We start from the raw sequence: 72,089 nt of genomic DNA, 5'->3' as shown, positions 1-72,089 counted from the left end.
TAATAATAATAATAATAATAATAATAATAATAATAATAATAATAATAATAATAATAATAATCAAGCAAAACTACTGTGGGACGTCCGACTTCGGACTGACCAAATTCTGAAGCATAACACACCAGACATTGTGATCGTGGAGAAAAAGAAAGTATGGATCATCGACATCGCAGTCCCAGGAGACAGCAGAATTGAGGAGAAGCAGCTAGAGAAATTAGTGAAATACGAAGATCTAAAAATCGAGCTGCAACGACTCTGGCATAAGCCAGTGAAAGTGGTCCCACTGGTACTTGGCACGCTGGGCACAGTGCCAAAGGATCTCAGCAGACATTTGAAAACTATCGAAATTGACAAAATCTCCATCTGTCAATTGCAAAAGGCCGCTTTACTGGGATTGGCAAACATAATTCGCCGCTACATCACGCAGTCCTAGGTGCTTGGGAAGCGCCTGACTGGTGATGAAATACGAAATCCAGCATAGTGATCTTGTTTGCTGTGTTGTACTGACATAATAATAATAATAATAATAATAATAATAATAATAATAATAATAATAATAATAATAATATCAACAACAACAGTAACAATAACAACTAAGTAAGTAATTAAGTAATTAAGTAATTAAGTAATTAAGTAATTAAGTAATTAAGTAATTAAGTAATTAAGTAATTAAGTAATTAAGTAATTAAGTAATTAAGTAATTAAGTAATTAAGTAATTAAGTAATTAAGTAATTAAGTAATTAAGTAATTAAGTAATTAAGTAATTAAGTAATTAAGTAATTAAGTAAATAAGTAAATAAATAAATAAATAAATAAATAAATAAATAAATAACACAACTCATCGATAAAGCAAGCATTCCTACTCATGTGCTGAAGGCTTTTCTTACTCTCAGCGTCCACAACCTGCTCGCCCTTATTTTACAGGGTAGGTTTTGCCCCCCCTGCCCCCTTATATCTGCACCCTGGGTGTTCCCCTTCTCAAGAAACCAAGACCAGATCATCTCCAAAGCCATGCTCTCCATGCAAGGCATCTGCCGTCTGAGCCGGCAGCCCAAAGATGCTCGGTGTCATGTTTTCAAACAATAATATTGCTTCTGCTCCTCGGGATTTGCAGAGGTCAACATCAAAAGGCGAGGGGAGCACTTTGGGCCCAAATTCTAATGAAGGGAGACTGAGCCAACGCTGGCATTTTCAAGAATACATTAGGAACCGCTTAAGTCATATTATCCCGGTTCTTAAGAACCCGAGTCTTGATTGCATGTAGCATGCCATTGCAACCCAATACCTAACGTGCCATTATCCATCTTCTCCGTTATTATGATGTTCAATTAGTAGAATATTATACAAAGCCATGCAGGGTGATATATAATCTAGGCTACCAAAAGAAGAAAAAAAAAAGAATTAAGTCGGTGCAGATGACTGAAATCTAAGCACAATCATTTCAGCCAGTAGGGAAAGAATAATAACAGGAGGGCCTCAACAAACACACAGTGTGAGCGCGTATACACACTGGTTATTTATTTTGGGCAAAGGTTTTTTACACATTTCTTGGATTTTTATCCTGGCTACCTTTATTTATTATTGATTTATTGATTGATTTATTGGACTTTTATGCTGCCTCTCTCCGAGGATTCAGGGCGGCTGACAACATATCATCAAAGTATAACATTTTGGATCCAATTAATTAAATATAAAATCTAAAAAACCCAAGCCATAAAAAGCAGTCGTTCCCATTTGCTCAACACATTCATCGGCCAGGGGCAAAAATCTAATAGCCCCAAGCTTGGTGGCACAAATAAATCTTAAGACTCTTGCAAAAGGCAAAGAGGGTGAGGGCAGTGCGAATCTCCAGGGGGGAGTTGATTCCAGAGGGCCGGGGCCACCACAGAGAAGGCTCTTCCCCTAGGACCCGCCAACTGACATTGTCTAGTTGATGGGACCTGGAGAAGGCCAACCCTGTGGGACCTGACCGGTCACTGGGATTCATGCGGCAGAAGGCGGTCTCACAGGTATTCTGGCCCTATGCCCCAAACCCTTGAAGTGAGTGACATCAAGTTGGCCACCTTTAAGCCAGTCACATGACCTTTAAGCTACCCTTGATTATCAAGCCACTCCCACCTGGTCACATGGCTGGCAAGCCACACCCACAAAATAAGCCACACCCACAGTATGGTGGTAAATTTTTTTACAGCCCTTCACTGATCCCGAGTTACAAATAGTCTCTTCTATAAGTTACAATCTATTGAAAAGAAGATTGTAGAATAGAAAAATGGATATTCTTGTGTACCCCTTGTCAATAGAAACATAGAAGACTGACGGCAGAAAAAGACCTCATGGTCCATCTAGTCTGCCCTTATACTATTTCCTGTATTTTATCTTAGGATGGATCTATGTTTACCCAGGCATGTTTAAACTCAGTTACTGTGGATTTACCAACCACGTCTGCTGGAAGTTTGTTCCAAGGATCTACTACTCTTTCAGTCAAATAATATTTTCTCCTGTTGCTTCTGAAAGAGAAGTCCTGAGTAGTCAATCACGCAGCGTCCCTTTCATGGGAACTTCCAACCAATTTTCTTCTATTTGAAATAATTTTCCAAATGTTTCTTCCCATCGCCTGAGAATTGGTAGGAGAACATGACGGCTAATGCTCCCAGTAGAGATAACAAAGAAATTGAGTTTTTCCATTGGTTTCTAATTTCTGCAAAAAAGAAAGAATGACATCTTTTAAAAATCTCGAGTTTCTTTTTAGACTGAATTAAAATCTGAGACAGCGGAGAATTCGAATCCTCATCACCCACATCTCAGGTGCACCCTCTGGAGAGTCTTTTCATGGCACCTAATAGGATTTCTGGGATAATAGTTTTGATAGGACTTCAATCTTAAGGAAGTTGTTTTGTAACAGTAAAGCACGGTGTCTGTGCCATAAAAGAGCACGGCTGATAAAACTAGGAAAACCCAAGGCTGGTTTTCAAATTTACATCTCCGTATTTTAGACCCTCTGGGGAGGCTTGTACAATATCTTCAGGGGGATCCTAACAGATGCGATTCTTAGGGATTTGCTGCAAGATAAACCCAAGTAAGTTCCAGTTGGAAAGATGCACCTATTTTCCTTTAGATAAATCCTCAGCATCAAAATTATTGTTTATAGGCTTAAAACATATGAAGAACAGTTGCAGGAACTGAGCATGGCTAGTTTCATGAAAAGAAGGACCAGGGAGACATGATAGCAGTGTTCCAATATCTCAAAGGTTGCCACAAAGAAGAAGTAGTCAAGCTATTCTCCAAAGCACCTGAGGGTAGGACATGAAGCAATGGGTGGAAACTAAACAAGGAGAGAAGTAACTGACAAGGAGAAATTTCCTGATAGTGAGAACGGTTGATCAGTGGAACAGCTTGCCTCCAGAAGTTGTGAATGCTCCAATACTGGAAATTTTTAAGAAGATGTTGGATAACCATCTGTCTGAAGTAGTGTAGGGTTTCCTGCCTAAGCAGGGGTTGGACTAGAAGACCTCCAAGGTCCCTTCCAACTCTGTTGTTGTTGTTGTCCTTGTTGTTGTTGTTGTTGTTGTTGTTATTATTATTATTATTATTATTATATATTACGTAGGGTAGAACAAGAAGCAATGGGTGGAAACTAAACAAGGAGAGAAGCAACTTAGAACTAAGGAGACATTTTCTGACATTGAGAACAATTCACCAGTGGAACAACTTGCCTCCAGAAACTGTAAATGCTCCAACACTAAAATATTTTAAGAAGAGATTGGATAACTGTATTGTCTGAAATGGTTTAGGGCTGTGATGGCGAAGTTTGTGACACGCAGAGCAACGTGGTATATGTATGTGGGCATGTGCAGGGAGGAAAGGCAGTGCATTATGGGTATGGGCACACACACACGTGCACACTATCATGTGCATGCATGCCCAGGACTTGGTGAACCTGTGGCACACCTGCCACTGGGGGCACGCAGAGCCATATCTGAGGGCATGTGAAGTGCTTCACCTACAGGGCATGTGAGACCTCACCTACAAAAAGATATTGACAAAATTGAACGGGTCCAAAGACGGGCTACAAGAATAGTGGAAGGTCTTAAGCATAAAACGTATCAGGAAAGACTTCATGAACTCAATCTGTATAGTCTGGAGGACAGAAGGAAAAGGGGAGACATGATTAAAACATTTAAATATGTTAAAGGATTAAATAAGGTTCAGGAGGGAAGTGTTTTTAATAGGAAAGTGAACACAAGAACAAGGGGACACAATCTGAAGTTAGTTGGGGGAAAGATCAAAGGCAACATGAGAAAATATTATTTTACTGAAAGAGTAGTAGATCCTTGGAACAAACTTCCAGCAGACGTGGTTGGTAAATCCACAGTAACTGAATTTAAACATGCCTGGGATAAACATATATCCATTGTAAGATAAAATACAGGAAATAGTATAAGGGCAGACTAGATGGACCATGAGGTCATTTTCTGCCGTCAGTCTTCTATGTTTCTATGTTTCTATGCTTCAGCACACATATGTGTGGTGGCCAGCTGACCTTTGGCCTTTTGGAGGTTGTGCAGAGGCTGTTTTTGCCCTCCCCAGGCTTCAGGAAAGCCTCCGGAGTCAGTGGATGGTGAAAATGGGATCCTGCCGGAAGTCTGGAGGCTTCGATGAGGTATATGTGCATGCAAAGAAGAGCAGCATGGGGTTTGTGTGTGAGCATGTTTGTGTGTATGTGCCTGTGCAGGGGGAAAGGCATTGCATTATGGGTGTGGCCAGGGATGGGGTGGAACGCAGTTCCAGCGGTAGAAATGAAGATGCGTGCACAGCTCCAGCTGATCGGTGGTTCTCACTTCCTGGATTACTGGTCTCGGCTCGGTTCTCCTTTTCCCCCCTGCTGCCGCGTCTGTGCTCCTTGCTTTTTTCCTCTTTCCTCCTTCCTGGCCTCGGACGAGCTTCCGTCCCTCCTGCCCGGCTCCCCTCCAGCCTCCCGCGGTCACCTCCCGCCTGAGTTCACTTGTACGATGATGATCGTTCAAGCCACTCCCATCATCCTTCAAGTGAACTGTTAAGTCCTCGACTTACAGTCTTACCAGTGTCGCTCACATTTCTAACGCAAATTCAAAATAACTCTGACACCTTCCAACTCAGAGAAGCAGGAATCTGGCTGGTAAAGAGAAGCTTACGTAGCCACAACAGGTTGATTAGATCAGCGAATACATCCTTCTTTCTTAGCTGATGATTGAGTCACAAAGGTGCCCTCTCTTCCACTTCCAGCCCGGGATGTTAGCTTTTGCTCAGGCGATTGACAGCTAAATCACGTCCCACAGTTTACCTCTCCCTGAAGGCTTTGTTGCTGGTTCTGTTGACTTTTTTCTTCTTTGTTCATAGCTTGGGAAGGCTGAGTTCAGGATTTGCTTTCATCAGTTGAGCCATGCATTTCGCAGCAGCTTTTCCAAATATGGTGCGCAGAAGAGATTAACAGATTAACAGAGTTTGAAGGGACCTTGTAGGTCATCTAGTCTGACCCCCTGCCTAAGCAGGAGATCCTACCTACAGCATTTCTGACAAATGGCAGTCCAATCACTTTATTTTATTTATTTATTTATTTATTCATTCATTCATTCATTCATTTATTTATTTATTTAGCTAGTTATCTAGTTAGCTAGTTAGCTAGTTAGCTATTTAGCTAGTTAGTCCAAAACATAGCCAAGGTTACAGGGGTTATACTCATAGTAAATTATATCAATGGAAGAATAGAAGAAAAGATATGGGGATAAAATATATAGAAATAGAAGAAATATATACAAAGAAATATAGGAGAGACAATAGGACAGGGGGCGGAAGGCACGCTGGTGCACTTACTGACCTCTTAGGAATCGGGAGAGGTCAACCGTGGATAGTCTAAGGGTAAAGTGTTGGGGGTTAGGGGATGACACTACGGAGTCAGGTAATGTGTTCCACGCTTCGACAACTCGATTGGTAAAGTCGTACTTTTTACAGTCAAGTTTGGAGTGGTTAGTATTAAGTTTGAATCTGTTGTGCGCTCTTGTATTGTTGTGGTTGAAGCTGAAGTAGTGGTTGACAGGGAGGGCACGGGAACATATGATCTTACATATGACTTCTGAAAAGCCTCCAGTGATAAACCTCCCACAACTTCTGAAGGCAACTTCTATTCTACTGGTTGATAGCTCTCACTGTCAGGAAAATACTCCTTATTTCTAGGTTGAATCTCTCCTTGTCAAGTTTCCATTCTGTGCTTCAGGTGCCTTGGAAAATAGCCTGACCCCTTCCTCTCTGTGGCAGCCCCTCAAATATTGCCAAAATAATAGAGATGCAGTTTCACGATTTTGTCTTCTAATGATATGTCTTAGTTTTGCTTTATAAAGCCTGAGAATACTACTAATTTTTTCACTTATGGTGGACATGCTCTAAAACAAGATCCTATTGGAATACGATAGGGAAATGGTTAACAAAAATTCTAAAGGAGAAAATAGAGAAAAAGCCAGACTTTTTTCCATTAGGGGTTTGGCATATACAAAAGAAGATAAATACTTGATTACCCATATCCTAACTGCGGCTAGGATAACATATGTCCAACTATGGAAAAACAAGGAGCTACCAAGAGAAGAAATGATAATTGAAAAAATTATTGAATGTGCCGAGTTGGATATGTTAACCAAAAATTAGAAGGGAAAGAGGAGATGGATTATTATAGACTTTGGGATAAATTCTTCAATTGGTTAAAACAAAGAAATAGCTAAATAAGTGAAGTAAAATGTAAGGTTCAAAAGATCAATAATTGATATGTTTCTCTTTTTAACTGAAATTAGGTTCTTCTATGTCTTTTCTTTTTTCCTTTTTTGATTTTTTTTCTTATGAAATGTACAGTATTTACATTTTTTTTAAAAAAGAGAATACTCCATCCAGTTTTTATTTATTTGTCTGTTTGTCTATTTATCTGTTTGTCTGCCTGCCTGCCTACCTATCTACCTGTCTACCTGTCTACCTACCTACATACCTACCTGTCTACCTGCCTGCCTGCCTACCTACCTACCTACCTACCTACCTACCTACCTACCTATCTATCTATCTATCTATCTATCTATCTATCTATCTATCTATCTATCTATCTATATGCCACCCCTCTCCGAGGATTACAACACATAAAAAAGAAAACAATACAATATAGTAACCTAAATCCAATTAATTTAAAACTAAATGTATTAATCTAAAATCCCCAATTTTATATTTGGTCACCATATTATAAAAAAAAGACACAGAGACTTCACTTTTGGATCGGGTTGAGAAGTTCATAAAACCTTAAGTCTGCTTGAAGCAGATTGTTTTGAAACAATATAGATCCAAGCTTTGCAACCAGCTGACCTCCCTGGGTTTTTTTCAAAGGCAGACAACTTAAAGCACCTTCAGAAGACCAATCTGGATATCATTAGAGCCTACATCCAGAAGGACAAGAGCTTCTTCTGTAGGTTTGTAACTGACAAATCAATTAGGTTAGGAACCTGCTGTGCTTTCATAAACAACGGTTGAATTTGCAGATCAGAGCCAACCAGGAATGGTAACCCCAGGGATTTATAGGTATTTTACTTTTATTTGTTTGTTTTGTCAAGTACATATTGGTGGTATATAAAGCTATAATAATATTCATATACCTGATACTAGTAAAGAAGAAACATTAGGACATGGGACGGAAGGCACTCTGGTGCACTTATGCACGCCCCTTACTGACCTCTTAGGAATCGGGAGATGTCAACAGTGGATAGTCTAAGGCTGCAGTTTTGGGGGTTACTGAGTCAGGTAGTGAATTCTATGCATCAACTACTCGGTGCTGAAATCGTATTTCTTGCAGTCGGGTTTGGAGTGATTTACTTAAAGTTTGTATCTGTTGTGCGCTGATGTGTTGTTGCGGTTGAAGATGAAGTAGTCGTTGACAGGAAGGACATTGTAACAGATGATTTTATGGGCTATACTTAGATTGTGTTTAAGGCGACATAGTTCTAAGCTTTCTAAACCTGGGGTTGTAAGTCTATTTCCGTAGGGTATTCTGTTGCAAGTTTAGACAGCTTTTCTGGTAAAGGTAGTCCAATATCTATCTATCTATCTATCTATCTATCTATCTATCTATCTATCTATCTATCTATCTATCTATCTATCTATCTATCTATCTATCTATCTATCTATCTATCTATCTATCCATATTCTAACCGCAGCTAGGATAACATATGCCTACTTAGGACTGTATGACTGTAACTTGTTGCTTGTATCCTAATGGTTTTTATCAATATTGATTGTTTCTTCATTGCTTATTTGACCCCTATGACAATCATTAAGTGTTGTACCACATGATTCTTGACAAATGTATCTTTTTCTTTTATGTACGCTGAGAGCAACTGCACCAAGACAAATTCCTTGTGTTTCCAATCACACTTGGCCAATAAAATTCTATTCTATTCTATTCTATTCTATTCTATTCTATACATATGTCCTTTTCATTATCTGCAAAATATGTTACACACACACACACACACACACACGTATATATATATATTATGAACTATTTTCTTGCAATGTTCAGCAGTTTATTTCTCTTGAAGGAACAATAGTGTTGGACAAAGCGAGGATCTACAGAACATTATTATACCCCATTACTGTATCAATTGCCTGATTCAAGGCACAGGACACGCATTCAAAGCCGATCTTTCACCTTACTTTCCCTTCTGACGGCTTTTATTATAGATATTTCAGATAAATGTAGCTCTTCCGAACTACCAAATGCAACACGTCTTCCTTGCAGGATATTAATAGCCGAAAAGGTACACTACTTATTTCCACATGTTAAAAATAAATCAAACCACCGAGTTGTTTTGATCAGGATATCGAAGCCCCTTAGAAGGCTAGGCTTACATGATGCCATTGGAACGCATTTCAGAGCACAGTGCTACATAGTTTCAGTTCTTGTATATCTCTAGACCTAAAATGGTCACATAACATCAAAAACATCATCAAAAAAGCACAACAAAGAATGTTCTTTCTGCGCCAGCTCAGGAAGCTCAAACTGCCCAAGGAGCTGCTGATACAGTTCTACAGAGGAATCATTGAGTCTGTCATCTGCACCTCTATCACTGTCTAGTTTGGTGCTGCAACCCAACAAGAATGACACAGACTTCAGAGAATAATTAGAACTGCAGAAAAAACAATCGCTGCCAACCTGCCTTCCATTGAGGACCTGCATACTGCACGAGTCAAAAAGAGGGCGGGGAAAATATTTACTGACCCCTCACATCCTGGACACAAACTGTTTCAACTTCTACCCTCAAAACATCGCTACAGAGCACTTCACACCAAGACACCTAGACACAAGAACAGTTTTATTCCGAACGCCATCACTCTACTAAACAAAATAATTCCCTCAACACTGTCAGACTTTCTACTAAATCTGCACTTCTATTCTACTAGTTTTTCTCATCATTCCTATCACCCATTTCCTCCCATGTTGACTGTATGACTGTAACTTGTTGCTTATATCCTAAGATTTTTATTAATATTGCTTCTTCATTGCTTATTTGACCCCTATGACAATCATTAAGTGTTGTACCACATGATTCTTGACAAATGTATATTTTATTTTATGTACGCTGAGAGCATCTGCACCAAGACAAATTCCTTGTGTGTCCAATCACACTTGGCCAATAAAAATTCTATTCTATTCTATTCTATTTATGTTAGGGGTTACTATCTCGTGCAAACCACGAGAATCAATGAATTTGGAAAGCCACAGATTGCATAATCCGAGCCAAAGTGTTTTGTACAAACGTAATCCGAGAATGGTGATTGGATTCTTTTATAGAAGCTGTTGTCAAGGATCAGACGGTGCAAAATATGGGAAGGAAAACAGCAAAGTCTCATTTTGGCTTCCAAGTGGTTTTGATTTTTTTTTAAAGCTTATATTGATGTATTCTTGTTGCTTTTTTTCATTGTTTATTTTATGGTTTTCTTATTTTGTTTCATTTCTATTTACACTCCTTCTGTTTTCCTCCTTTTTATTATTATACACTGCCTAGAACAGCCTTTTTGTGAAATAGGTGGCAAAAAACCGTAAGAAATAATAAATAACAAAATAACGATATCAGGTTTGCCAACATAAATTAATAACTTCAACTTTTGAAACTCATAAGAACATAAGAGGAGTCATGCTGAATCAGGCCAAAGCCCATCGAGTCCAGCATTCTGTGTCACCCAGTGGCCCACCAATTGTCCATGGGGATCTTGAGCAGAAAGAGAAGGCACAATCCTCCCTTTCCCTTGACCCCCAACAAATGGTACCCAAGGGAATCCTGCCTGCCTCAACCAACATAGAGGCGGCACATGGACATCCGTTTCAATAACCATCGATACACTTGGCATCCATGAATCCGTCTGATCCTGCCTATCCAGGCTGACAGCTCAAACTCGAAGTTGAAATGAGAGATCTTTCGTGCTTTCTGATCCTGGTTGTTTCATTTCCCAGCTAGGTAACATCACCAGTGCACTGGTGATGTTACTCCGGTAATAAAATGTCTGCAAGAAAATACCCATTTATTTACTTATTTACTTATTTACTTATTTACTTATTTACTTACTTGTTTACTTGTTTACCTGTTTACTTATTTACTTATTTACTTGTTTACTTATTTCTTTCCTTCCTTCCTTCCTTCCTTCCTTCCTTCCTTCCTTCCTTCCTTCCTTACTTACTTACTTACTTATTTATTTATTAGATTTGTATGGCGCCTCTCTCCAAAGACTCGGAGCGGCTCACAACAGGACACAATACAAATCCAATGATTAAAACAAATTTAAAACCCTTAATATAAAAAACAATCATACACTTACTTACTTACTTACTTACTTACTTACTTACTTACTTACTTACTTACTTACTTACTTACTTACTCACCTTTGTCGCCAGGTGTAGGGATGATCATCTCCCCCCTTGTTATATTTTCTGACCTCTGCTGTATGATTAACTGGATTGAATGTGTATGATTGTGTAGTTGGTGATGTTATGATACTGATTATGTTGTATTTATGGTTTTTTTAACTGACTTTTTAAATTTTATTATTAGATTTGTGATGTATTGTATTATTACTATGTTGTGAGCTGCCATGAGTCTTCGGAGAGGGGCAGCATACAAATCTAATTTTATTATTATTATTATTATTATTATTATTATTATTATTATTATTATTATTATTATTATTATTTTCATTCATTCATTCATTCATTCATTCATTCATTCATTCATTTATTTATTTGTATGCCACCCCTCTCCGGGGACTCGGAGCAGGTAATCTGGCCCGATGCCACTTAGGGCTTTATAGATCATAACCAACACTTTGAATTGAGTTCTTACATAAATGCCTTTTGTATTTTCTGAGGGTATAAATTTGTTATTGTTTTTCACACCTTGCAGAGATTCGGACCAGATTATCTCCGGGACCGCCTTCTGCCGCATGAATCCCAGCGACCGGTTAGGTCCCACAGAGTTGGCCTTCTCCGGGTCCCGTCGACTAAGCAATGTCATTTGGCGGGACCCAGGAGAAGAGCCTTCTCCGTGGGGGCCCCGACCCTCTGGAACCAGCTCCCCCCAGATATCAGAGTTGCCCCCACCCTCCTTGCCTTTCGCAAGCTCCTTAAAACCCACCTCTGTCGTCAGGCATGGGGGAACTGAAATTTCCCTTCCCCCTAGGCTTATAGAATTTATACATGGTATGCTTGTATGTATGAGTGGTTCTTTAAATTGGGTTTTTAAGATTGTTTTTAATATTAGATTTGTTTACATTGTCTTTTTATATGGTTGTTAGCCGCCCCGAGTCTTCGGAGAGGGGTGGCATACAAATCTAATAAATAATAATAATAATAATAATAATAATAATAATAATAATAATAATTCCAATTTATACTTCAAATTAAAATATAATACAATACAATGTCAAGTGCCAAATTCTTAGTCAAATTAATCATTTTTTTCTAATTATTTATCCAATTATTTCTGGTATATATCATTCATCCCGTGCTATCTCCTTTCCAAACGCTATAATCCGGATTTTAGATAATGTTCTTCGCTTTCATTCATATTTAAAGTGCTAGAGCTATCTAAATTTCTCTTGGCTATTTGCTATTTTTCCTAACTGTGCCATGGTGCTTCAGTCCCTGTCTAGCGTTTTTAGAAAACACATTCCTACTTTCATTTGAAAAAAACCCTCATTTTATTGTAGCTGCCCTTACAAATAGAAAATATCCAAATTTACGTCTCTTTAAAAGCCCAGGAAGGAATGAAAAAAAAGAAAAGAAAAAGAAAAAAAAGAAAAAAGAAGAGAGGAATTTGTATTTTCAAAGACATTTGTTAAGAAACTTTCTGCTATCCACTTGGGGAAAAATAAAAAGTGACCACTGTACAAAAATCCCAAATTGGCTATTGAGCATGGGGGCAATGATCTATCCAAACCACACAGATTTAAATAAAATGGTGAGTTACGCAGTGCTACGGGATGAAAAGGGTGAATTGTACTGGAAAATACCAGTACAAGATCTAAAGAAACAGGGAATTGTAATTGAATGGTGACCATATCTACAAAATTAAAACAAGATTTTGGAAAGACAAGGAGAAATTCGGCATCTAATTGAAAAGCAATTGGAATTAGATAAAACATTCACAGCTTCTTCTAAGCTACGGGAGAGACGCAACTCTTCAGATTTTAGGGATTTAAGGGGCGTGCATAAGTGCACCAGTGTGCCTTCCGTCCCCTGTCCAATTGTCTCTCCTTATCTCATTTACCTTTTCTTCCTTTCAAATATGTTCACCTATACTTTTATATCTTTTCTTCTATTCTTTTCTTTACTTATATTATTACATATCTATTCTCTTCAATGTGTATTATGTATTGGATAAAATAAATAAATAACATAAAATCTCACTCTGGAGGGCAGGTGTTGCTACAGAGTTGTGTTTCCGGCTTTCTGAAAGAGGATGTTGATTAATCAAAGGAACTTGGGAGTGCACCAACCCTGCAGGACCGAATCAATTGGGCAGATGTTATGGGAGACGGACGGTCCCTCAAGTAGCTAGGCCCTATGCCATGAAAATGATCTGAAACCGATTTGTCAGAGCAGGGCTGGTCATGGTTAGAGAAGATCAAGAGGCAATTTGATCACAGTCTTCAATTAGGCAAACAGATGTCACGCGGAGGAAGGTCAAGATTTGTTTTTTTTTTCCTGGTCCACCGTGCGGGACAGGGAATAATGGGACTGAAGTTTCAGGAAGGCAAATTCAAAGGGCATGTTAGGAAGAAGCACACACAGGCCTGCGTCTTAACGCTATGAACAGCGTGACCATGGAAAATTGACTCAGAGAGATCGGAGGCTTAATATCAACCGCTCCAAACTTGACTGTAATAATAATAATAATAATAATAATAATAATAATAATAATAATAATAATAATAATAACAACAACAACAACAACAACAACAATAATTATTGTTGTTGTTGTTGTTGTTGTTGTTGTTATTATTATTATTATTATTATTATTATTATTATTATTATTATTATTATGTCAGTACAACTCAGCAAATGAGATCACTATGCTGGATTTCGTATTTCATCACCAGTCAGGCGCTTCCCAAGCACCTAGGACTGCGTGATGTAGTGGCAAATTATGTTTGCCGATCCCAGTAAAGTGGCCTTTTGCAATTGACAGATGGAGATTTTGTCAATTCCGATGGTTTTGAAATGTCCGCTGAGATCCTTTGGCCCTGCGCCCAGCGTGCCAAGTACCACTGGGACCACTTTCACTGGCTTATGCCAGAGTCGTTGCAGCTTGATTTTTAGATCTTCGTATTTCACTAATTTCTCTAGCTGCTTCTCCTCAATTCTGCTGTATCTTGGGATTGCGATGTCGATGATCCATACTTTCTTTTTCTCCACGATCACAATGTCTGGTGTGCTATGCTGCAGAATTTGGTCAGTCTGAAGTCGGAAGTCCCACAGCAGTTTTGCTTGCTCATTTTCGACCACTTTTTCAGGCTTATGATCCCACCAGTTCTTTGCCACTGGTAAATGGTAGTTCCGGCACAAGTTCCAGTGGATCATCTGTGCCACAGCATCATGTCTATGCTTGTAGTCAGTCTGTGTGATATTTTTGTAGCAGCTGAGTATGTGATCGATTGTTTCATCTGTTTCTTTACATTATTATTATTATTATTATTATTATTATTATTATTATTATTATTACCCTGAGCAATCAAAACCTTTTCCAAAATTCAAAAAGGAAAAAAAAGGAAGGAGGGAGGGAGGGTGGGTGGGTGGATGGATGGATGGGATGAAGGGAGTGAGGGAGGGAAGAAGAGGAGGAGAGGGGGAAAGAAGGACAGAAGGGAAGCAGAGAGGGGAAGGAAGGAAGGAGGGAAGGAGGCAAGGAGGGAGGGAGGGGAAGGATGGAGGGAGATGGGAGGAAGGAGGGAGGGAGAGAGGAGAGGATGGATGGATGGATGGATGGATAGAAGAGAAAGAAGGAAAGAAAAGAAGGGAGGGAGGAAGGAAGGAAGAAGGGTGGGAGGGAGAGAGAGGAGAGGATGGATGATGGATGGATGACTAGGACAGAGGGAAGAAAAGGAAGGGAGGAAAGAGGGAGCAAAAATGGAGCTCCACCCCAGAGCACCCAATTTGCACTGAAAGATGTTGAAAGAAAACGCAGGGCACCTTGCATAAGCCATGCCCACAGTGTGGTAGTAAAAATTTTGGTAGCCCTTCACTGCCTCCTTCCCTTGAGGAGAGGAGGGGGGAAGAGAAGATGTTACATGGCTGGGCCGCACGATGTCTGGAGCCTCTTCCACCACATTCATTCTTCCCAGCTGCAGAGACGGTTCCGGCGAGCATGTCTCCAAGTAAGCGGAAAGACAATGCAACATTCCTCACATTCTGGAACCTCTTTAATTAAAGCCACAAGAAGACTGATTTTCCATTAAACGCTGCTCAAATGCCGAGGGAAAGGGAAGGGACACGGAGAGAAACAAACAGACAAACGAGATTCTCCTGTCTCCACTCATTCGCTCCAGGTGTGGGAAGAGTACATGACCTTGGCAATGACTGCTACAGGTGCCTCATTTTTGAGTCAACTTCGGCCAAGTTAGAAGATTAGGAAGTCATTTTTATGAAAAGTGCCAGGAAAGATTTCGTCCGAAAGGGGATTTGTCATTTTTTTCTCTCTCTGTCTCTCTCTCCTGCCCCCACCTCTCTATATACTGTACTTTTTGGTGTATAAGATGCACCTTTTTACCTCAAAAAAGTGATTTAAACATTGGGTGCGTCTTATATACTGTATGTTTCTGAGGCCGCCTGGCAGCCCCTGGCAGCTCAGCCCCAGGGATGGTTGGGGTGCCGGGTGTCAGGAATTAAAAATCCCTACGTAATATCATAATGCAGCTAGTAGGCCTCAGTTAAGAATGCTGAGTCATTCAGCAATTATGTGAAAAGTATTTAACTAGGCAAGAGCTCCCTGCTCTCTGTCTGTTCGCTGTTAGCTGTGTGCTGTTGCTGTTCGTGGAACTATGCTTTGTAGAAGCTGAAATACTGTACAAGTTGGTTCCTGTGAGTTATTGAACTAAGATAATAATAGCAAGGTACTAGTAAGATACTAGTTTGTTGTATTTATAGTATAGACAGTATTAGTATAAAGAAGTAAATATATTTTTTTCCACAACTTCCCACTGCTGCTGTGTTTCATTGAAGATTTCAACTCCATTTCTACTGGTTGGTGGCTGGCTGGCTGGTTGGGTTGGTGGGCTGGCTGGACGGGTTTGCTGTTTGGGCACAAACAGACTAGTTTCTGCAAATGCAAGCTCTGATACTGGGTGTTCTCAGCAGAGGGCGCCAGCTGTGAAATTCCTGAGCTCCCCTCTCTGTGGGAAACCGGCGGGCATTGGCCGAAGAGACCTCCTGGCAGGCCAAAAAGAGGCTCGGGCGTGCAACTCTGCCTTGCACCAGCAGCAAAGTGTTGCTTTCCAGGTGGTTGCCCAGGGCCTCTGCTTGGCAGGGGTCCCAGCTGGCAGGAAGGTGGGCACGCCACCTGAGTTAGCCGGTTCTGGCAGAGGCAGAGGCAGTGGTGGCGACTGCTGAGGCGGCAACTGCTGAGGTGACTTTTCTCCTCGGCTGCCTTTCCATGGCGGGAGTGCCAGCAGTGGTGCTCCAGAGCCTGGACGAGCCCATCTCTCAGGATCTGCCAACAGCCACGGGGATACTGGTGGCTCCGGCTAAGGGAGTGTGGGCAACGGCTTGCCCGAGCAGCTTTCTAGTGCTAGCTGTACTGCCGGCAGAGACGAAGTTGCAGTCGATCCTCCTGTGCGCAGCGGAGGAGGAAGAGAAAGAGGAGAAAGAGGAGGAGGAACAGGGAGAGGGAGAGGAAGAGGAAGAAGAGGAGGAGGAGGAGAAGGAGGAGGAGAAGGAAGAGGGAGAGGGAGAGGAGAAGAAGGAGGAAGAGGAGGAAGAAGAAGAAGAAAAGGAAAAAGAAAGAAAGAAAGAAAGAAAGAAAGAAAGAAAGAAAGAAAGAAAGAAAGAAAGAAGAAAGAACAAGGCTCCAAATTATAACAATACAGAAGAAGTAAATTTGCAGGAAAAGAGTGTTTTCATTTGAGATACTTTCCCTTTCTTGTAACAGACAGAAGCAAAATAATTTACGGCGCAAAATAAAAAGGGGGGGAGAGAAAAATCCAGGCAATTTGAATTTAATTGGCGTAACGTGTTAAAAAAAAAGGAGCCAAAAAAATAATCACTGGGGGGGGGGGGCTGTAGACTTTATTTATGCCTTTGTTGATTTGTACATTTTACTTCCCAGCCACAATGTGGGCACCCCACGTGGAAGGTTCTTGTTTCGCTCGAGACATCTGGGATTTTTATTTTATTATTTTATTATTTTGGGGACTGATTGCGCCGCACGAGGAGACTCTCAATCTGGCAGGAGGCCTGTCCCATAGACTTTTGAGTAGGATGGTTAATGCAGACCAGGTCCTCCCACCCAGCTCCTGTCTCGGAGCGTCTCCGTTTAACCCACCCTTTCTCCTTGTTCGGCTCCTCTTCGCTCGCTCAGCCTGGAGTTGTGTTTGAAGTTCGGAGAGGAGGTCCCGTGCAGTGACTCACGGAGGTCCCGCTGCTGGAACGGAGAGCCACAAGAAAGGCTGGCTGGGCTGAGACGTTAGAGGGACACCCCAGCCTCCCTCCCCTCCCTCCCTCTGGGGTCTCCTGCAGAGGTAGAGCTACCAACCAGATGGCTCTGATTTTAAGGGATGGGCCTTATTTGGTAGGGAAGTGTGTCCTTGGTTCCAGACGCTTCAGGGAACAAGAGCTCCCTTAACTGTTAGTTGACTTTCAGCAGCAAGCATTAAGGGTTCCTTCCTTCCTTCCTTCCTTCCTTCCTTCCTTCCTTCCTTCCTTATTTCCTTCCTTCCTTCCTTATTTCCTTCCTTCCTTCCTCCCCTCCTCCCTCCCTCCCTTTCCTTCCCTCTCTCCAATCCCTTCATCCCTCCTCTCGTCTACCCCTTCCCTCTTTCCTTACTTCCTTCCCTTCCCTCTCTCCTATCCATCCATCTATCCACCCACCCATCCTCTCCTATCTCCCTCCCCTCTTTCCTTCCTTCCTTTCCTTCTTTCTCTCCTATCCATCCATCCATCCTCTCCTCTCTCCCTCCCACCCTACTTCCTCCCTTCCTCCCTCCCTCCCTCTGTTTCTTTTCTTCCCTCTCATCCATCCATTCTCTCCTCGGTCCCTCCCACTCTCTTTCCTCCCCTCTCCCTCCTTTCTCTCCTTCCTTCCTTCCCTCCCTCTCTGCTATCCATCCATCTGTCCATCCATCCATCCATCCTCTCCTCTCTCCCTCCCCTTTTTCCTTCCTTTCTTTCCTTCTCTTTCTCCTATCCATCTATCTATCCATCCTCTCCTCTATGGCTCCCACCCTCCTTCCTCACATCTCCCTCCTTCCCCTCCTTCCTTCCTTCCTTCCTTCCTCCCTCCCTCCTTCCTTCCCCTCTCTGCTTCCCATCTGTCCTTCTTCCCTCCTTCCCTTCATCCATCCACCCACCCACCCTCCATCCCTCCTTCCTTTTTTTCCTTCTTGAACTTTGGATAATACTTTTAGTTTCTTCTCCTTCTCTTCCTTTTTCCTTCTCCTTTCACTGCAGAAGCTTCGCTGCCATTGGATCTGGTCTGGAAATCCTTTCATGTGTGGCTAGTTTCCCCCCCAAAGTCCATTACAGCTCCCTTGGCATAATTGTGACAAACAGCACAACAGAGCATCCTATGTTTAGAATGTGAGCAAGAGGCAGAGTCGCGGATACCGAGAGAGCATTAACTCTACATTTCTAGGGCTTGTTTTCGTGTTGTCGCGGGAGGAGAGAGTGTGTCCAATTTGATGTCTGTAAACTTCTGCAGCTTCAAAGCAGCAGGCCTCACTCATTCTTCTGCCCTGAATGCAGAAAAAAACAAAAACCTCGACAACTCAAATTTTCCTCTCTTGATTTTATAACTCCTGACTAATCCTTTGGGGGAAGCTGGGATTAAGCCTGCCTACTGCTTTCTCAGTTATTTCTTAGTTATATTTTAGGCCCTGAGTCCTTTTGGAGAAGGGAGCCTTATAACTCTAAGTAATTAAATTAAATTAATTAAACTTTGGCCCTTTACCTACCCTCTAATCCTGGGGTCTCCAACCTTGGCAACTTTAAACCTGGTGGACTTCAACTCCCAGAATGCCCCAGCCTGCCGGCTGCCAGCTGAAGAATCCTGGGAGTTGAAGTCTGCCAGGCTTAAAGTTGCCAAGGTTGGAAACTCCTGCTCTAGTCAATTTCACAAGTTGTTTAACCATGAAACCCGAGATGGATCATTAAAAAAAAAAAATCATTAAAAACCCTGCTGTTCTGTTCGGGTCGTATGCGACCCGAAGCCAAGTTTGAGTCCCTGTAAAAAATTTTCCCTGCATATCTGAAACTTGAAATTTCATGACTTTTCATCATTTCAGGGGTTCTCTCTATGAGAATTTTTTTTGGGGGGTGGGGGGCTTAGTTTTTGCTGAGCAAAAAAAGTTCCTAATGTTATGTTCGGGTCACATACGACCCGGACCGAAAACACTTCATTTGAAGTGCTTATGTTTGGTCAATTTGAAAACTTTTTTCACTTGGAAAGTAGTCTGAACATTTCTGCACACAATGATATGAAAATTGAAATGAAAAAATTAATCCTTATTGGTTTATTTTGCACATAAATGTGCCGCCCCCCCCCGTTTTTGTGATTTTTTTTCAATTTATGGATAGTTTTGCTTGCAAAATCCATTCTATTTTACTGGAGTTGGTGTGGGATTGGTAGCTTGAACATTTCTGAATATAAGAAAAATATAAAGGAACTGAAAAAAATGATTCTTACTGGTTTTTTAACATCAGAAATAAGGCCTCCCCCCCCCTCGGCTGCTTGCAATCATTTTCACTTTTTATTTTTTTATGCTCCAAATCCGAAATATTCTTTAAAATCTTAGGCATTCATTTACTCAATTTAACAATGCTGGTCATCAAAAAATATTTTTGGGGTGGTGGCTAATTGTTTTCTGGGCAAAAAAAAATCATAACTTCAAATCTGTTTCTGTTCGTATATGACAGGACCAAAAATATTTTTTTTAGGTACTTGAATTTAATCTTTTTGAAAACTTTTTCAACTGGAAAACTAGTTTGAACATTTATGAACATAATGATATGAAAATTGAACTGGAAAAATTGAGACTTATATTTTTATTTTGATCAAAAAGCCCCTCCCCCCATCCTTTCTGAATTTCGTGTCAATTTATATTTTTTAAGGCTACAAATCCCTAAGGAATTTTCCCCCAAAAGGTTTGATATACTAAATTGAACATTTCTGAACATGAGAAAAATATAAATGAACTGAAAAAAATGGTTCTTATTGGTTTATTTTTGCCACAAAAGGGCCACCCCCCCCCGGCCTTGCTGTGTGCCATTATTGTCACTGTTTATACATATTTGTCTATAAATATTTGGAATATCCTTTTGAAAATCAACCACATTGTAGCCAGATAACTAATTTTATGAAAGAAATCCATTTTACTAAAAAAAAGTATGTAAGTTTGAAATTAACAGCATAATTTTTATATAAATTGAAATAAATTTATATGCAAAATAAACCAATATGCATCAATTTTTCCAGTTCAATTTTCATATCATTATGTTCAGAAATGTTCAAGCTACAAATCCCACACCAACTTTAGCAAAATAGAATGCATTCTGCTAGCAAAACTATCCATAAAGTAAAGACTATTTCACAAAAACGGGGGGAGGCACATTTATGTGCAAAATAAACCAATAAGGATTAATTTTTTCAGTTCAATTTTCATATCATTGTGTGCAGTAATGTTCAAGCTACCAATCCCACACCAACTTTAGTAAAATAGAATGCATTTTGCAAGCAAAACTATCCATAAATTGAAAAAAAATCACAAAAACGGGGGGGGCAGCACATTTATGTGCAAAATAAACCAATAAGGATTAATTTTTTCATTTCAATTTTCATATCATTGTGTGCAGAAATGTTCAGACTACTTTCCAAGTGAAAAAAGTTTTCAAATTGACCAAACATAAGCACTTCAAATGAAGTGTTTTCTGTCCGGGTCGTATGTGACCCGAACATATCACTAGGAACTTTTTTCGAACAGAACACAAGGGTTTTAATCAGTTTATCGTTACACTCAGAAGATCTCCAGGGTTAACAGTTTGTGCATTCCCCACCCCCCAGCAGTGTGCCATACATATTTAAGATGCAACACTATGAATTGTACTGTGGCAGGCAAATTTGTGTCACTTGTAGTGATGGGCGAACCCAACGGTGTTCAGGTTCGGCAAGTTCGGCCGAATTTTACGGAAAATTGGGCTGAACCTGGACCGAACTCGAACGGAGAATCCCTCCCATGAAGAGATTCTGGCGGTGGAGCTTTGACGTCACCGGCAGGTTGCTAAGGACGCCAAGGTGATCACTTCCTGGATTCCATGGAATCCAGGAAGTGATCACCTTGGCGTCCTTAGCAACCTGCCGGTGACGTCAAAGCTCCGAACGCCGAACACGACCCCGAACTTTGTCCGAAGTTTGGAAACATTTCGTGTTCATGTTCGGCATACCGAACACCGCAAAATTCAGTACGGAGCCGAATTGTGCGGGTTCGGTTCGCCCATCATTAGTCACTTGGAAAGCACTTGTGAATGCTGGTGACAATCAGGTGGGGGTTGATACTACTGCCGCTACCAGAACGAAGCCAGTGATGGTCTCCAGCGGCTATGGTTAGGTACGCAGAACTGGTAGAAATTTTTTGATTCCCCCGCCTTTTTTTTCACTTCCGGGCTCTGGGTATGTTTTTCCTATCACAGTAAATGAGGTTGAATGTGTATAATTTTAGAAGAGCTCTCTCTCTCTCTCTCTGTGTGTACATACACATACACAGCAATGGGCAGCCAAAATTTTTACTGCCACACTGTGGAGCCTCTCTAGGAATCTCCTGGGAGGAAAGAGGATGGGAAAAGGCAGGGAGAAGCCTCCGTGGGGCCTCTCTAGGAATCCCCTAAGAGGAAACAGGGCCTCCACCCTCCCTGTGGTTTCCTTAATCGCACACATTATTTGCCTTTACATTGATTCCTATGGGGAAAATTGCTTCTTCTTACAAACTTTTCAACTTAAGAACCTGGTCACAGAACAAATTAAGTTCGTAAGTAGAGGTACCACTATATTCATCTGGCTAGCATTCTTAATCTGTTCATTTTCAGCACATAACCTTATTCTGAGTGAGTAGCAATGAAAAAGAGCCTGCAGAGATTTAGGCCTGGGAAAAAAAACATTCTTTGGAGAGAGTAGTAATGAAAAAGCCTGCAAGCTGGGAAGATCGTTAGTACCCCCATTAAGGCTGGGGAAAAAAACCATTTGAAAAAGCTACATTCAGAGTACAGTAATTCCTCGTCTTACAAACCTAATTGGTTCTGGAAGGAGGTTCATAAGGCGAAAAGTTCGTAACACGAAACAATGTTTCCCATTGGAAACAATGTAAAAGCGATTAATGCGTGCAAGGGGAAAAAACGTGGCCTCCAGGAAGGACATCTTCATGACGTCAAAGCTCCGCCCATGGAATTCCCTATTGGGATTCCCCACCTCCGTTTCAGCCTCCAGATCAGCCAAAAACACCACTGTCGATCGCAAAAACGGCACTCCACCAGGCGGCGGCACCTGACTGTAACCTTCTGAAACAGCCGGGCGCTTCTCGGCGGCCTCCGGAACCCGAACCCGAACTTTTGCCAAACTTCTGATTTCCGTGTTCGGGAGAATGCCGAGAGGCCCCCCGGCTGTTTCAGAAGGTGACAGGCGGGCGGCGGCGCTTCTCGGCAGCCTCCCGAACCCGAAAAGTTCGGCAAAAGTTCGGGTTTGGGTTCGGGAGAATGCCAAGGAGCCCCCCCCAGCTGTTTTAAAAGTTGACAGCCGGGTGGCGACGCCCAGTGGAGCGCCGTTTTGCGATCTGCGGTGGGTTCGTAAGTCGAAAAAAGTTCGTAAGAAGGGGCAAAAAATTTCTGAACCCCGGATTCGTATCTCAAAATGTTCATATCATAGGGGGTTTGTATCACGAGGTACCACTGTATAAGAAACACCCAAATTTTCAGCTTCTTTTTAGAGGGGGGGGGGGAGTTCATCTTATATGCTGAAAAATATGTTACTTGCCCGATATGCTAAGTCAGTTTTGTTTAAGCCCCTCCCAACACTATTATTTAATGGGTTCTATGACTTTTAGTGTGACTACTTTTCTGTTTTTAACAACTTAACACAGGGTTTCCCAACCTTGGCCATTTTAAGATGTGTGGATTTCAATGCCCAGAATATCACAGCCAGCAATGGTGGGCTGGGTATTTTGGCAGTAGAAGTCCCCACATATTAAAAGAGTTAACGTTTGGAAAACCCTGGTTTAACATATCGTGCAAATCCTGTCTGTTTGGCTCCTTTCTAATTCCATGCGTTGTGTGAATGCAGACAATAGGTTAATTTGACGACCAGAAAGAAACATCTGGTGGAAATGAAGTCGCTCCCAGCGTTAATATGTCAATATTTGCCTTGTGTTAAGAATATTGCTAAAAGCAGTTGTAATCAATGCTATCCACAAAACAGCTCCTTGGCGGGAAATGGCTCAGCTGCTGGTTTTGATCAGAAGCACAGAAGCAGCGGGGACTTTAAGTGGTCCTATTTGTTTATATTTAATTGCATTTGTTCGATTTTATATGGTCACCATCTTGCAGCCAGCCACTGTGGGCAGCAGTGGGCATGACAAGAATAATTGAAAGCATGTCCTAAAAAAAGGGAGCATAAAACTGTATGTATGTATGTTTGTGTGTAGATAGGGTGTCAAATCCTTTCAAAAATATAAAGTTTCAAAGGAAAATCTCAATTTTTCTTTGGATTTGGAAGAGGTGTAGGGAATTTTGCCCCTTGCAAAGCTTCTGTATTATGTAATAGTTAGAATTTAAAAAAATAGTTTTTATTAAAGTTTAAAATTTAAAAGGAATATAGACTTCAAAATATCACTCAGAATAGTAGTTCTCAACCTGTTGGTTTATGGACTGCCATCTTTTATTTATTTATTTATTTTTTATTTATTTTATTTGTCAAACAAGTATAGTATTAACATAATTTAAGTATAAAGTAGAGATAGAAAGGATAAAAGAGAGTAGGACTTGAACAGTGTTGTGGTTAGCTCTGGCCCAGCTCCTGCCCCAAGGAATGTGCAGGGGAGACATCCACATGCCACAGGCCTGTTTTGCTCCCGATGCAATCTGCCGATGAAGCCTCCTCTGACCAAGGAAGCATGAGTGACAGGGAAGAGGGGAGTTTGGCAGACAGCCCAGGAGGAGATCAATCATCTGTATCATCCTTGGATTCTGAACAAGAATTAATGATATATCCACGCATGCGTAGAGTGATGCATAGGAGACAACAACTGAAGGATTATTACAAGAGAAAATGAGGCCGCCTGTGTTTGGGTGGGGCTCCAGTAATTAGGGCTGCTGCTATAAATAGCAGCGTGTGGGTTTGGCCATTGTGGAAGAGTATCTGATCGCAATTCTTCAGGAATCCTGTGTTGCTGTTTTCTGGACTTTGTTGATTTTTCACGCCTTTGAAACCAAAGCAGAGCAACGTGTGTGTGTATGTGTGTGTGTCTCACTTTGTTGGAAGAAGAAGGGGTGTGAAGTTTCTTCACAGCTGCTAGCTAAGTACTTAATGACTGCTTAAGGGAAATTGTACAGACTACCCGGTTGTTCTGGGACGAGTGCTCTTTGCAATACAAAAAGAGTGCTTAGTTTATTTTGAATTTTGTGATAAAGAGCATTGTTTTGAATTTTCAAACATGTGTGTGTCTGAAATTTGTACCCTTGAATTTTCGGGAGGCTCCTACCAGAGACCCCGGCAGAACAAACAGTAGGCACAAAGGTGTACTTAAGCACGCCCCTTACAGACCTGTTAGAAAAGGGGAGAGGTCTATTGTAGATAATGTAAGGTTGAAGATTTTGGGATTAGAGGAAGAAACAACAGAGTCCGGTAGTGAATTCCAGTTGTTGACCACTCTATTGCTGAAATCGTATTTTCTTCAGTCTAGTTTGGAGCAATTTACATTTAGTTTGTATCTATTACATGCTCTTGTGTTGTTGTTGTTAAAGGTGAAGTAGGGAGTACATTATGATGTATAATTTTATGAACAAAAGTTAAATCAGTTCAGAGGCGGCATAGTTGTAAATTTTCTAAATGTAGTATTTGAAGTCTGGAGGAGGGAATCCGTGGATTCCCTCCTCCAGACTTGTATGGCCATAGGTCATACAAGTTGTCCAAATTGTATGGCCATAGGTAAGCTGCGCAATCTAGGCAGGTTTGTATGTTTATTGATTTATTAAATTTTTATCCTAACTTTATTAATTCATTTCTCCTAATAATCATCATCACCATCATCACCATCATCACCATCATCACAATCACCATCACCATCACCATCACCATCACCATCACAATCACAATCACAACCACAATCACAACCACAATCACAATCACAATCACAATCACAACCATAATAATAATTTATTTCATTTGTATGCCACCCTTCTCCAAAGACTCACAGTCTCCTGGTTAGTGCCCCAAAGTAATCCAGCTTGTTTTCATGCCTAAAATAGGACTAGAACTCACAGTCTCCTGGTGACCAACCCAAGTCACCCAGCTGACTTTCATGTAGGACTAGAACTCACAGTCTCCTAACGATTGGTCCAAAGTCACCAGCTGGCTTTCATGCCTAAAATGGGACTGGAACTCACAACCTCCAGGCGACCGACCCCGAACTCACCCAACTAACTTTCAGAAGGTAGGACTAGAATTCACAGTCACCTGAAGATTGGCCCAAAGTTACCCAGCCAGATTTCATGTTAATGTATATCCAGAAAAGGTGCCGTTTTGGATAGCCAGAGCTTTCAATGACAGATCTTGTGCTAATCAGTCCCTTGGGTCAATTTTATGAGCCTCAGTGGCACAATGGTTAGAGTGCAGCTTCTGCTGTCTGCTGTCTGTAGTTCACCAGTTCAAATCTCATCACTGACTTAAGGTTGACTCAACCCTCCATCCTTCCGAGGTGGATAAAATGAGGACCCAGATAGAAACATAGAAGACTGACGGCAGAAAAAGACCTCATGGTCCATCTAGTCTGCCCTTATACTATTATCTGTATTTTATCTTAGGATGGATATATGTTTATCCCAGGCATGTTTAAATTCAGTTACTGTGGATTTATCTAACACGTCTGCTGGAAGCTTGTTCCAAGGATCTACTACTCTTTAGTAAAATAATATTTTCTCATGTTGCTTTTGATCTTTCCCCCAAGAAACATTGTGTCCCCTTGTTCTTGTGTTCACTTCCCTATTAAAAACACTTCCCTCCTGAACCTTATTTAACCCTTTAACATATTTAAATTTTTCAGTCATGTCCCCCCTTTTCCTTCTGTCCTCCTGACTATACAGATTGAGTTCATTAAGTCTTTCCTGATACGTTTTATGCTTAAGACCTTCCACCATTCTTGTAGCCCGTCTTTGGACCCGTTCAATTTTGTCAATATCTTTTTGTAGGTGAGGTCTCCAGAACTGAACACAGTATTCCAAATGTGGTCTCACTAGCGCTCTATATAGTGGGATCACAATCTCCCTCTTCCTGCTTGTTATACCTCTAGCTTGTTATACCTCTAGCTTGTTATACCTCTAGCTATGCAGTCAGATTGTTGGGGGCAAGAGGCTGACTCTGTAAACCACTTAGAGAAGGCTTGTAAAGCACTGTGAAGTGGTATATAAATCTAAGGGCTACTGCTATTTATTCCCATCAGCTCTTCCAGTCATATAATTCCGAATTTAAATCTTGCCTGGCTGCGAACGGACAAAAGGGAGCCTAACAGACTAACACAGTGGGCCCACACCAACAAAATGATGTTTAACATCGACAAGAGTAAAGTCCTTCACCTAGGCAGAAAAAACCCTGGACACACATACAGCCTGGGAGAAACCCCTCTCAGCAGTAGCGACTGCGAAAGAGACCTCAAAGTCTTGGTGGACAATCAACTAAACATGAGCCAACAATGTGCAGCAGCAACTAAAAAAGCCAACACATAAGCTGCATAAACAGGGGAATACACTCCAAGACTAGGGAAGTCTTAATACTACTCTACTATGCCCTGGTCCGACCACACCTGGAGTACTGTATTCAGTTCTGGTCACCACACTTCAAAAGAGACATTGAAACTCTGGAGAAGGTGTAAAAAAGAGCAACCAAGAAGGTTAAGGGATTGGAAACAAAGACTTATGAAGAGAGACTGAGGCAACTGGGCATGGATAGCCTAGAGAAAAGGAGGGCCAGAGCGGACATGATAGCAGTCTACAGGTATACGAGGGGTTGCCACAGAGAGGAGGGGATCGCTTTATTCTCCAGGGCACTGGAGGGCCGGACGAGGAACAACGGCTGGAAGCTGACCAAAGAGAGATTCAACCTGGAAATAAGGAAGAACTTCCTGACGGTCAGAACGATCAACCAGTGGAAGAACCTACCAGCGGACCTTGTGAACTCCAATACTCTGGACATTTTAAAGAGGAAATTGGACTGCCATTTGGCTAGGAGGCTATAGGGTTCCTGCTTAGGCAGAGGTTTGGACTTGATGACCTGCAGGGTCCCTTCCAACTCTAACAATAAATAAATAAATAAAAGGGAGCCAAAGTCCCTTGGCCCAGGCTTCCTTTCTCCATACACATAAAGCATCGGAAGGCTGCAAATGTTCTTTTCTATTTACATTTTCAGGAATGCATCAGATGCGGGAGGAACAGAGGCTGGGAGGGAGGGGAGGTACTGGCTGATTGTTCCCAGGTTCCCCTTGTCAGAAACCCCCCCTCCTTCTCTTGGTGTCTCTTGATGTATGGATCGCATTAGAGGGATGAAAGTGAAGTAGTGCTCAGGGCTTTGGCATGATCGTCTCCATTAAACTCTCCCTGGAAAAAAAAACACACGGTTCCAACAAACATTTGGAGGCTGAGTCACTTTGGAGTCTAAATAAGTTAACAAAGTGGTATTTACACAGGAAGGGGCCAGTGGGGCCATGGCAGACAATGACAGTCCGAGGTTGGATGGGAGTCAGGGATGCTGTGGGCAGTGGTAGGTTCCGGCCGGTAGGGCTAATCGCTGCAGCTTTGTGGCTGTGGTGCGGGAGGGCACGTTCCAGCAAAATCTTGCTTCCTGCACCTGTGCAGGTAGCAAGACCTCACATGGGGAGGCACATGTGTGTGTGTTTCGGTGAGCAAAAAACCTTGTAAAAACCCCCTGCAATAAAACAGGTGTAGGAAGCAAAATTTTGCTTGAATGCGCAGTCGCGCAGCAAAGCAACAGAGCTGTGGTAATTAGCCATAACGGCAGTGTTGTGGTTAGCTCTGGCCCAGCTCCTGCCCCAAGGACTGTGGATGTGGGGGAGACATCCACATGCTGAAGGCCTGTTTTGCTCCTGGTGGAATCTGCTGATGAAGGCTCCTCTGACCAAGAAGACATGAGTGACAAGGAGGAGGAGAGTGTGGCAGACAGCTCAGAAGGAGATCAATTATCTAGCTCCTCCTTGGATTCAGAACAAGAGTTAATGATACAGCCACGCATGCGGAGAGCAATGCATAGGCAACGACAACTGAGAGATTATTATCAAAGAAAATGAGGCCACCTGTGGTTGGGTGGGGCTGTGGTAATTAGTGAGGCTGCTATAAATAGCAGCCTGTGGGTTTGGCCATTGTGGAGGATTATCTGATCATTGTGTTTTGTGCCTGCTTTGCTGCATTAGATCTTTTGTGTGCTGATTTTTCCCCGCTTTGAAACTAAACCAGAGCAAAGTGTGTTTCACTTTGTGAAAGAAGAAGGACTGTGAATTGCCTCACAGCTGCAAGCTAAGTATCACAGAACTGATAAGGGACTTGTACCAATTACCAGTTTGTTTGGAGACCAGTGCTCTTTGCTATACCAAAAGAGGGCTTGGTTTAAGTGATTTTTCATGATAAAGAACATTGTTTTGAATTTTCAAATGTGTGTGTGTGTCTGAAATTTGTACCTGTGAATTTGTGGGCGGAGTCTACCAGAGAGCCCGACAGAACAGGCAGGAAGCCACTACTGGCTTTGAGACTCCTCAGACACTTAGGAAGTACTACACAACTAAAGCACGAAACGCTCCAAGACAAAGAACGTAACACAATGTGCTGTGATAGCTATGGCGTGGTGGTGGTGGGGAGAGACAGTGCTTCCTTACAGATTCCTTGCAGATGTCTAGGTTTTTTTTCCCCTAAGTCTTTTCACCTAGGTAAAAAAAAAAACCTAGATACACATACAGTCTGAGAGGAACCCTACTTAGCAGTAGTGACTATGAAAGGGATCTCAGAGTCTTGGTGGATAATCAACTAAATATGAGCCAGCAGTGTGCAGTAGTGGCTAAAAAGGCCAACACAATCCTAAGCTGTATCAACGGTGGGATACACTCCAAGACCAGACAGGTATTAATACCAGTCTACAGTGCCCTGGTCAGACCACATCTGGAGTACTGCATTCAGTTCTGGTCACCACAGTTCAAAAGAGACATAGAAACTCTGGAGAAGGTGCAGAAAAGAGCAACCAAAATGATTAGGGGACTAGAAACCAAGACTTATGAAGAGAGACTGCTTGAACTGGGTATGGATAGCCTTGAGAAAAGAAGGGCCGAGGGGGACATGATAGCAGTCTACAGGTACTTGAGGGGTTGCCACAGAGAGGAGGGGGTCACACTGTTTTCCAGGGCACCAGAGGCCCAGACAAGGAACAACGGTTGGAAGCTGACCAAGGAGAGATTCAACCTAGAAATAAGGAAGAACTTCCTGACGATCAGAATGATCAACCAGTGGAACAGCCTGCCAGCGGAGGTTGTGAACTCCCCAACTTTGGACATTTTCAAGAGGAGATTGGACTGTCATTTGGCTGGAGTGCTGTAGGATTCCCTGCTTAATCAGGGGGTTGGACTTGATGACCTGCAAGGTCCTTTTCAACTATAAATGAATGAATGAATGAATGAATGAATGAATGAATGAATGAATGAATGAATGAATGAATGAATGAATAACAAAGTTGGAAGGGACCTTGTAGGTCAGTGACGGGGAACCTATGGCACAGTTGCCACGGTTGCCACAGGTGACATGTGGAGCCATACGCAGAAGCCAAACCTTGTGTGGGGGCACACATACATGCATCAGGGGTGCGCAGCTACGCACACATCCCAAAAATCGCTACTAGAATGTAGCACCTTACTGTTCCGGTAGCAGGCCATCACTGATACTGGAATATCTAAATAGAATTTCCCCTCCTTACTTCTCCTTCTGTCAATGTTGAGGGCCTAAGGGAGGTGGGATTACCCTGTGTTTCCCTCTCCCTCCCATGTAGTCCCTCCCTCCCACCCCCTGGGGTTCAGTTCTTCAAAAAGAGCTTAGGTTACAAATGGATTGAGTATTGTGATTGCATTGGAAGGGCAGGCTATCCATCACCTTGAAAAGTCAGCTCGGATCAAAGGAAGATATGCAGCCCGAACATGTGGCCCGTCCCTTGTTTCTTGCAGCTTGCATATGTTTTGCTTTTCCTTACAAGTAAAATAGGAGGCGAAACATCAGCAGTGAAAACTTATGATAGCTTCCAGGGGCCAAGAACACAATTGTTAGCTTCTTTGGTTCATGGCTCATATCCATCCCTGTTATGGATCAATCATGCGCCGGATTAAAAGAACTTCCTTTCCTGTGTTCAGAATCTTGGTTTGATTTCTTATGAGGACATTCTGGACATTGTGCTTTAGGTGGGGAAAAAATGAAACTCCGATTAGATAGTTTTAGAATAAAATAGAATAGAATAGAATAGAATAGAACAGAATAGCAGAGCAGAGCAGAGCAGAGCAGAGAAGAGAAGAGAAGAGAAGAGAAGAGAAGAGAAGAGAAAATAATTCTTTATTGGCCAAGCCAGTGTACATAAAAGAAAAGATAAGTTTGTCGAGGATCATAAGATAAAACACTGTGGGTTCTAACTTATCTCACTGTTGGTTCACTTCCTCTTGTGTGGGCGCATCTCGTGGGCATGCACAGTGCTGAAATATCTGAAAATTTAAAAAAATAAAAAGGGGGGAGAGCCCAAAAAGGGGATGGCGACAGCATTCACAGTGCCGGAAACTCATTTTCTGCACGTGCTCAGAAGAAAAATACAAACTTTAAATAAATAAATAAGTAAGTAAGTAAGTAAGTAAGTAAGTAAGTAAGTAAGTAAGTAAGTAAGTAAGTAAGTAAGGAAAGAAAGAAAGAAAGAAAGAAAGAAAGAAAGAAAGAAAGAAAGAAAAAAAGAAGGAACTGGAAGGAACCCACCCAGTGAAGGTCCGCTCTTCTTACCTGCTACCGGAGCTCCCTTGGAGGTTGTCACAGGCTCATGAGGGCCCATTGGTCACACATTTGGTTTCCGTTCATGCTCTTATTTTTCTCATTATTCCTTATCACTAGTGGTGGGCAAACCGAACCCGCACAATTCGGGTCTGTACCGAATTTTACGGTGTTCGGTATGCCGAACCCGAATTTTTTTGAAACTTCGGGCAAAGTTCGGGGTCGCGTTCGGTATTCGGAACTTTGATGTCACCGACAGGTTGCTAAGGACGCCAAGGTGATCACTTCCTGGATTCCACGGAATCCAGGAAGTGATCACCTTGGTGTCCTTAGCAACCTGCCGGTGACATCAAGCCTCTGCCCCCGGAATCTCTTCGTGGGAGGGATTCCCCAGCTCCTTCAAAGGGAGGTCTTCACGTAAAAATAAACATTGTTATTTTTACATGAAAGGACACTGCAGCGGCTCTGCAAGCAAAGGGCGGTCCTTTCACGTAAAATGTCCTTTGCTGAAAGCATATGCACCAAGACAGATTTGTTGTGTATCCAATCACACTTAGCCAATAAAGAATTATATTCTATTCTATATAAATCTGACAGGCATGGTTTTAATTGTTTTTAATTGTTGGTTTTAAATTGTTTTAAACTGTTTTAAAGGGCTTTAATATTACATTGTATGTGTTATTTTCTGGTTGTGAGCTACCCAGAGGCCTTTGGGAGTTTGGGTGGCATAAAAATTCAAATTAAACAAACAAACAAACAAGCAAACCTGGATCCTAAGATGTAGAAATCAGATCAAACACTTGCATCTGATCTCAGTTAAATCAGTTCCGATCGGGTTTTCTTAACTCTACTTCCAAGAAACCATTTCAAGCTAGGAAACTCTTTTATTTTTTGGTTACCCTAATGTAGCAAATTACATTTTTTTCTCTCCGCCGCTGAAATAAGTTATTGGCACCGTCTATAATTTCCTTATCAACCTTTCCCACATTACCCATTTGAAGCGAAGCACATCCAATTCAAAAATAAACAGTTAACACCATTTAGGGTCCCTTTTGGTCCCAGACCTCAGGAATCCTTCAAAAGAGTGGTTAAATATGCAAATTCCACGGCAGCCAGAAAAAAGCGAAGGCCTTATTTGCGAAAGTCAATTCCGCCATAAATAGATTTGTTTATTTGTACTTCAAAACCTATCATTTGCTGTAATTCTCTTAACCACCAAACAGATGTTTGTTACCAGAGGCATGCAACGCTGCAGAAATTCACTTTGGACCACAATTTCGGTTATTCGGAAAGCATTAGGCTCCGACAAATTTGGACACTGTCCAATTAGCTTGGGCCTGTATCTGAAATGAGGGTTGGAAACCCGAAGGGCTCAGTTTTTCATGGACAAACCTGGGGAATCCACCAACAGCTGGTCCTTGCAGAAATGAGTCTCGTGCACATGGAGAAAATCTGGAATCCTCAGAGCTGAAAAAAGTGTCCCCTCAAAGAGAATTAGAATAATCGGTAAAATATATAAATTTTTGATTCGTTATGAGACAGAAGTGGAAATTGTAAAAGAGAATATGATAAGCTGGGGAATGAATTTTGGCTACACAATTGAATTAGAAAAATGGGAAAAATTATGGATTAACAATTGGCGTTTGCCCAGGTTCGCCTGGTGCACCAGTTGCAGCCCTATCTGGACCGGGACTCACTGCTCACAGTCACTCATGCCCTCATCACCTCGAGGCTCGACTACTGTAATGCTCTCTACATGGGGCTTCCTTTGAAAAGTGTTCGGAAACTTCAGATCGTGCAGAATGCAGCTGTGAGAGCAATCATGGGCTTCCCAAGGCATGCCCATGTTACTCCAACACTCCGCAGTCTGCATTGGTTGCCGATCAGTTTCCGGTCACAATTCAAAGTGTTGGTTATGACCTATAAAGCCCTTCATGGCACCGGACCAGAATATCTCCGGGACCACCTCCTGCCGCACGAATCCCAGCGACCGGTTAGGTCCCACAGAGTTGGCCTTCTCCGGGTCCCGTCAATTAAACAATGTCATTTGGCGGGACCCAGGAGAAGAGCCTTCTCTGTGGCGGCCCCGACCCTCTGGAACCAGCTCCCCCCAGATATCAGAGTTGCCCCCACCCTCCTTGCCTTTCGCAAGCTCCTTAAAACCCACCTCTGTTGTCAGGCATGGGGGAATTGAAATTTTTTTCTCCCTTCCCCCTAGGCTTATAGAATTTATACATGGTATGTTTGTTGGTATGATTGGTCTCTTAAATTGGGGTTTTTTTAGATTACATTTTAATATTAGATTTGTTACATTGTTTTTTTATTGTTGTTAGCCGCCCCGAGTCTTCGGAGAGGGGCGGCATACAAATCTAAATAAACTAAACTAAACTAAAATCAACTGCATTCACCAATTAAAAATGTTTTACAGGTGGCACCCATCGCCAGAAAGACTATCAAAAATGTTCCCAAAAACCTCTCCAATATGCTGGAAGTGTAAAAAAGAAAGAGGCACGTTCTACCACCAATGGTGGACATGCACACAGGCAAAAAAAATTCTGGAATAAAATAACAAATTGGTTAAAAGAAATAGTAAATGAAGAAATTGAAAAAAAACCCCAGAATTATATTTATTGGGTATTTTTAATAAAAAAATAGAAAAAGAGGTAAGATACCTAGTTATACATATACTAACAGCTGCCAGAATAGTATATGCCCAACAGTGGAAAATAGACAAACTACCGGAAGAAAATATAATAATTAAAAAGATACGACTGTGCGGAGATGGACAGGCTATCCAAAAGATTAGAGGGAAAAGAAGAATCAGATTACTATAAAACATGGGCAAAATTTTATGATTGGCTAAAGAAAAGAGCAATAAAGAAATAAATAGAAATCTACGCAAAGCAACACGTCGAATCAAAGAATTGAAAAATTAATATTATGTAAAAGAAGTAAAATTCTCTGATTAAACATCCAAAAAGTGGGGAAACTTTCATTTCCCAAATGTTGTATGTGTATGTCTTTATGTATGTGTTTTTCTTTTTTCTTGTATGTCATATTTGTAAAAAAAAAAAAGAGAGAGAGAGAATTAGAATAGAGCTGGAAGGGACCTTGGAGGTCTTTTAGTCCAGCCCGCTGCTCAAGCAGGAGATCCTAAACCAGTGATGGAGAACCTATGACATGTGTGTCACCAGTGGCACATGGAGCCATATCGGAGGGCACGTAAGGTGTTGCTCTATGTCAGCTCCAGAGCGCATGCGTGCACTAGCCAGCTGATTTTCGTCCTTGGGGAAGGCCATTTTTCCCTCCGAAGGCTTTAGGGAAGCTTTCCTGAAGCCCTGGAGTGCAAAATACTGCCCAATGGGCAAACCGGAAGTTTGGAAAAATGGACTTCCTGTTCTGCCGTTTTTTGCACTCTGGAGACTTCCTGGAAGTTTCCCTGAAGCCTTGGAGTGCAAAATAATGCCCAAAGGGGAAACCGGAAATTTGGAAAAATGGACTTCCTGTTCTGCTGTTTTTTGCACTCTGGAGACTTACTGGAGGCTTCCCTGAAGCCCTGGAGTGCAAAAAATTGCCCAAAGGGCAAACCGGAAGTTCAGAAAAATGGACTTCCGGTTTGCCTGTTGTGCTGTTTTTTGCACATTGGTGCTTCAGGAAGCTTCCTTGAAATTTCCAGAGTGCAAAAAAAAAAAAAAAAAAAAGCACAATAGGCAAATCAGATGTTAATTTTTTCCAAACTTCCAGTTTGTCTGTTTTTTTTCATTGTCCCAGGCTTCAGCGAGGCCCGTGAGCATGTGTGGGGAAGGGGGGGATTGTGCACATGTGCAGGGGGCAGCATGGTGTGTGTGCATGTATGGTGGGGAGGGAATGGGTGTGGGCATGTGTGTACATGCTAGCACATGCACACGCACCCTTTTGGCATGTAAACTGCACTGGTTGCCAACCAGTTTCTGGTCACAATTCAAAGTGTTGGTAATGACCTATAAAGCCCTTCATGGCATCGGACCAGGATACCTTCAGGACCGTCTTCTGCCACACGAATCCCAGCAACCGATTAGGTTCCACAGAGTTGGCCTTCTCCGGGTCCTGTTGACTAAATAATGTCGTCTGGTGGGCCCCAGGAGAAGAGCCTTGTCTGTGGCGGCCCCAGTCCTCTGGAAGCAACTGCCCCAAGAGATTAGAATCGCCCCCACCCTCCTTGCTTTTTGTAAGTTACTAAAGACTCACTTATGTCACCAAGCATGGGGAACTGAGATACCCCCCAGGCTTATACAGTTTACGCATGGTATGATTGTGTTGTATGGTTCCAATGTTGGTTTTAGAATGTTTTTAATATTAGATTTGCTACACTGTCACTATTTTTTTGTGAGATGCCCCGAGTCTGCGGAGAGGGGTGGCACACAAGTCTAATTAAATAAATAAGTAAATAAATATGAATAAATAAATGTAAATGTAAATATGAATAAATAAATGTAAATGTAAAATATATCCATCCTAAGATAAAATACAGAAAAATAGTATAAGGGCAGACTAGATGGACCATGAGGTCTTTTTCTGCCATCAGACTTCTATGTTTCTATGTTTCTAAATGTAAATGTAAATGTAAATGTAAATGTAGATATAGATATAGATATAGATATAGATATAGATATAGATATAGATATAGATATAGATATAGATATAGATATAGATATAGATATAGATATAGATATAGATATAGATATAGATATAGATATAGATGATATAGATATAGATATAGATATAAATATAAATATAAATATATAATATAAACAAACAAACAAACAAACCCGACAGCCCAGGCTGCTTCGACATTGTGCGGCTCTCCTGGCCTTGGGAGGTGACCACGTGAGGCTGGAGGGGAGCCAGGCAGGAGAGAGGGAAGCTCTTCTGAGGCCAGGAAGGAAGAAAGAGGAAAAAAGCAAGGAGCGCAGATGCAGCAGCAGAGGAAAAAAGGAGAGCCGAGCTGCGACCGGTAATTCTGGCGCATTCCACCCCGTCCTGCCTGCTCTCCCACCCCGGTGCTCGGGCTGCCACAGGCGCCCCTGACAGGAATGACGTTGAGCTGGGCCACGCCCCCTGGCCTCCACAAGGTCAAACACAATCCCGATGCGGCCTTCAATAGAGAGACATCAGCTTTCCTGTAGTTGTCATTTCTGAGGGAAAATTTCTCCTCAAAGAAATAATAACAATAATAATGCTTCAAGCATGCCAATATTCCCCTTTGTATGACCCTGCTCCAGGTCAACGGTTTGTCCTTCACAGATGCTTCTTTTTCCTTCCGGAACTGAGTAAAATACAGGATCATTCCACCCAGTCAGGGATGACACAATGAAGAGAATGACACCGCCGTGTCAAGCAGTCGTTTAGATTTGGCTGCTAGATGCTATCACTGCACGCAAATGAGAGCCGCTTTAAACAGACGAATGAACTTTCTCACAAGGCCTGCCAAAGAAAAATTAAAGGAACGAGAGAGGAGGTGAGGGGGGAAAGTGGAATATTTCCGATGTGGCCAAAATATTTGCAAAAAAATCGGTTTTGAGTCAGTTCTTCCATATATTAATACTTCTAAGTCCCCAAAAACAATAAAGGCCTTCAACCCTATTATTCTTTTTCCTCCCTCAGAGGTATTTATTTTGTCTGGGGCTGCCTTTGTCACATTTTTCCCACCTTTCCTGGTGGTTCATTTAATTCCCAGACTTCGCAAATAAACACGCTGATTTGATTGTCCCAAACAGGGGTGAAATTCTCCCGGTGCACTCGTGCCTGTCAGTCGTCGGAGAGCCAGTCGTGAGACTCCGCCCCACTTGCCTGAATGCCGCCATTTTGGATTCTTTTAATTTAATTTGATCATTTGCAACGCGCTCGACATGGGGCTACCCTTGAAAAGTGTTCGGAGACTGCAAATAGTCCAGAATGCAGCTGCGAGATCTGTCACGGGTATACCTTGGTATACCCATATAACACCTGTGTTCAGCGAGCTGCACTGGCTTCCTATAAGTCTCCGGTCACAATTCAAGGTGTTGGTTATTACCTATAAAGCCCTACATATTTCAGGGCCAGACTATTTACCAGACTGCCTCCTGCCACATACCTCCAAGACACCAATAAAAACACACAGAGTTGGCCTCCTCCAGGTCCTGTCGACGAAGCAATGCAGGTTGGCGGGACCATGGGGGAGGGCCTTCTCTGTGGCTGCCCCGGCTCTATAGAATCAACTACCCCCTGATGTCCGTACTGCTGCCGCCTGGGAGCCATGAATTGTACCATGAGGTCTTTTTTCTGCCATCAATTTTCTATGTTTCTATGTTTCTAAATGGGTTTTACTACGGGGCTTAGATTTTTAGATATTATATTCGACTTCTTTTTATCGCTGTATCTTTTTGTATTGTATTATATTATTTATAATAATATAATACAATACCAAAAGATACAGCGATAAAAATAATAATATATAATATATAATAATATATAATATATAATAATAATTATAATAATATAATAAACCAAAAAAGAATTAACCAATTGAACCCACAATTATACAGAACAGTTGCAGGGTAGTGATTTCTGACACTATCAAAATGAGTGAGCAGTGTGGTCGGGCGGTAGGAAAAGCAAGTAGGATGCTTGGCTGCATAGCTAGAGGTATAACAAGCAGGAAGAGGGAGATTGTGATCCTGCTATATAGAGCACTGGTGAGACCACATTTGGAATACTGTGTTCAGTTCTGGAGACCTCAGCTACAAAAAGATATTGACAAAATTGAATGGGTCCAAAGACGGGCTACAAGAATGGTGGAAGGTCTTAAGCATAAAACGTATCAGGAAAGACTTAATGAACTCAATCTGTATAGTCTGGAGGACAGAAGGAAAAGGGGGGACATATATTTATTTGTTCTATAAAAGACATAATTTGTCAACCTTATTGTTGACTCTCACTATCAAGCGACCTAATATTGAGTATCTGTATCTAGTGTGTGGAATTGTGTGTTTGTTTTCTTTAGTTCTGTATATTGTATTCATTTTTGGATAATTTTGAGGAAAGTACAATATTTCTATATTTTCATTTTATCTGGGTACAAATGGAAGGAGTGCTGAAATTTTTGACCCCCCCCCCCGACTAGGAGATAGTCCTCTCCTAACCCCCAAGTTCTTGGTACCCTATATTTGCTGTGTGGTGTTCATTATTTTATTTTTTATTTTTTTATTTATTTAATTGGATTTGTATGCCGCCCCTCTCCGAGGACTCGGGGCAGCTCACAGCATATATAAAAAAAGAACAGTAATATAACCCAATTAGTACTACAATATTAAAATCAATTAGAAAGAGAAGATTAACCTAAAAAATTAACTTATTAACCAAACATTCAGCAATCATACTTAAGGCATTCAATGGTCAGGGGAAGATCTAAGAGTCCCAAGCCTGGCGGCAAAGATGAGTTTTTAAACTCTTTCAGAAGGCAAGGAGGGAGGGGGCAGTGCAAATCTCTGGGGGGAGTTGATTCCAGAGGGGTGGGGCTCCCAGAGAAGGCTCTTCCCCTAGGTCCCGCCAACCGACATTGTTTGGTCAATGGGACCCTAAGGAGGCCCACTCTGTGGGACCTCACCGGTCACTGGGATTCGTGCAGCAGAAGGCGGTCTCCAAGATAATCTGGTCCGATGCCATGTAGGGCTTTATAGGTCATAACCAACACTTTGAATTGTGCCCAGAAACTGATCGGTAGCCAATGCAGTCTGCGGAGTGATGGTGAGATGTGGGCATTTCTTGGAAGACCCAAGACTGCTCTTGCGGCTGCATTTTGGACAAGTTGAAGTTTCCGAACACTCTTCAGAGGTAGCCCTCCTGGTCCATCTAATCTGCCCTTGTACTATTTCCTGTATTTTATCTTACAATGGATATATGTTTATCCCAGGCATGTTTAAATTCAGTTACTGTGGATTTACCAACCACGTCTGCTGGAAGTTTGTTCCAAGGATCTACTACTCTTTCAGTAAAATAATATTTTCTCATGTTGCCTTTGATCTTTCCCCCAACTAACTTCAGATTAAGCTTCGCTTCATGCTTAACCCGGCAGATTTGATGCCAATGCTGAAGGGAGCAGGCCAGAAAGCTGCTCTTGTGGGCCTTTGTTGTTTCTGGCAGGGTTTTCTCCCTTAGTCCTTTCCATTGAGCTTAGGCCCAGGGCAAAACCAGCGGTTAGCTCACACATCCTGAGCTTCGGGCTTTTGCTGTGCATCCAAACACCTGGTGAGGAGCGATGGGGTGCGGTAACAGCCCGAGGCAGCTTTCCCTCGGCTCTCACGTGTGGGCCTGGGAATCAACAAGGATGGAAACAAATTTCTGATCAAGCTGCCAATACTACCTGTAGCTGCTCCTTTCTCGGAAAGTCTCTATGATCCCTAAAGAAGACCACAGATTCGTTTCACCCGTTGCTACCTTTCCAAATTCACCAAAGATGGGCTTTCGCCATTGTACAATATAGCTCATCTGTTTGGAACCCATACCACATTTCTGACATTAACACCCTCGAAAATGTCCAGAGATACTTCACCAGAAGAGCTCTTCACTCCTCTACCCGTAACAGAACGCCCTACAAACTAGACTTACAATCCTGGGTCTTGAAAGCTTAGACTCAAACATGATCTAAGTATTGCCCACAAGATCATATGCTGCAATGTCCTGCCTGTCGGCGACTACTTCAGCTCCAACCAGAACAACACAAGAGCCCACAACAGATCGAAACTTAATATTAACCGCTCCAAACTTGACTGTAAAAAATACGACTTTAGTAATCGAGTTGTTGAAGCGTGGAATTTACTATCTTTTCTTTTATGTACACTGAGAGCATCTGCACCAAAGACAAATTCCTTGGCCATTAAAGAATTCTATTCTATTCTATTTATTTATTGGATTTGTATACCGCCCCTCTCCGGAGACTCGGGGCGGCTAACAGCGACAATAAAACAGTGTACAATAGTAATTTGGTATTAGAAATGATTAAAAATCCATTAATATAAAAACCAAACATATATACATACATACCATGCATAGAATTGTAAAGGCCTAGGGGGAAAGAGGATCTCAATTCCCCCATGCCTGGTGGCAGAGGTGGGTTTTAAGCAGCTTACGAAAGGCAAGGAGGGTGGGGGCAGTTCTAATCTCTGGGGGGAGTTGGTTCCAGAGGGCCGGGGCCGCCACAGAGAAGGCTCTTCCCCTGGGTCCCGCCAGGCGACATTGCTCAATTATTCTATTCTATTCTATTCTATTCTATGCCATTCCATTATGCCATTCCATTATTCCATTCCATTCCATTATTCCTTTCCATTCCTGTACATTTAAAGTGACAGTAAAGTTATTCTCTACCCGAGTCTAAACTCAGGTTGGCAAGCCAATACCAAGGAATAGTTTCTCTTCCAAGGAAGCCCAGAGGCAGACCTTTCTGATCAATGCCCCTATGAGTAACCTGCAAAGAATAAGACAATACCAAGACTATCAAGCTTTGCTGTCTCTCTTGAACCTTTGCCCAGCCCGGAAAGGCATCCAGTTTTGCAACTTGGAGCCCACATCACAGGTGTTCTCATTAGCCATATTTTCAGCAAAGTATTGTTCCAGCTCTTGCTAGCATGGCTGATTAACTGCATTATAATGAATTAAATGAATTAATACATTGCCAATGCTGACGGCACCAGAGGCCAAAGCAAGGATCGGAAAGAACCGAACGTTCAATGCTGAGTAAAGACATGCCTAAAAAGAAGATCTTACGTTGGCAAAAAATAGATCGTACACGAGCGTTCACATTTAGACACAGGAAGAAGGCCTGGTTGAATCCATGGTGTCATTCCATAATTTGCCAAGGTGGCATATATATATATATTGCAACAGTTGCTTGATACTGTGAGAATTAACTGTGAGAATCCCACTCAGTAAAAGACCTTGGAATACTAATATCAAATGACCTAAGTGCCAAAGTCCACTGCAACAATATCGCCAAAAAGGCTTCTAGAGTTGTTAAACTGATCCTACATAGCTTCTGCTCCGGCAATCTCACACTACTCTCCAAATTTTTGCCAGACCCATCCTTGAATACAGTTCATCTGTCTGGAACCCATACCACATCTCGGACATCAATACCCTAGAAAATGTCCAAAGATACTTCACCAGAAGAGCCCTTCACTCCTCCACTCGAAACAGAATACCCTACGAAAGCAGACTATCAATCCTAGGTCTAGAAAGCTTAGAACTACGACGCCTAAAACCCGATTTAAGTATTGCCCACAAAATCATATGCTGCAATGTCCTGCCTGTCAATGACTACTTCAGCTTCCACCGCAACAACACAAGAGCACGCAACAAATACAAAGTTAATATTAATCGCTCCAAGCTTGACTGTAAAAAATATGACTTTAGCAATCGAGTTGCTGAAGCGTGGAACTTATTACCAGACTCAGTAGTGTCAACCCCTAACCCCCAACATTTCTCCCTTAAACCCTCTATGATTGACCTCTCCAGGTTCCTAAGAGGTCAGTAAGGGGCGTACATAAGTGCACTAGCCTGCCTTTCGTCCCCTGTCCAATTGTCTCTCCTTATCTCATATATCATATATCTTTTCTTCCTTTCATATATCTTCTCCTCTACTTTTATATCTTTTCTTTATATATAATACTTCATGTCTATCCTCTTCAATATGTATTGTGTATTGGACAAAATAAATAAATAAATAAAAATAAATAACTGGAGAGAGCATTTAAAGCAGTATTTCTCAACCTCAAGCACTTTAAGACGTACGGACTTCAACTCCCAGAATTCCCCAACTAGCCACGCCGGCTGGGGAATCCTGGGAATTGCAGTTCATACATCAGTGCTTGAGTTTAAGAAACACTTCTCTAAACTTTATTTAAACACTTATCTAAAAACATAATTCATCCAAGAATCTTCTTCAGAACTGAAGAAACTTCTTGGATGAGAAACGAAACATATTAAAGAGAAAATCCAAAGAAGTCCAGTTGCCTCTTTAAAAAGCAAGCTGGAGGCAAGCTGTTCCGCGAATTAATTGTTCTAACTGTCAGGAAGTTTCTCCTTAGTTCTAGTTTGTTTTTCTCCTTGAATAATTTCCATCTATTGCTTCTTGTCCAGCCTTCAGGTGCTTTGGAGAATAGCTTGACTCCTTCTTATTTATTAACATCATCTTTCGGCTGTGGTGAGGAGGGCATTTGCCCAGGTTCGCCTGGTGCACCAGTTGTGGCCATATTTGGACAGGGAGTCACTGCTCACAGTCACTCATGCCCTCATCACCTCGAGGTTCGATTACTGCAACGCTCTCTACATGGGGCTACCTCTGAAAAGTGTTTGGAAACTTCAGATCGTGCAGAATGCGGCCGCGAGAGCCATCGTGGGCTTCCTCAGGTATGCCCATGTTACACCAACACTCCGCAGTCTGCATTGGTTGCCGATCAGTTTCCGGTCACAATTCAAAGTGTTGGTCATGACCTTTAAAGCCCTACATGGCATTGGACCAGATTACCTCCGGAACCGCCTGCTACTGCACGAATCCCAGCGACCGATAAGGTCCCACAGAGTTGGCCTTCTCCGGGTCCCGTCAACTAAACAATGTCGTTTGGCGGGCCCCAGGGGAAGAGCCTTCTCTGTGGCGGCCCCGGCCCTCTGGAACCAACTCCACCCAGAGATTAGAACTGCCCCCACCCTCCCTGTCTTTCATAAACTACTCAAGACTCATTTATACTGCCAGGCATGGGGGAGTTGAGATAGATCTTCCCCCTAGGCCATTACAAATTATGCATGGTCCCCAGCAGTCGGGTTTCAGGCCCGGTTACAGCACGGAAACCGCTTTGGTCGCGTTGATGGATGATCTCTGGCGGGCCCGGGACAGGGGTTTATCCTGTCCTGGTGCTCCTTGACCTCTCAGCGGCTTTCGATACCATCGACCATGGTATCCTTCTGCACCGGCTGGAGGGGTTGGGGGTAGGAGGCACTGTTCTTCAGCAGTTCTCCTCCTACCTCTCTGGCCGGTCGCAGTCGGTGTTAGTGGGGGGTCAGAGGTCGACTCCTAGGTTTCTCCCTTGTGGGGTGCCTCAGGGGTCGGTCCTCTCCCCCCTGCTATTCAACATCTACATGAAACCGTTGGGCGAGATCATCCAAGGACATGGGGTGAGGTATCATCAATATGCAGATGATACCCAGCTTTACATCTCCACCCCATGCCCAGTCAACGAAGCGGTGGAAGTGATGTGCCGGTGCCTGGACGCTGTTGGGGCCTGGATGGGTGTCAACAGACTCAAGCTCAACCCGGATAAGACGGAGTGGCTGTGGGTTTTGCCTCCCAAGGACAATCCCATCTGTCCGTCCATCACCCTGGGGCGGGGGGAATTATTGACCCCCTCAGAGAGGGTCCGCAACTTGGGCGTCCTCCTCGATCCACAGCTCACATTAGAAAAACATCTCTCAGCTGTGGCGAGGGGGGCGTTTGCCCAGGTTCGCCTGGTGCTCCAGTTGCGGCCCTATCTGGACCGGGACTCATTACTCACAGTCACTCATGCCCTCATCACCTCGAGGTTCGACTACTGTAATGCTCTCTACATGGGGCTACCTTTGAAAAGTGTTCGGAAACTTCAGATCGTGCAGAATGCAGCTGCGAGAGCAGTCATGGGCTTACCTAGGTATGCCCATGTTTCACCATCACTCCACAGTCTGCATTGGCTGCCGATCAGTTTCCGGTCACAATTCAAAGTGTTGGTTATGACCTTTAAAGCCCTTCATGGCATTGGACCAGAATATCTCCGAGACCGCCTCCTGCCGCACAAATCCCAGTGACCGATTAGGTCCCACAGAGTGGGCCTTCTCCGGGTCCCGTCAACTAAACAATGTCGGTTGGCGGGCCCCAGGGGAAGAGCCTTCTCTGTGGTGGCACCGGCCCTCTGGAACCAACTGCCACCGGAGATTAGAACTGCCCCTACTCTTCCTGCCTTCTGTAAACTCCTTAAAACCCAACTTTGCCGTCAGGCATGGGGGAACTGAAACATGTCCCCCTGGGCACGTTTAATTTATATATGGTATGCTTGTGTGTATGTCTGTTAGTATATGGGGTCTTTTTAAAATCTTAAATATTTTAAATTTGTCAGAATATTTATGATTTGTTTCCACGTGTTGTGAGCCACCCCGAGTCTTCAGAGAGGGGTGGCATACAAATCTAAGTAATAAATGGTATGTTTGTGTGTATGTTTGGTTTTATAATAGAGGTTTTTAGTTGTTTTTTATTATTGGATTGTACATGTTGTGTTTATTATTGTTGTTAGCCGCCCAGAGTCTGCGGAGAGGGGTGTCATACATATCCAATAAATAATAATAATAATAATAATAATAATAATAATAATAATAATAATAATAATAATAATAATTATTATTATTATTATTATTATTATTATTATTATTATTATTATTATTATTTATTGGATATGTATGACACCCCTCTCCACAGACTCTGGGCGGCTAACAACAATAATAAACACAACATGTACAATCCAATAATAAAAAACAACTAAAAACCTCTATTATAAAACCAAACATACATTATTATTATTATTATTATTATTATTATTATTATTATTATTATTATTATTATTATTATTTTATTAGATTTGTATGCCGCCCCTCTCCGTAGACGGCTAACAACAATAATAAAACAGCATATGACAAATCTAATATTTAAAATAACTAAAAACCCTTATTAAAAAACCAAACATACACACAAACATACCATGCATAAATTGTATAGGCCTGGGGGGAAAGGACTATCTCAATTCCCCCATGCCTGATGACAGAGGTGGGTTTTAAGGAGCTTACGAAAGGCGAGGAGGGTGGGGGCAATTCTGATCTCTGGGGGGGGAGCTGGTTCCAGAGAGTCGGGGCCGCCACAGAGAAGGCTCTTCCCCTGGGTCCCACCAGACGACATTGTTTAGTCGATGGGACCCGGAGAAGGCCAACTCTAACTGGTCGCTGGGATTCGTGCGGCAGAAGGCGGTCCCGGAAATATTCTGGTCCGATGCCATGAAGGGCTTTATAGGTCATAACCAACACTTTGAATTGTGACCGGAAACTGATCGGCAACCAATGCAGACTGCGGAGTGTTGGTGTAACATGGGCATACTTAGGGAAGCCCATGATTGCTCTCGCAGCTGCATTCTGCACGATCTGAAGTTTCCGGATATTTTTCAAAGGTAGCCCCATGTAGAGAGGTCTCTTTTTTGGGGCAAGCCCTGAGATATTGGAAAACAGCCATCATGTCACCCCTAGTCCTTCTTTTCATTAAGCTAGACATACCAAGTTCTTCATTTGTTTTATTCTGCATATATTTTCATTCATGCATCATTGAGGTCCAATCCTGGTGTAACTTCCAAGCTTAGATAGACAAAGCGTTGCCATATGTTGAAAGCCATTGAAGTAACGTGGGCCTAAATAAATGTTCCTAAGCCAAGAGTAGGGATTGGTATTGAGTGAAGAGCCAGAGGCCTTTCCCCTAAAGGGGTGGGACGAAGGACGTTTTGACAGTGATTGATAAGCCAGGAACCACAAAGATGGTGTTCACTCAACATGCTTAACTAGATGTTAAAGATTTGCTGGGACTTAAGGGTACCAGGTTGAGGAAAGACAAGTTGGAGAGATTTGTTGGAAAGCTACAACAGGGGATGATTGTTGGCACCGGGGCCTCTTGATGGGATTTCCAGAAGATCTGGTTGGCTGTAGTTCCCAAGCCGTGTTGACCTAATGGACAGAAGCCTGATCCCACAGTCTCTCCTGAAGTTCTCCAGCTTCCCGGAGAAGTCTGGTCCTGCTGGGATGCAGGATGCAAAGGATGGAAAAACGAGTTGATGATTACAGACCTTGGGGCTTCTCAGTTGCAGATGCTGGGTTTTCTATTATTTTCTCGGGGCATGACGCCTCTCCTGCAAGATCCCGCAGGCTGTCGTGTCATTTTTCATTGTGGTCGTTCTCCTTCGGCCTGATGGATTGTTGAGTGGTGCATCGGAAAGGAGAGGCATTTAGAAGCAGTTAGGATGGGAAATCATTAAAATTGTTTTTTTTTTTAATCTGCAGCTTCTCCAGGCCTTGTTTAATTAACCTGAATAGGATAGGCCCAGGGGTGAGCCACAAGCAGGACGGGGTGGAACGCAGTTCCACCGGTGGAAATGAAGATGAGTGTGCAGCTCCAGCTGATTGGCAGCTGTCACTTCCTGGATTACTGGTCTTGGCTCAGTTCTCCTTTTTCCCCCCTGCTGCTGTTGCTGCATCTGAGCTCCTTGCTTTTTTCCTCTTTCCTCCTTCATGGCCTCGGACAAGCTTCCCTCTCTCCTGCCCAGCTCCCCTCCAGCCTCACGTGCACACCTCTCACCTGAGGTGCAAGCAGAAGGCGTGAGTGGAAGCGGCGCTGGCAGCATTGATGCTTCTGGCAGCACCCGTTCACCTAGCTACCCAGCCTGAGGCGAGGGGCCGACCCAGGAAGGAGAGCGCGGGAAAAGCAAAGCAAATTGTCACCCCAGCGAGCCACACTGATAAGGTTGCAAGTCGAGGACTTAACAGTTCACTTGAACAATGATGATCGTTCAAGCCACTCCCACCTGGTCACATGGCCAACAAGCCACTCCTACCCAGTGACATGACCATTAAGCCACACCCACAAAATAAGCCACACCCATAGTATGGCAGTAAAGATTTTGCCTGCCCATTATTGGTTAGGCCTAATGTTGCTAAGCCAAGCCCAAAGGAGCCCCTCTTTCCGTGTGGTTACGAACACAAGAACAAGGGGACACAATCTGAAGTTAGTTGGGGGAAAGATCAAAAGCAACATGAGAAAATATTATTTTACTGAAAGAGTAGTAGATCCTTGGAACAAACTTCCAGCAGACGTGGTTTGTAAATCCACAGTAACTGAATTTAAACATCCTTGGGATAAACATATATCAATCCTAAAATAAAAATACAGGAAATAGTATAAGGGAAGATTAGATGGACCATGAGGTCTTTTTCTGCCGTCAGTCTTCTATGTTTCTATGTTTCTTTAGGAGGCTCCTCTGTCCCCCCACTCATTACCTGTAGTAATGGCACCTATTTGAACTTGTTATCAGTATAAAAGTCACCTATCCACAACATCAAATAGTCACACTCCAAACCCCACTATGGTGAAGACCAAAGAGCTGTCAAAGCCCTGCACCAGATTGGGAAGACTGAATCTGCAATAGGCAAGCAGCTTGGTGTGAAGAAATCAAATCTGGGCACAATAATTAGAAAATAAAAGACATATAAGACCACTGATAATCTCCCTCAATCTGGAGCTCCATGCAAAATCTCATCCCGGGGGGGGGTCAAAATGATCACAAGAACGGTGAGGAAAAATCTCAGAACCACACTGGGGAACCTAGTGAATGGCCTGCAGAGACCTGGGACCAACGTAATAAAGGCTACCATCAGTAACACACTACACTGCCAGGGATTCAAGATTCTGCGGTGCCAGACGTGTCCACCTGCTTAAGCCAGTACATGTCCAGGCCTGTTTGAAGTTTGCTAGAGAGCATTTGGATGATCCAGAAGAGTATTGGTACAATGCCATATGGTCAGATGAAACCAAAGTAGAACTGTTTGGTAGAAACACAACTCGTCGTGTTTGGAGGAGAAAGAATGCTGAGTTACATCCAAAGAACACCCTACCTACTGTGAAGCATGGGGCTGGCAACATCATGCTTTGGGGCTGTTTCTCTGCAAAGGGGCCAGGACGACTGATCCCTGTACATGAAAGAATGAATGGGGCCATATATCGTGAGATTTTGAGTGCAAACCTTCTTCCATCTGCAAGGACACTGAAGCTGAAACGTGGCTGGGTCTTTCAGCATGACAATGATCCCAAGCACACCACCAGAGCAACAAAGGAGTGGCTTTGTAAGAAGCATGTCGAGGTCCTTGAGTGGCCAAGCCAGTTTCCAGATCTCAACCCTATAGAAAACCTTTGGAAGGAGTTGAAGGTCCGTGTTGCCCCGTGATAGGCCCAAAACATCACTGCTCTAGAGGAGATTTGCATGGAGGAATGGGCCAACATACCAGCAACAGTGTGTGGCAACCTTGTGAAGACATTTGACCTCTGTCATTGCCAACAAAGGATATATAAGAAAGTGTTGAGATGAACTTTTGTTATTGACCAAATACTTATTTTCCACCACAATTTGCAAATAAATTGATTACAGATCAGACAATGTGGTTTTCTGGATGTGCTTTCTCATGTTGTCTCTCATGGTTGAGGTCTACTTATTATGTCAATTACAGGCCTCTCTCATCTTTAATATTAGATTTGTTCCACTGTAACATTGTTTTATTATTGTTGTGAGCCACCCCGAGTCTTCGGAGAGGGGCGGCATACAAATCTAATAAATTATTATTATTATTATTATTATTATTATTATTATTATTATTATTATTATTATGTCAGTGCAACACAGCAAACAAGATCACTATGTTGGATTTCATATTTCATCACCAGTCAGGCGCTTCCCAAGCACCTAGGACTGCGTGATGTAGCGGCGAATTATGTTTGCCGATCCCAGTAAAGCGGCCTTTTGCAATTGACAGATGGAGATTTTGTCAATTCCGATGGTTTTCAAATGTCCGCTGAGATTCTTTGGTACTGCGCCCAGCGTGCCAAGTACCACTGGGACCACTTTCACTGACTTATGCCAGAGTCGTTGCAGCTCGATTTTTAGATCTTCGTACTTCACTAATTTCTCTAGCTGCTTCTCCTCAATTCTGCTGTCCCCTGGGATTGCGATGTCGATGATCCATACTTTCTTTTTCTCCACGATCACAATGTCTGGTGTGCTATGCTTCAGAATTTGGTCAGTCTGAAGTCAGAAGTCCCACAGTAGTTTTGCTTGCTCTTTTTCGACCACTTTTTCGGGCTTATGATCCCACCAGTTCTTTGCCACTGGTAAATGGTAGTTCCAGCAAAAGTTCCAGTGGATCATCTGTGCCACAGCATCATGTCTATGCTTGTAGTCAGTCTGTGTGATCTTTTTGCAGCAGCTGAGTATGTGATCGATTGTTTCATCTGTTTCTTTACAGAGTCTGCACTTTGGATCGTCTGTTGATTTTTCAATTCTGGCTTTGACAGCATTTGTTCTAATGGCCTGTTCTTGTGCCGCCAGTATTAGTCCTTCTGTCTCCTTTTTGAGTATTCCACTTGTAAGCCATGACCATGTCTTTTCTTTATCCACTTTGCCTTCAATCTTCTCCAAGAACTGTCCATGCAATGCTTTGTTCCGCCAACTGTCCATACCACATTGAGTTACATTTTTTCTGTACTGGTCCTTAGTTTGCTTCACCTTGAGAAGCTTCCTATTGTTGACCTCCATCAACGCTGACTCTTTGCTCCCCTTCACATAGTCAGCTAATGCATGCTTCTCTTCTTCTACTGTCTCCTTCACTTGCAAAAGTCCTCTGCCGCCTATTTTCCTTTGTAAAGACAGCCTGTCAACGTCACAGCGGGGGTGTAGTGCATGATGGATCGTCATTAATTTTCTGGTTTTCCTGTCCAGGTTGTCCAGCTCTGCTTGAGTCCAGTTCACTATGCCAGCTGTGTATCTAATGACAGGTATGGCCCACGTATTTATAGCCTTGATAGTGTTGCCACCATTCAGTTTGCTTTTCAAAATTTTTCTGGTCCTCTGGATGTACTCTTTGCTGATCACACTTTTCACATGGCCATGCTTGATATTATCCAATTGCAAGATGCCCAAGTATCTGTAGGCTTCTGGCTGGTGGCACTTGATGGTTTGACCATTTGGCTTTTTAAAATAATAATAATAATAATAATAATAATAATAATAATAATAATAATAATATAATAATAATAATAATAATAATAATTATTATTATTATTATTATTATTATTATTATTATTATTATTATTATTATTATTACCACTGTACTACTATCCTATACATGTTTAACAAATAAATGAATACAGTACAATACAATGCAATACAATACAATAAACTGCAAATATCAAATAAGGTTTTTGAGGGTCCAGGGAAGCAGGAAATATTGCCCCTCTTTCTCTCTTTGTGTGTGTCTTTCGTTCTTTCTCTCTCTCTCTCTTTCTTTCTCCCACCTTTCTTTCTCTTTCTCTCCCTCTCTCTCTGGGTCTTTCATTCTCTCTCTCTTTCTCTCTTTGTGTGTGACTTTTGTTCTTTCTCTCTCTCTCTCTCTTTCTCCCCCTCTCTTTATCTATCTCTGTCTTTCTCTCTGTGACATTCTTTCTCTCTTTCTCTCTTTCTTTCTCTTTCTCTCTGGGTCTTTCTGTCTCTCTCTCTTTCTCTCTTTCTCTCTCTTTGTGTGTGCCTTTCATTCTCTCTTTCTCCCTCCTTCTCTCTTTCTCTCATTCTTTCTCTCATTCTTTCTTTGAAGCCACGAGGCGCCATCCAGAGCGAGGGTCAGCCTCGTGGCTTCAAAGTGCCCTGTTTACTTTGGCCACTTGGTTGGTTCTTCGCTTTGCCAAAAGCGGCAAAAAAAGTGACGTTGCAAACCCCCCCAGCCCCCCACCTCCACCCCTAGCTCCAGACAGCCTTTAAGGCTTCCTCGCTCAGGAGCTCAAGTTACCCTCTTTTCAATCCCGCTCCAAATTGCTGCCTTCCCCCTCCCCTCCCCCACTCCATTAGCTATTTCTGATTGGCTGCAATTAACCTGATTGCAAAGAATAATCGAATATCAGCTTCATTCCTCCATAATAGAGGAAGGTCCCAATCAAGGGGGTTGGCGGCCGCCAGGAATTTGGAATTGGCGGCTGCCCGTCCCTCGTATAGGCTGAACATTTACAGATTACAACAGCTTAGAAACATAGGAACATAGAGGATTGAGGGCAGAAAAGGACCTCCTGGTCCATCTAGTCTGCCCTTATACTATATTCCCTGTATTTTATCTTAGGATGGTCTACGGAGAGGGGCGGCATACAAATCTAATAAATAATAATAATAATGTTTATCCCAGGCATGTTTAAATTCAGTCACTGTGAATTTACCAACCACGTCTGCTGGAAGTTTGTTCCAAGCATCTACTTCTCTTTCAGAAAAATAATATTTTCTCACATTGCTTCTGACCTTTCCCCCAACTAACCTCAGATTGTGTCCCCTTGTTCTTGTGTTCACTTTCCTATTAAAAACACTTCTCTCCTGAACCTTATTTAACCCTTTAACATATTTAAATGTTTCGATCATGTCTAGTTGAAAGGCTGTTTTGAAATGGTTAGCCAAGACTAGAAAAATACCTGACAATGGGTCTGACCCAATACCATAGAACAGCACTCACTAGAGCAAGATTTGAGTGGTTAGATTCTATGGTCAAATATGGACGATTCCACCAAGTACCATATTTTGAGACAACATGCATTTGCGGTGCACCAGAAATAGGAGACATTGCACATGTGCTACTCAATTGTAAACTATACTCATCAGTAAGACCTCAGTATTTACAGCCCCTACTTGACAAAATCATACACTGGGACTGCAATAAACAATTATCATATTTTCTTCAGGGTACAAATATATATATGTAGTTTCTAGAACCGCTAAGTTTATAGTCAGGGCTGTTCAGATGAGAATAGGTTTTATAGAACATATTGGGGTTGCATGCAAAGGAGATGAACTCACTTAAGAATATTTTATATCAGTATCTTAGATTTGTTTAATATAATCCTTTGCACGAGTTATATTCTCATGTTTTACTACTCAATTTTAGCATATTATGCTGCATTTTAACTTATTATTTATTCAAATTCCCTCTATTTTAGCCAATTTTATTGTATTTTAACCAGTCACAGTTTTATGACGACCGATGTGGTCCTTTTCCTCCCTTTGATATGGTCGATTGACTAATCAAATAAAGTTGATATTGATTGATTGAAGCCTCTACTACTCTTTCTGTAAAATAATATTTTCTCACGTTGCTTCTGTTCTTTCCCCCAACTAACCTCAGATTGTGCCCCCTTCTTCTTGAGTTTACTTTCCTATTCCCTCATGAACTTTATTTAACCCTTAATTTCTTTAAAATGCTGTCTCCAAGCAGGAAGGAAAGGACCCCCAAAATGCTAGTCTAGAGGAAAGAAGGACTAGGGGCGATATTTTATTTATTGTTTATTTCTATTTATTTATTTTGTCAAGTAAGAATTGGTAGTATACAAAGATATAACAATGTTTACATACATGATACTAGTAAAGGAGAAACATTAGGACAGAAGACGGAAGGCACGCTGGTGCACTTATGCACACCCCTTACTGACCTTTTAGGAATCAGGAGAGGTCAACAGTGAATAATATAAGAGTAAAGTTTTGGGGGTTAGGTGATGATACTACAGAGTCAGGTAGTGAGTTCCATGCATTAACTACTCGGTTACTAAAGTTTAATTACTAATATTGGAGCAAGTTGCCTTCCAGAGCACCAAAAGGCAAGACAAGAGATAATGGATGGGAATTAATCCAGGAGAGAAGCAACTTGGAATTAAGGAGAAACTTCCTAACAGTGAGGACAATTAACCAAAGGAACTGCTTGCCTCCAGATGTTTTGGATGCTCCACCACTTAAGAAGAGATTGGACATGTCTCTTCCAGCTCTATTCTGATTGATTGATTGATTGATTGATTGATTCCTGAGACAATATATAGGTCCCATTGATAGTTTGTTAAGGGATGGTCATATAATTTAAGAAAGATTGTTTTTTTAAAAAAAATCCTACTTTATTATTTCATAAGTAATAATAATAATAATAATAATAATAATAATAATAATAATAATTTATTAGATTTGTATGCTGCCCCTCTCCGAAGACTCAGGGCGACCCAAGGGAGCAAACATTAGGATAGGATAGGATAGGATAGGATAGGATGGGATGGGATGGGATGGGATGGGATAGGATGGGATGGGATGGGATGGGATACAATTCTTTATTGGCCAAGTGTGATTGGACAAACAAGGAATTTGTCTTTGGTGTATGTGCTCTCAGTGAACATAAAAGAAAAGATACATTTGTCAAGAATCAGGAGGCACAACAATTAAGTGGTTGTCATAGGGTACAAATAAGCAATTAGGAAACAATCAATATTAATATTAATCATAAGGATACAAGTAACAGGTAGGATTTGAAACAATTTATGTCCAGGATGCGAGGGGTCTGAAAATATTTTCACGGTATGAAAGCCTGCGAGTTCTAGCCCTGCCTTAGGTATGAAAGACCAGAAAGTTATTGTGGAACAATCACCAGGCGACTGCGAGTTCTAGCCCTGCCTTAGGTATGAAAGACAGGAAAGTTGTTGTGGAACAATCACCAGGCGACTGCGAGTTCTAGCCCTGCCTTAGGTATGAAAGACAGGAAAGTTATTGTGGAACAATCACCAGGCGACTGCGAGTTCTAGCCCTGCCTTAGGTATGTATGAAAGCCAGGAAAGTTATTGTGGAAGAATCACCAGGGGACTGCGAGTTGTAGACCAGCCTTGGACATGAAACTAAGCTCTGTGACTTTGGGCCAGTCACCAGGAGACTGTGAGTTCTAGTCCCACCTTACGTTTAAAGGGTGGTTGAGTGACTTCAAGCCAATCACCAATAGATTGTGAGTTCTAGTTTCGCCTAGGTTCCATATAAGGAAAAGATGATAATTCTGGGTAAGGAAGGTGGAAGGAGGAGAAAATGAGGTGGACAGGGCATGAGATAAATAAACGGAGCATGGTAATTCCCCTGCAACAATTGCATAAATTAGCAAGAGATGGGAATACCTGGAGTGTTTTATTCATGGAGTAATATTTCTCAACTTTGATTAAGATTTATGGACTTCAACTCATGCTAGCTGGGGAATTCTGGGAATTGAAGGCCACAAATCTTAAAGTTCCTAAGATTAAGGATCACCGATCTTGATGATCTTGGAGGTTTGGAAATTGATTTTGTACAAGTCCCTAGCCAATCTTGGCTATTCTCAAACAGCTAAGCAGGTCCGCCTTGGCTATGACTTGGATGGGAGACCACAGGAAGTCTCAGGACTCGATGCCATGTAACAGATGTGCTCACGGTCTGTGGATGAGCCTAAGCTAAGGTCTCAATTTTGAGGTTACTTTCTTCCTCATTACTTTGTGTTAATCCCTACTCCCTAACCTATAAGAGACATTCAGTTTCATTCATGAGTTGGTGGACTGTTGGATCTCAACAGGTTACTTTGGTAGGATTTGAGAGGCAACCATTTTTTTCTGGAGAAGAAAACAATTGAGTTGAGGATGACTTCTGCTCCAAATCCTTTTGAAGCTTTTGTGCTTCAAGATAAAATATCTATTGCTTATTATTTCAGTGGTGTCCCTCCCCCCTCTCTGTCTCTGTCTTTCTCTCTCTTTGTGTGTGTCTTTTGTTTTCTCTCTCTCTCTTTCTCTCCCCTCTCTCTGTCTTTCTGTCTCTCTCTTTCTCTTTCTTTCCCTCTCTCTCTGTCTTTCTGTGTATCTCTCTTTCTTTCTTTCTCTCTCTCTCTTTCTCTGTCTTTCTTTCTCTCTTTGTGTGTCTTTTGTTCTTTCTCTCTCTTTTTTTCTCCCAGCTTTCTTTCTCTTTCTCTCCCTCTCTCTGTGTCTTTCATTCTCTCTCTCTCTTTCTCTCTCTCTCTTTCTCTGTCTTTCTTTCTCTCTCCCTTTCTCTCTTTGTGTGTGTCTTTTGTTCTTTCTCTCTCTCTCTCTTTTTCCCCACCTTTCTTTCTCTTTGTCTCCTTCTCTCTCTGTGTCTTTCATTCTCTCTCTCTTTCTCTCTTTATGTGTGTCTTTCGTTCTTTCTCTCTCTCTCTTTCTCCCCCCTCTCTTTCTCTATCTCTGCCTTTCTCTCTGTGACATTCTTTCTGTCTTTCTCTCTCTCTTTCTCTTTCTCTCTGGGTCTTTCTGTCTCTCAATCTTTCTCTCTTTCTCTCTCTTTGTGTGTGTCTTTCATTCTCTCTTTCTCCCTCCTTCTCTCTTTCTCTCATTCTTTCTCTCTGTCTTTCTTTCTGTCTCTTTGTGTGTCTTTCTCGCTCTCTCTTTTTGTTTGTCTTTCTCTGAGTGTGTGTCTTTCTCTCTCTCTCTGTCTCTCCATATGTTGGTGTGTCTCTTTCTCCCTCTTTCTCCCCCCAGCCTCTCTCTCTCTCTCTCTGTGTATGTGTGATGCTTTACTAAGTCTTAGAAAAGTAAGGTCCCCTGATGTAAGAAGTTTGCAAACAAAATTTGACGGATCAGCAGGGGAGAGATGAGAAAAAAAGGGGAAAGGCGGACACTCCAAGCTTTATATGTTATCACAATAGGAACCAATCTTGCCAAGCCGAACAATGGATTCCATGAATCAGCCTGTCCTGTAGGGATGAAGAATGATAGGCAGATACAAACACATAGACGAAGCACATTGAAGTCAGAAATAACTACCCCACCTGTGACCTGTTGAGTCATCCTTTCAGAGAGATTTCCATTGACTTTCCCAGCAGGAAATTGGCAGGGAGCATCGGAAACGACCATCATATGACCATAGTTAATCAGAGCACTGATGCGGCTGTGTCTCTGCTGAATTTCAATTCCAAGGGAGCCACAGGTCCCATGATTTTTGGATACATTCCATACACTCGGTCATTTAAGGTACATTCAGTGAAGGGCTGTAATAATTTTTATTGCCACACTGTGGGCATGGCTTATTTTGTGGGTGTGGCTTGCCAGCCATGTGACCAGGTGCGAGTGGCTTGATGACCATGTGAGCAGAGGGTGGCTTAAAGGTCATATGACTGGCTTAAAGATGGACAACTTGACATCACTCATGTCAAGGGTTTGCGTTAGAGTGCCTGGCCTCTCCTCGCCTCAAAGAGATGCAATTTCCCTCTCTATTTACTAGTACTGATCATCCAAAACATACTCTTTAATTCTATGTATATATGCCATATCTGTAAATCCATATTACCACACAGGCACACAAAAATATACATTATCTACTATATAAACTGTATGTGTATGTAAACACACAGCTCTTCTAAAATTATACACATTCAACCTCAACTTCTGGAGGCAAGCTGTTCCACTGATTAATTGTTCTAACTGTCAGGAAATTTCTCCTTAGTTCTAGGTTGCTTCTCTCCTTCTTTAGTTTCCACCCATTGCTTCTTGTTCTACCTTCAGGTGCATTGGAGAATAGGTTGACTCCTTCTTCTTTGTAGCAACCCCTGAGATATTGGAAGGCTGCTATCATGTCTCCCCTGGACCTTCTTTTCATTAAACTAGCCAGGCCCAGTTCCTGCAACCGTTCTTCATATGTTTTAGCCTCTAGTTTTAGCCCCTAATCATCTTTGTCGCTCTTCCTCTTAGGCTCTGTCAAAAGAACACATCATCTGAGAGTGAAGGGATAAGCAGGGACAGTTGGAAAACAGCAGGATCTTTGAATTAAGTGTCTTCCCCACCCAAAATGGATCCGGTCTCAAGAGCCCAGAAGGGCCCTGATCCATGCATTCTCTCTCTCTCTCTGTCTCAGCAGTTGGCTCAGAGTGCCAGCATCCAAGGTGCAGGGGTGGGGGAGTGGGGTGGGGGAGGGAGGATAAAACAGGCTAAATTAATTGTTTCAAAGAGCCATTGGGCCTTTCCCAGCCATGCAGCCTAACAAAAGCAGCACTGTTCTGCTTTATGGGATTGGAAACAGATGCCAGGTTTTGCAAGCTGAGACTTTGATGCTGTCAAAGATGGGGAAGGGGTGGGGAGGGACACAGACCCAACATAGGCTGAGCAGCCCTGGAGGAGGAGGAGGGGGAAGGAGGAGGAGGAGGTGAAGAAGAAGAAGAAAAAGAAGAAGAAGAAGAAGAAGAAGAAGAAGAAGAAGAAGAAGAAGAAGAAGAAGAAGTGCATAAGTGCACGAGAGTGCCTTCCGACCCCTGTCCTATTGTCTCTCCTATATCCCATATATCTTCTCTTCCATCCCTATATCTTTCTTCTATTTTCTTATCCACATCATTATCTTCATCATCTTCATCATCATCTCCATCTCCATCATCATCATCATCATCATCATCATCATCATCATCATTATTATTATTATTATCTTCACCACGGGTTCGAATCGTGACATTTTGCGCACATGTGCGTCCCCTTGTGCAATTTCACTTCCGCACACGCTCAGAAGGTGGATTGAGGCCAAAACACAGCTATGGAACTGCCCAGCTGTGCTTTGGGCGAAGGAATAAAGGTCAGTATTAGCCCGGAGGCGAGCGGGATGGCTATTTTTCAAAGCAGAGAATGCGGAGAAACTATCCAAACACAGGAAAATTCGGTCAAAATTCAGGAAAACGAAGATAACGGATACTGAGTTGACAAGCAAAGTCACCGAGATGTCTAAAGAACAGGGCCCAATTTTTTTAAAAAAAAAAACCTAGGAAAACCAACTCCCTAATTCAGGAAAGCTATTTTGCAGGGAAGTCAGCTAAGTTGCTTTAGATGGGATTGAACTAGAAGATCCCCCAAGTTCTCCTCTAACCCAATTATTCCATGTTCAAATAATTCAAACAAATCGAGGGCCTCCAAACTTGGCAATCTTAAGATTTGCAGACTTCAACTCCCAGAATTCTTCAGTCAGCCACACTGGGAATTCTGGGAGTTAAAGTCCACAAGTCTTACCCAGTCTGGGGTGCTAACATTTCGTACTTTGGTCCGGCCACACTTTGAATACTGTGTTCAATTTGGGGGGGGGGGGAATTTAAGAACACAAGAACCTAAGAAGAGCCCTACTGAATCAGGCCAAAGCCCATCAAGTCCAGCATTCTGTGTCACACAGTCGCCCACCAATTGTCCATGGGGGTGTTGAGCAGAAAGAGAAGGCAAAACCCTCCCTTTCTCTTTACCCCCAACAAATGGTACTCAAGGGGATCCTGCCTGCCTCAACCCACATAGAGGCAGCACTTGGACATCCGTTTCAATAACCACCGATACACTTGGCATCAATGAATCTGTCTAACCCTGCCTTGAAGCTATCCAGGCTGACAGCTGTCACGATCTCTTCCGGAAGTGAATTTCATAAACCAACGACCCTCTGGGTGAAGAAATATTTCCCTTCATTTGTCCTCATTTTCTTACCTATGAGCTTTAGGGAGTGCGCCCTCGTCCTAGTATTGTGTGATAGAGAAAATATTTTTTCTCTATCCACCTTTTCTATCCCATGCATGATTTTATACACTTCGATCAAGTCACCCCTTAAACCCCGTCTTTCAAGGCTGAAGAGACCAAGGCATTGCAACCTGGTATCATAAGGTAGGTGCTCCATTTCTTTTATCATTCTTGTTGCCATTTTTTGCACCTCTTCCAGTTCCAAAAAGGACATTGATAAACTAGAGCAAGTTCAAAGGAGAGTTACAAGGATGGTGAGTGGTCTGGAAACCACGTCCTATGAGGAACGGTTAAAGGATCTAGGGATGTTTAGTCTCCAAAGGAGAAGACTGAGAGGAGACTTGATAACTGTCTACAAATATCTGAAGGGTTGTCATAGAACAGAGAGATCAGCATTGTTCTCATTAGCACATGGAAGAACTAGAAACAATGGAATGAAACTGCAAGGGAGTAGATTTAGATTAGATATCAGAAAAAACTTACTAACAGTAAGGGTGATAAACTGGTGGAACTGTTTGCCACAGGAGGTGGTAGGCTCCCCTTCACTGGAGGTCTTCAAACAGAGACTGAACAGTCATCTTTCCGGGATGGTCTGATGAATCCTACATTGAGTAGAGGGTTGGACCCAGTGACCCTGGAGGTCCCTTCCAACTCTATGATTCTGTAATTCTATGAAATTTTAACATTCAGGTGACCATTATCTGGTAACAAAATGCTGCCACCTAGTGTTGGAAAAATGTAGGTCACTCTGGGCTGGCAGTCCTACTCATAACGGAGGAATGCAATGAGTTGGCAATTGGTCCAATGGTTGCACCCTGCAGTTCAACAGTACACCACTAGAGGCAGCTTCATAATTGCATTGGAGGCATTGCAGAAACATATTGAATTTTTGTAATGGAAGATCAGGTGAGACCATAACATCCAGTGGTAGTATTTAGCTGTTTCTCTCCAGATTGCTCAAACTGGTAGCGGAGACTGTGGGAGGCTCCGCCCCCACGCCCCAATGTAAGAGCAGAATACCAGTGTTCAACAGCTCCAAGCCTGCTGGCAGAGGTGAGAGGGTTTTCTTTCCATATTCTTTTTCCCCTCCAATATAACATAAAAAACAATAGTACCTAGTTTCCAACACAAAATCAAGCTTGTTATCAAACTTATACATTTTTTTTCTTTTTACTTTATGATCATTCACTGGATGCTCTTATATCTCTTTCTTTCAGAAAAGGACTGTACAAACATATAATATCTTATATATTCAAAAACCTCCTAAAATCTAGCTTTTTTCCATCTAATATTAAAACATTACAATGCCATTTACATTAATTGCTGGTCATCTTAATTTGAGTCTTACAAATCTATTGAACTAATTGTTCCAAAAACCAGGGTTTTTTTTATAATCATCTAAACAGAGTAGATTTTATATATAAAACAAAGCTTCATATTACAACAAAAATCTAGAGAACCATAATGCTATATTATTCCAATTAAACTAATTATTCCTATAACTAAGTATATTATATAGTAGTAAAATGGATAAAGCAAATTTTAATATTACAACTAAAAAACTAAGTAAACCTTTTTAAATCATTTGGATATGTTTAAACTAGTTTATCCCAATAATATTTTATGTGTTATATCGATACATAGTGCTACCACCATTACTCATCTTCTCCATCTGTGTTATAATATTTTAAACTCAATTCTCTTATCTCAATTTTATCATCAATATCTTATTAATCAAAGCATCAAAACATCAATAAATTTTAACTCTCTATCCACTCATAGAATTTCCCCCAAATTCTATTGTAATCAGAATCAAAGTAATCTTCCTTGTCTTTAAGTTTCAAAGTAAATCTATTCATCTCTGCACAATCCATAATTTTCCTCAAAACTTCCCTTTCAGTTGGAATTCTATTCAGTTTCCAATTTTGTACATAGGCACAAAAAAGTTTTTAAAGCCTTGCGAAAGGCCAGGAGTGGGGGCAGTACGAATCTCTGGAGGGAGTTGATTCCAAAGGGCCGGGGCCACCACAGAGAAGGCTCCACCCCTAGGTCCCACCAGGTGGTGTTGCTTAGCTGACAGAACCTAGAGAAGGCCAATTCTGTGGGACCTGACCGGTTGCTGGGATTCGTGCAGCAGAAAGTGGATCTGTAAGTGGTCCTAAGCCATGCAGATCTTTATAGCTCATGACCAACACTTTAAATTGTGTTTGGAGACCAATCAGTAGCTAATGAAGCTCACAGAATGGTGTTGAAATATGGGTATACAGTACCTTGAAAGGCCCATAATGTCTCATAGGGCTGCATTTTACATGTTTCATCCATAGCCTTGTAGTTTCAATGTTGTCTTTCTTCTTCTTCTTCTTCTTCTTCTTCTTCTTCTTCTTCTTCTTCTTCTTCTTCTTCTTCTTCTTCTTCTTCTTCTTCTTCTTCTTCTTCTCCTTCTCCTTCTCCTTCTCCTTCTCCTCCTCCTCCTCCTCCTCCCCCTCCTCCTCCTCCTCCTCTAAGTCCCAAATAAGTTATTCGCTGGAATTGTCTATTTCTGGCAACACAGCACTGCAAATGGATATTATTGAAGGGATTTGAAGAAATTGCATAGGCAAATTCAATCTGGACCCAAGAGATTGTGGTATTTTCCTTTTAAGCTGGGGATATGGAATTATCCCTTCTTGCTACATCCTTTAGAAGAGTATTCTGCAATGTGGCTTTCGTTTGATTGACAAACCACCTAGTTTCATCTTCTACTTAGATGCACCTCACGCTTCTATTTACCTCCTAAACCTGTGGCTTAGTTTCTTCTTGCAAGCAAACTCAGCAATTATATCCGATGATCAACCAAGAAGCCCTGAACATTTGAGGGGTCCATAAATCATGTGTTTTGTTTTTCCCCAAGGCCATTTGACATAGAGCAAACCAATCAGTCAGGAAAAAGGCTGAACTCCAACCAAATGCCCTTCTCCCTCATTCAGATCTTAGGCATCTTGAAAGTCTGGGAGATTTGGGTCTATGACAGGATTGTCAAACTTGATCTCATTGAGGGCCACATCAGGGTTGGGTTTGACCCTGGGGGGGGGGCAGGGGATGTGACCAACTTGATGTCACTCATGGTGGCCTGAGCACTTTGCCAGAGAAAAAGGACTCCCCACCTCCATTTTTGCCTGCGATGGCTTCCTGCAATCCTCCACCAGCAAAAAGAGAACTCAGGAGGGACGCCCGTGACCCTCCCAAACTTCATTTTCACCACAGAGGCACCACGGGTCAATCTCGCAGGCCAGATCTAAGCACCCCCTGGACTGGATCTGGCCCCAGGCCTTCAGTTTGACACCTGGTCTATGACTATTCACCCCAGCCAATTCTCTGCAACCAACAAAAGTTATACTAATGTCAAAGCAGAGATGGGCTTCTACAGGTACGGTCAGGTAGAAAAATTTGGGTCAGATGTGCAGAACTGGTAGAAAAAGTTTTTTTTTTCTTTTTTTTCCCTTCTGGGCTCTCGGTATGTTTTTTCCTATCACAGTTAATGAAGTTGAATGTGTATAATTTTAGAAGTGCGTGCGTGTGTTTGTGTACATACACATATGGTTTATATATCATAGAATCACAGAATCATAGTTGGAAGGGACCTCCAGGGTCATTGGGTCCAACCCTCTACTCAATGCAGGATTCATCAAACCATCCCAGAAAGATGACTGTCTAGTCTCTGTCTGAAGACCTCCAGTGAAGGCGAGCCTACCACCTCCTGTGGCAAACTGTTCCACCGGTTTATCACCCTTACTGTTAGAAAGTTTTTTTCTGATATCTCATCTAAATCTACTCCCTTGCAGTTTCATTCCATTGTTTCTAGTCCTTCCATGTGCTAATGAGAACAATGCTGATCTCTCTGTTCTGTGACAGCTCTTCAAATATTTGTAGACAGCTATCAAGTCTCCTCTCAGTCTTCTCCTTTGCAGACTAAACATCCCTAGATCCTTTAACCGTTCCTCATAGGACATGGTTTCCAGACCACTCACCATCCTTGTAACTCTCCTTTGAACTTGCTCTAGTTTATTAATGTCCTTGTTAAATTGGGGACCACAGAACTGAACACAGTATTCCAAGGGTGGTCGTACCAAAGTACTGCAGAGGGGAATAATTACTTCATGTGAGCAAGATTTTATGCTCTTCTTGATGCATGAGTAAGTGTTGAGCGGACCATTGGCTTGAAAATAGTCCCTTGATATGTGTAATCCCTTGTGGTTTGGAAAGGAGGATTGTTGTTCTATACTAGAGTTACATCTCTTGAACCTTTTGTGGTCTCCATACTGACGTAGAGCAAAGAATCAAAACTATTTTTGCCTGCAAAACAGTGCAGATATTCAAGGTGTGGTCCATAGCCACTTCCTTTGGCATTTACCCAACTTAATTTAATTCATTTGGAGAAACTTTTAATTAAGTTAGGAAGTACCTGGGAGGCCTCCCGAGCCTGATGATGAGAACATAGTTGCCGCACTGGTTTTGTCAATGAAAACAAGGATAACTCCCAATGGACATACCCAATGTGGTCCCTGGTGAAGAATGCTGGAAGTCATCGTTTATCAGCGTTTGATGGCCCATGAGGTTCCTCAAGCAGCATGAGCTGACTGAAGATTGAAGATTGAAACAAAGGAGTAAAATGTGTGTTCATGAACCTGACTGGTTGAAGAGCTTGGCTTCCCTCTATTGATAGAAACATAGAAACATAGAAGACTGACGGCAGAAAAAGACCTCATGGTCCATCTAGTCTGCCCTTATACTATTTCCTGTATTTTATCTTACAATGGATATATGTTTATCCCAGGCATGTTTAAATTCAGTAACTGTGGATTTATCTACCACGTCTGCTGGAAGTTTGTTCCAAGGATCTACTACGCTTTGAGTAAAATAATATTTTCTCATGTTGCCTTTGATCTTTCCCCCAACTAACTTGATCATCTACTAAGGATATGAGGCATGTTGGAGATGTTAATTCCTGAGCCGTCTTTTCTACATCTATTGATCACCTGTTGACGGTTATTTGCTCCTCAGCTTCATCCCTCCAGAAAAACACTACAACAACTTGTTTTCTCCAAAGAAGAAGACGACACTGTAGAATAGAGCTCAAACCAGACATATGGATCAAGCTATCTGAAATGTTGGAAGTATGTCAGGAAGCACGAGGTTGCCTTAACATCTAAATACTGTTCATCAGCTCCATCCTGGCTTGTAATATTTTTGGGCATATTATATTTATTATTATTATTATTATTATTATTATTATTATTATTATTATTATTATTATTATTATTATTGTTATCAGCACAACACAGAACAGATCACTATGCTGGATTTCGTATTTCGTATTTCATCACCAGTCGGGCGCTTCCCAAGCACCTAGGACTGCGTGATGTAGCGGCGAATTATGTTTGCCGATCCCAGTAAAGCGGCCTTTTGCAATTGACAGATGGAGATTTTGTCAATTCCAATGCTTTTCAAATGTCCGCTGAGATCCTTTGGTACTGCGCCCAGCGTGCCAAGTACCACTGGGACCACTTTCACTGGCTTATGCCAGAGTCGTTGCAGCTCGATGTTTAAATCTTCGTATTTCACTAATTTCTCTAGCTGCTTCTCCTCAATTCTGCTGTCCCCTGGGATTGTGATGTCGATGATCCATACTTTCTTTTTCTCCATGATCACAATGTCTGGTGTGTTATGCTTCATAATTCGGTCAGTCTGAAGTCGGAAGTCCCACAGTAGTTTTGCTTGCTCATTTTCGACCACTTTTTCAATTATTATTATTATTATTATTATTATTATTATTATTATTATTATTATTATTATTATTTTTATGCCGCCCCTCCCCAAAGACTTTTCCTGCAAATTGCTTCTGGGCATTTTGCCAACCATCATAAGATTGCTGATATCTACAAGACTGTTAAGTCTTGAGTTATTATAGAAAAAAGTTGGCCAGGTACGTAGAACCAGTAGAAAAAAAATGATTTTTTTTCTCCCCTTCAGGGCTCTGGGTATGTTTTCACTATTGCAGTAAATGAGGTTGAATATGTATAATTTTAGAAGAGCTGTGTGTGTGTATGTGTCTCTGTGTTGTTGGGGGCAAGAGGCTGATTCTGTAAACCACTTATAGAGGGCTGCAAAAGCACGATGTAAATCTAAATGCTATTGCTATTAATCTAATCTCCCAGGTCCTTTCCAACTCTCTTTATTATTCCCTTTAATTTAGAATTCTGTATCCCCCTTTCAAGCTGATCTACTCATCAGAGAGCGGAGGCTATTTCGCCTCCCACTCCTGAACTCTAAACCTTTTCCCCAGCAGCCTTTCTTTTCCATCCAAAGCACAGTTCTCATATTTCCCTCGTAATAAAACCAGATTCCTTTTGAAGTCGAAGAAAAGGCACACACATCTCCAAATAGATAGGTGGCCTCTCTGAAAGCTGCAGCGGCAATTGGGCGGGGAGGCAGGCAGGCATGCAGGCAGGGAGGGGGCTACCTGCTCAGCTATCTGGGTCACATTCTGCTAGCTTGGTTTCTAAACCCTCCATCGCAAAGATCCAGACAGCCTTGTGTGAATGGGGAGGCTGGGTGTCTTCTCCAGTGGGCTGCAGGAGAACGTTTCAATTCAATTCAGAATAGAGATAGCAGAGTCCTTGGAGGTCTTATAATCCAACCCCCTGCTCAAGCAGGAGTCCCAATATCGTTTCAGATAAGTGACTGTCCAGTTTCATCACAATAGCAATAGCAATAGCAATAGCAATAACATGTATATAATTGATTTTAAGCATTGTTGTTGTGTTTATAACTATATATTGTTTTATTTTATGGTGGAGAAAAATAAAAAAAAATTATACTGCAACCGTTCTTCATAGGTTTTCTGATGGATTCGCACGGGTTGAATGAGATGGTAAAAATGCAGCTTCACAAGCAGAGTTCTTCTCGCTGGGAAGAGTCTCAGGGTTTATTAAGCGTTGACAATTTCATTTTATTTCCCCCCCCCCTTCTCTGCGAGGGATGCTGAGCCGCTCAATCATGAGAAACCCCTCGTTTGGTGGCTGTGGTTTCATTTGCCCCCAAACCGTCTGCGGCAGGTGTGAGAGAAGAGACAATCAGATGGCAACTCAATTGCTTTTAATTTGGCACAATTAAAGCACAGGCTCGTTTTATCAGACCGCTGAAGGCAGAGTTTCAACTTCGCACCAGCTTCCCACCGATCATTTAAATGTCCCAACGATGGGAATCTGTGTACCTGGAAGGGAATTCCTTATCTGAAGGATCTTCCGTGGAATATGCAGCAGCCTCCCTGAACGGGGTAACTCCCAATGGATAAGCAGTTTCCAGAATTCTCAGCCAGCAACATGCCTGGTGTATTGACTGGGAATTTCATTCATTCATTCATTCATTCATTCATTCATTCATTCATTCATTCATTCATTCATTCATTCATTCTGTTCATTTTGTTTACGGTACTTATTTACTTATTTACTTATTTACTTATTTACTTATTTACTTATTTACTTATTTACTTACTTACTTACTTACTTACTTACTTACTTACTTACTTACTTACTTACTTACTTACTTATTTACTTATTTACTTATTTACTTACATATTTACTTATTTACCTATTTACCTATTTACTTACTTACTTACTTACTTACTTACTTACTTACTTACTTACTTACTTACTTAGTCAAGTACGGATTGGTGGTATACAAAGATAGAATAACATTTATATACATGATACTAGTAAAAGAGAAATTTGAGGATGGGGGACGGAAGGCACTCTGGTGCACTTATGCACGCCCCTTACTGACCTCTTAGGAATCGGGAGAAGTCAACAGTGCATAGTTTACCTTAAGGGTAAAGTTTTGGGGGTTAGGTGATGATACTACAGAGTCAGGCAGTGAGTTCCATGCATTTAACTACTCGGTTACTAAAGTCGTATTTCCTGCAGTCGAGTTTAGAGCGGTTTACTTTAAGTAAAGGACCTTGGAATACTAATATCGAATGACCTAAGTGCTAAAGCCCACTGCAACAATATCGCCAAAAAAGCCTCTAGAGTTGTTAACCTGATCCTACGCAGCTTTCGCTCAGGCAATCCCACACTACTCACAAGAGCCTACAAAACTTTTGCTAGACCCATCCTAGACTATTGCTCATCTGTCTGGAACCCATACCACATCTCAGACATCAACACACTTGAAAATGTCCAAAGATATTTCACCAGAAGAGCCCTTCATTCCTCCACTCGAAACAGAATATCCTATGAAAATAGACTAACAATCCTGGGCTTGGAAGGCCTTGAACTACGGCGCCTAAAACACAATTTGAGTATTGCCCACAAGATCATGTGCTGCAACGTCCTACCGGTCAATGACTACTTCAGCTTCAACCACAACAACACAAGAGCACGCAACATATTCAAACTTAATACGAACTGCTCCAAACTTGACTGTAAAAAATATGATTTCAACAATCGAGTTATCGAAGCGTGGAACTCATTGCCGGACTCAATTGTGTCAACCACTAACCCCCAACATTTCTCCCTTAGTCTCTCCACGATTGACCTCTCCAGGTTCCTAAGAGGCCAGTAAGGGACATACATAAGTGCACTGGTGTGCCTTTCGTCCCCTGTCCAATTGTCTTTCCTTTCTTTCTCCTATCTTATATATTCTCTTCATTTCATATATCCTCTCCTCTAAGTTCACTTTACCCTTATATATATTACTACATGTCTATTTTTCTTCCTATATATTTGTGCATTGGACAAATGAATAAATAAATAAATAAATCAGGAGAGGTCAAAATTGGATAGTCTAAGAGTAAAGTTTGGGGGGTTAGGTGATGATACTACAGAGTCTGGTAGTGAGTTCCATGCATTTAACTAATCGGTTACTAAAGTCATATTTCCTGCAGTCGAGTTTAGAGCGGTTTACTTTAAGTTTGTATCTGTTGTGTGCTCGTGTGTTGTTGTGGTAGTGTTGTTGAAGTAGTTGTTGACAGGAAGAATGTTGTAGTAGATGGTTTTATGGGCTATACTTAGGTTGTGTTTAAAGCAACATAGTTCTACGCTTTCTAAAGGATTGTAGGTCTACTTGTATAGGGTATTCTGTTGCGAGTGGAGGAGTGGAGGGCTCTTCTAGTAAAGTATCTCTGGACATTTTCTAGAGTGTTTATGTCCGAAATGCAGTGTGGGCTCCAGACAGATGAGCTGTATTCAAGAATTGGTCTGGTGAAACTTTTGTATGCTCTGGTTAGTAAAGTGAGATTACCAGAGCAGAAGCTACGTAGGATTAAGTTAACAACTCTTGAAGCCTTTTTGGCAATGTTGTTGCAGTGGGCTTTGGCACTTAGGTCCTTTGATATGAATATTCCAAGGTCTTTAACGGAGTGAAAGTTGTCTACTGGAGTGAGGGTTGAATACTGGAAGCAACAATTCCCAACTAACTGACTTCGGAGAGGTTACTCCATTGTAGGTAGGCCCAATTTCCTTGCACCTCTAAATCTTGAATATCAAATGCTAGAATTGCTGCAACCTTTCCCACCAGATTTATGCCTAACAGATCTGACTTATTTTTATTAACATTGATCGTTTCCTCGTTGTTTATTTGACTCCCATGACAATCATTAAGTGTTGTAACTCATGATTCTTGAAAAACGTATCTTTTAAGTAAACTGAGAGCAAGACAAATTCCAATCACACTTGGCCAGTAAAAAATATATTCTGTTCTTTGCAATAATGCAGAGGACCACAAGATGGCAGCAAAGAAATACCAGAAAGCTCAAGTCTTTGGTGCCATCTGGTGGCAGATTAAATTTTCGCTGCAAAGACCTGGTAGCCCTTTTCAAAAAGCAAGCCCAGGAAATGGGTTGAAATCCGGCAAGCAGGTTATGTGAATGCAGCCATTGTGTTCCCGAGTGCCAGAGGGAGGCATTCATTCGATTTGAGGCAGGCCGGGCTCGCGGGAAAGGAGATCCTGCTCTTTGAGGGCAGAGAGGAAATCCATTCAGAGCAGTGTCAGGTGGTAAAGGGCAGGAGGAGGGGATGCTCAGGGGATCAAGGCCAAGGGGCAGCAGGAAGGGACTTTTTTTGAGGGGGAGGCAGGAAGGAAAGGGATGTGGCAGCATCAGGAATGCCCCCCTCCCTCTAGCAGCTCATGGAGAACTTTCTTTGCAAGGAGATTTGGAAGAGGAGGAGGAGGAGGAAGAGAAGGAGGAGGAGGAAGAGGAGGAGGAGGAGGAAGAGGAGGAGGAGGAAGAGGAGGAGGAAGAGGAGGAAGAGGAGGAAGAGGAGGAGGAAGAGGAGGAGGAGGAAGAGGAGGAAGAGGAGGAAGAGAAGGAGGAGGAGGAAGAGGAGGAAGAGGAGGAAGAGAAGGAGGAGGAGGAGGAAGAGGAGGAAGAGAAAGAGGAGGAGAAGGAGGAAGAGGAGGAAGAGGAGGAAGAGAAGGAGGAGGAGGAAGAGGAGGAGGAGGAGGAAGAGGAGGAAGAGAAGGAGGAAGAGAAGGAGGAAGAGAAGGAGGAAGAGAAGGAGGAAGAGAAGGAGGAAGAGAAGGAGAAGGAGGAGGAGGAGGAAGAGGAGGAAGTGGAGGAGGAGGAGGAGGAGAAGAAGAAGGAGGAAGAGAAGGAGGAAGAGAAGGAGGAAGAGAAGGAGGAAGAGAAGGAAGAGGAGGAGGAAGAGGAGGAGGAGGAGGAAGTGGAGGAGGAGGAGGAGGAGGAGGAGGAGGAGGAGGAGGAGGAGGAGGAGGAGGAGGAGAGGATCCCAGACTAAGGAACATACATACCAACCCTTGGGGTAAAAAGGGGATTTTTAAAAAATATAATCACGTTAACATTATTTAATTAACGTTAATGAACTTCGAGTTTCAATTACATAAGCATGAGTTCAGTTCCAGGTGACATCAAGGGCATGGCAGGGGTACAAAAGGGTTTTGTTCTTGCCTTCTTCTAAGATGCTTTTTCAACTTCCCTAGTCTTGCCTACAGCTTTGGGATTTCCTGGTGGTGTCCAAGCCAAGCCCTAGTTTAGGCCAAACCTGCATAGCTGTTCAAGCTGAGACAAATCTGTGAGGTGCTGCCATGTGTTGAGGTTGAATTGAAATTAAACTAGCTGAAGTGTTTTTGTTTTCATCATGTTTTGGGGGCAATGCAATTAGCCAAACTTCTTTGGCCATTAGCCAAACTTACTAAATTTCGCACTGCCAGTTTTATTTTTATTTTATTTATTTTGTTTTGTCCAATACAGTAGTCCCTTGCTATATCACGCTTCACCCACCACGGCTTCACTTCATCACGGGTTTTGAAGTCAGCGTTGGCACAGATACGGCGCTTAGAAGTTTGGAAGGGCAGGACAAGCCAACCAGCCCGCGGCTGGGTGAATGATGAGCAGGGCGGGGACTGAGCTCCGGCGGAGATCCGTCCCCTCGTTCAACCCGCCTCGCCAGTGCTGAGAAGGCAGTCTTTGGAGGCGCGCTTAGTGGTTGGCGGCGGCGGCGGATTTCACCTATCGCGGCCGGGTCTGGAACGTAACACCAGCGATAGGTGAGGGACTACTGTACACAATAATATTGCTGGATTTCTGTAATGCTTTCTACATGGGGCTACCTTTGAAGAGTGTTCGGAAACTTCAGATCGTGCAGAATGCAGCTGCGAGAGCAATCATGGGCTTTCCCAAATATGCCCATGTTACTCCAACACTCCGCAGTCTGCATTGGTTGCCCATCAGTTTCCGGTCACAATTCAAAGTGTTGGTTATGACCTATAAAGCCCTTCATGGCATCGGACCAGAATATCTCTGGGACCGCCTTCTGCCGCACGAATCCCAGCGACCAGTTAGGTCCCAAAGAGTGGGTCTTCTCCAGGTCCTGTCGACTAAACAATGCTGTCTGGTGGGACCCAGGGGGAGAGCCTTCTCTGTGGCGGCCCCGACCCTCTGAATCAGCTCCCCCTGGAGATTAGGATTGTCCCCACCCTCCTTGCCTTTCGTAAACTCCTCAAAACCCATCTTTGTCGTCAAGCTCTGGGGGAACTGAGACATCTTCCCCTTGCCTATGTAGTTTCTGTGCACAACATGACTGTATGTATGTTTTTATTTACTGGTTTTTTTTAGATAATTGCTATTTTAGATTTTAATTATTAGATTTGTCTCTATGTACCGTTTTTATCACTATTGTGGGCCGCCCCGAGTCTACGGAGAGGGGCGGCATACAAATCTAATAAATACAAATGCAAATACAAATTGCTGGATTTCACCCGTGCAAGGAGCCCAACGTTTCATTTTTATTTTATTTTTAAGAAAATCGAAGTCACAGCCTGCAAAGTTGTTGTTTGCAGGCTGCCGGTTGTTGCAATAAAATGGTCAATAGAGAGAGAGAGAGACAGGTGGATCAGCAACATGGCAGATGGTTTGGTGAAAGGAAGACCCTGAGAAAAACTGGTGTGTTTTCTTTCCTTTTCTTTTAATGGGCAGCATTGTTCTCGTCCCCATCCCTCCTCCTTTCTGTAACCTGTTAGTCTTTCTTGGGTTAATTACTGCAATTCTCTACAACCCCCCCCCCCCACTCTTTGCCTTGTACTTAAGTTTATCCTCTTTGTAATTTGCAAATCTGCTGCTCATTTATGCTTGTTTTTGCTGCCTCTCATTAAGCCCACATTTCTGCTTTGTTCTGCTCTTTTCGCTAGCTTCTGTTCCTGTGCTTAATTCTTCGGGTTCTCAAATCTCTTTCGGGCACCGAAGCTGGAATTAGGAACACTTTTCACGAAAAGCTTTTGTGGGTTTTTTTTCAGAGGTGAGTAAAGTGTGCCAGGTCAGAGCGCCCTCGCTCTGAATTGGCTTGGTGACTCCGCATACCACTGCCAGTAAGAAAACAAACCGAAAGAAAGAGCTTTTTAAAACAAAACTGAACAAGAGAACAGCAAATATTAAGGAGATCAAACATACCGCATAGAGTTTAGGGCATTTCGTTTGCTTCCGAAAAATTAATCAGTGTCATGTCAAAAAGTCATATTGACAAAATTGAACGGGTCCAAAGACGGGCTACAAGAATGGTGGAAGGTCTTAAGCATAAAACGTATCAGGAAAGACTTCATGAACTCAATCTGTAGAGTCTGGAGGACAGAAGGAAAAGGGGGGACATGATCGAAACATTTAAATATTTTAAAGGGTTAAATAAGGTTCAGGAGGGAAGTGTTTTTAATAGGAAAGTGAACACAAGAACAAGGGGGCACAATCTGAGGTTAGTTGCAGGAAAGATCAGAAGCAACGTGAGAAAATATTATTTTCCTGAAAGAGTAGTAGATGCTTGGAACAAACTTCCAGCAGACATGGTTGGTAAATCCACAGTAACCGAATTGAAACATTTAAATATGTTAAGGGGTTAAATAAGGTTCAGGAGGGAAGTGTTTTTAATAGGAAAGTGAACACAAGAACAAGGGGACACAATCCGAGGTTAGTTGGGGAAAAGATCAAAAGCAACGTGAGAAAATATTATTTTACTGAACGAGTAGTAGGTCCTTGGAACAAACTTCCAGCAGACGTGGTTGGTAAATCCACAGTAACTGAATTTAAACATGCCTGGGATAAACATAGATCCATCCTAAGATAAAATACAGAAAATAGTATAAGGGCAGACTAGATGGATCATGAGGTCTTTTTCTGCCGTAAGTCTTCTAGGTTTCTATGCCACTGTGTAAACCAACCCAGGCTGTCAATTATTATATTAGAAGACACCAGAGCCCTCCAAAGGCAGACCTGACACATAGCAATGATACTGTTCAATTAATTACACGAGCGAAACTACAGGTAGTCCTTGCTTACTGCCTGCCTTGCTTAGTCACTGTTTGGGGCAGGGGTGGATTCAGTGATGGGCTCCTACAG

Source organism: Erythrolamprus reginae, chromosome 5 (assembly GCF_031021105.1).
Source record: "Erythrolamprus reginae isolate rEryReg1 chromosome 5, rEryReg1.hap1, whole genome shotgun sequence".
Lineage (NCBI taxonomy): Eukaryota > Metazoa > Chordata > Lepidosauria > Squamata > Dipsadidae > Erythrolamprus > Erythrolamprus reginae.
Note: the sequence above shows the minus strand (reverse complement) of the source record.